The sequence below is a fragment of the Petromyzon marinus genome, chromosome 33, assembly GCF_048934315.1.
Source record: "Petromyzon marinus isolate PM22_M1 ecotype Great Lakes invasive population chromosome 33, UKy_Petmar_22M1.pri1.0, whole genome shotgun sequence".
NCBI classification, from domain to species: domain Eukaryota; kingdom Metazoa; phylum Chordata; class Hyperoartia; order Petromyzontiformes; family Petromyzontidae; genus Petromyzon; species Petromyzon marinus.
Window position 1 is genome coordinate 3,548,598 of NC_133699.1, and position 72,089 is coordinate 3,620,686.

The 72,089-nt window shown below is 45.6% G+C and overlaps 1 protein-coding gene across 3 annotated transcripts; it reads left to right on the top strand.

Moving 5' to 3' along the window:
- The first annotated feature begins 3,017 nt into the window (after positions 1 to 3,017).
- Positions 3,018 to 54,409, top strand: LOC116948326 (leucine-rich repeat transmembrane protein FLRT3-like). Of its 3 annotated transcripts, none has more exons than XM_076071457.1 (2): positions 3,018 to 5,927; positions 48,841 to 54,409. In XM_076071457.1, the coding sequence occupies exon 2, from the start codon at positions 48,980 to 48,982 to the stop codon at positions 51,449 to 51,451; it is 2,472 nt and encodes an 823-aa protein (XP_075927572.1). In that variant the 5' UTR covers positions 3,018 to 5,927; positions 48,841 to 48,979; the 3' UTR covers positions 51,452 to 54,409. The 3 variants fall into 3 exon arrangements, with proteins under 3 accessions (XP_075927572.1, XP_032820774.2, XP_075927573.1); XM_032964883.2 differs by having other exon boundaries at positions 3,018 to 3,534; XM_076071458.1 differs by lacking the exon at positions 3,018 to 5,927 and adding an exon at positions 45,423 to 47,363.
- The last annotated feature ends 17,680 nt before the right edge of the window (positions 54,410 to 72,089 follow it).

Sequence of the window (72,089 nt, forward strand, 5' to 3'; positions counted from 1 at the left end):
CCTCTTTAGATCCACGGGCTGCTGGAAATTCCTCTTCACGCAACAACAAAAGAAACCTCCCAGGGCCTGGAGCGAAATATACCGACGTCGTGCTCCACACAACCACGCAGAACAACCCCAAAACACACCGGAGAGCAATACAAAACAACCAAACAGTAGATTTTATATTCTGCGTGCAGAGTTAGAAATCTTGTTGGAGCCTTTTTTTGTCTCCCGTGGTCATATTGCGCCCCCACCCCCTCTCTCTCTCTCTGAGGTGCAGTTGGCAAAGCGTTCTTGGCTGAATTCAAAAAGAACGTGGTGAGCATTACAAGTTTGTGAATGAGCGGCATAACGTTTGCAGTGTAAAGACTTTGAATGTGGCGGAATGGGGAAGGAGGCGCAGGGGCGGTCTACGACAGATGCGTGACTGCGGGCAGGTCAGGGAGACACCCAGAATAACCAATACCCAAACTAGCCTTGGTGAATTATGTTTTAAATAATCCATGTGTTAAATTGAAATTGCAGCAAAGCGCGCGTGGACGGGGGGGGGGGGGATCTCCACTTGGAATTGATGGGTAAAAAATAAATAAACGAACGTTTGAGTAATGAATTCCATTTCAAAGGACTGCAGGATAACAGTACGTACGACCACCATAATCTTAGATTGAAGCCAAATAGTTAACAGACTTTGGCGATCACAATTCCTCTCATTCATAACCCACGCTCGCTTGGCTCCCGTGTGCGCGTTGCCTAACGCCCACCAATCAGCCCGGCTGGGCGCACCGATGCCTAGCCCGCACCTCGCATCCAACCCCCTCCCGCCGTCCAGGCACAACAACAAAAAAGCGAGTGGAGCAACTAAGCGCTTCACTCTCTCCCGTCCTCTCTACATTGCTACAATCGACCAAGCCGCTACTAATCTCACAAAACTTCCCCGAAACGAGCCAGCTCCCCTCCCCACCACCACCACACCAGCCGATAAGTTTGCCTATTGGCAAACTTATCGGCTATTGGCAAACTTATCGGCTGCCACCGGTGTGATGGGTATCCCGACTTGGTAAGTAATAACGCTGCCTCGTCGAGGTTTTTGGGGGTTGCGTGCGCGCACAGGGAGGGATAGGGAAGGGTAGGGCAGGCTGGGGTAGAGAGAGGGGGGAGGAAAGGCAGATAGGTGGTGGCACGGGGGAGTTTGTTTAGGCGGAAGGTGGTGACGAGTTTAGGGGGAGTGGGTGCTGATTGTTGTGTTGGTTTGGCATTCTCGTTGTGGAAGGATGGGGGTTGATTGGAGGGGGAGTGAGTGGGGGGGGGGGTGATGGGGGGGGGGCACCCTGCCACTGCCGACCTGGGGAGTGGAGCATGAAGGTGAAATATAATTAGATGTAAGACACGGCCGCGTTGTCAGCGAGCGAAGTGCTGCCGCCCCACAGGCGCAAGAGCATCATTGCTGCGTGGAACTGCACTCTATCCACACTGTCACTTTGCTTAAAATGTTTTTGTTAATGCAATAGATATATAACGCGGGGGGGGGGGGCGGGGGGGGTGTAAACAAATAAATAAATAGGCACGAAGCATTTTTCACTCAACGGGAATAAAGATTTAGCATTGTGCTGACAAATCTTCCTCAAGAGCCGTCCGATCAAATATTGTCACTTTCTTATGCATTCAGCATAAATTGATTTTTCTCTTCTTCCTTAACTCGTGAAATGGGCGAATAATCATAAAATGCTGCAACGTGTTTTTATTTTTTTATTCTCTTGATAGCCACTAAAGTGCATGTCCTTGCACACGATCATATACACGATATATACAAACATTCATTACCATTTAACTTGTTTATTACTTTGACATAATGAATGGCGGTATGATGTACCACTGGAAAAGTGTAAATAAATCTTCCATGAGCTGCAGTGCAAACAGGATTTAATATCCCTGTAACACTGCAAACCATCTAATACATTTTATAAGCGTGACACGAATAATGACGTTTATACACTCGGAGATCTTGCAATCAAGCAATTCATTTGACGCATTATTGCCACATGCTTACGGCAACTGACACGCGCTATATACAAATAATCGAGACGATGCTCTCGTGATATTTCCAAATACTTATTGTTTGCATAATTCAGGCACAAGCAATCTCATTTATATACAGACGTAACTTTTAACACGTCCCCTGTGGATTTCCTGCTGGAAACAGAGGCAATACTGTGGAGCCCTTTAAACTGGAAAGTGCTGAGATTAAGATGTAATCGCTTAGACATTTGCGATGCTTCTGCATGCCCTTGTCACGCTGTCACTTTGAATCTGAAATGCAAGTGGCTTCATCTTCCACCTCAAGTTTTCCATGCCGACTTAACCATATCATGGACCAAGTTTGAGTCTCAAATTGCTCGCAATTAGCGTGTGATTGTGCGGGCCAATTGCTTTGCACCACTGAAAGCCTGGAGAAATAAATGCATCGTTGGCTTAGTTAGAATGTTTTGTAAGGAGGGATTGAGGGTGCACATCTTTTAAAAACCGTTTCTCTTCGCGAGAATATGTATACGGTATTTTGTCTCGCCATCCACATGTTCCACTATCGCCGCTGCCGTCTATCGGTTGCACGAATGGTTTCGAGGCAATAGGGTCGCGTCCACACCGGAGGAGCTTCTATTCAAAACCCTCCAGACATTCGTCTTGAGGACACGCATTATGCTCTGCTCCTTCTCCGTAAAACAACACCAATTAATCACTCGGCGCGCATAAATGGCGCGATCAAATCCGCCCGTCATATTAAAGTTCACACGAAATTACTTTAATCGTAAGAGCTCCAGCCATGCCGATCGTCACCACCACCACCACTATTATTGTCTCCACTGCATTACCGCTTATTTTCTTGTTGTTGTTGTTGTCAAAAGTGAACGCAAAGTTAAGTCGTTTGAACCTTTACCCGACCTGCGTTGTGCTCACAGCCAACGAACGCCACCTCCTCGTCTCGGTACCCAGCCACACCGCCGTACACTCCCCCCCCCCCATCTCGACGGCGAAGTGGTTGTGCCCACCTGTGACCTCATCGCCTCGTGGATTTGGTGCCGAGAGCGGCGAGCAGGAGGGGGAGGGCTGCGAGAGGAGGCTCCAGTGAGCGAGCGCACGCGGAGGAGGAGGAGGTTGTGGCTGTGGCTGTGGCTGCGGCGGCGCCTGCTGCTCCTGCTCCTGCTGCTGCTGCTGCGTCGGTTCTCAGTGCTGCTTCGTCTCTCGCTCCTCATCCTTACCCACCAACCCCACCCCCCGCCACCTCCTCCCCCCTCCATTCTCTCTCTCTCTCTCACGTTCTCTCTCGCGCGTTCTCTCTCGCTCTCTCTCTCTCACTCTGCCTCGTGCTGTCATCTGTGCCGGCCAGCAAGCTGCGCTCACAGGGCATGACAAGTGCAAGTGACGGAGCTTCTTCGAGGAAATCGCGTGTCACCATCTGTTCTTTAAAAAAAAAACTTCATAGCCCGTGGTTCGGAGAAAGAAAAAAATCAATTAAAGAGTCTCCGGGTTGTGTTTGCGTAATCAAGACAGAGGGTGGTGAGTTGATGTTTATTATTCTTTTCCTCTGACCACCCGACCCCCCCTGTGTCGTAATTGTTGATGAATGCCATTAAACAAGCAAAACTGTTCCCGTGCGTGCATGCAGGCATGCATGCGGTGCGCAGGCACACACATGTGTACAAACTGTACGTGCTGAAGTGAAGTGTGAATGACAAATTAAGTAGGGGTGTGAAAAAGACCGTTCGTGTGGGTTTGTGTGTTTTGCCTTGTTGTCGATGCGTGCATGTCTGGCTTTGTTTTTCGCTCGGCGATTTTATTTGCTTGTTGCGGGGCGCAAGATTCGCTTGGGCGTGCGCGCAGTGGCATGCCGAATCATTCACTCGCGTGTCTTCTATGTTGTTCCTCGTGCGTGCGTTGCTCGATGGCCGTGTTCGTGGATGAGCGTGCGAGTGTGGGGAGCGGCGGTTAGCGCTTCGCTACGAACCCGGCCACCCGAGTACGATTCCCGATCACGGCCAACACCGGTGACGATTGTCTGTGCCGGTCCTGGGCCTCCCCTAGGTCGACTCAACCTCAAATGAGCGCGGTGTGTAAATATCGCCACTGGGGAGACAAAGGCGGCCGGGCGTGGTGCTGGCCACCCACCCCCTCGTGTGCCGTGCCGGCCTTCATAGGTGCTCGCTAACAGCACTTGTCCGTGTATGCGCGCGCGCGCGCGCGTGCGTGGCGTGTGTACGTGCGCGTATTTACCAGCGAAAGTGTCGGCTCAGGAATGACCTAAAGTGTGCGCGGCTGTGTGGTGAGTCTGTCTGACTCAAGGTGCTGCACCGTCGCGTTGCAAGTGCGTTGCGGTTTGTGCTCATCCACGCGTGCGCACACAATCGCCAGTCGGGAGACAAAGGCGGTCGGGCATGATGCTCGCCACCCACAAAACCCTCGTGTGCCGTGCCGGCCTTCGTAGGTGCTCGCAAACGGCAACTTGCCCCAACAGTCTGTTCAGGCTATGCGTGTGATCTCGTCGTCTTTGAACACGTTGCTGCGGTGTGTGTGTGTGTGTGCGCGTTTGCAGCATTTTGTCCACTCCGTGCCGGTTGGATGGGTTTTGAATGGAAAACGTTGAAACCCCCCCCCCCCCCCCCCAAGGAAAATATGCGGCTATATTGGGTCCCCCCTTCGAGAACCAGAGCCATGGAGATGGACAGGGGATTTGGCGAGGAGGGGGACTGATTTCCAGTTGTTTATTTGAGACGCAGGTTGCTCAGACGGATAAAGGGGGGTGGGGGTCAGTGGGAGGCTGGAGTGTGGAGTCAGACAAACCAAGAGAGTGAGAATGATAGCAATTTAAACGTTGCAGTGGATTTGAAATGTAACTGTGAAGATTAGGCTGTGAAGTCACGCTGCAGCTCTCTGTCTGCTGACATCTCTTTAAAAGGGGGAGAAAAAAATTGAGGCAGTAACAGCATCGCTTCGCCAATTTTGAAGAAACGATTCCAATTCGCATGACAGACAGCACACACTCTATGCCCTAACCCTAACACCAACCCAAACCGAACTGCCCCCGTGTTCCATTTAAGATGCGGGTAGAGGTTTTGGGAAAAAGATAGCAGAGATAAGAAAATCCCCGATCTTAGAGTAGTCTGCGCTGATCCCCTGAGCTGTAGATGGTTTAATCTGTTTATATATAATACATGGTATGCTGTACATATTCGGATTCTGGCTTTAATTATTCACCAGTGTGCTTTTACATAACGAACCATCAAATACATATTTCGAAAGCAACAATAATTCAAAAAAATATATAACGATCATAATAATAGTAAAATATATCACAACTTATTTTCACAAATCATTAAAGGGACAAAATTCAATAATATAAAAAGGTAAAAATGAGCTGCTAAATTAAAGTTAAAATTCATATAGTGTCATCTGTAGAGGCTGAAGAAAGAAAGGCAATTTCAGGATCTTAAATTAAGTTTTTTTTCAACAGAGATAAGACATTTTAAAAAAGGAAATGAAAAGTGAGAGGTAGGTGTCGCATTTGTCAGTGGTCCAGAAAGGCAGTGAGAATGAAAAAGTGACCAATATTGCAATCTGTTTGTCCCTAACCATTTTGCTCATTTTTTTTGTTATTATATTTCTCTCTCTCTCTGAGGTCCACACTAAATTGATTTTTGGATAAGACTATAAAATGAATTAAGGGCACGTGTTTCAAAGATAAATTTCCTTGTGATCCGAATGGCGGAGAGAAGGGAAAAAAAATTATCGAGCTTAATTCTGGTGTTATCTAGAATGGGTGTCTCACCCCCCCCCCCCCCCCCAACTATTGCATTAAAGGCTCAGGGCTATGAAACAGCAGCTCATATGGAGCTTCCAGCGGCAGCTGCACACACGGTCGCAATTGACTGCTGTTCAGAGTACCACATTGCGAGGTGGGTCTGTCTGCCTGTGTATTATTATTCCTGAATATTAGCACTGAGCAAATAGATTTCCGGTAATCAAAGTCGTTGTAAAAAAAATGCATATTCTATTTTAAGCAGGCACAATCGAGGATTGTATGACACTCTTCACGATGTTCCAATGCGGGTTTTCTGCGTGATGTCTGATATTTCGAGAAGCGGTCACGCTGTTCGTGTTTTTTTTTGGGGACGTATCTCACAATGGAAAGCAAATTGTTGTTGAATCTTTCTTTTCGAGTTAATGGTTCACACACACACAGTATTACAAGGTAGAACATTGCGCAGGGTGTGTGATCAGCGGCGCTCTGACGGTGCTGTGATGTGCATCGCTGTGTATTGCGCTATTGCGACCATCGGCAGTCGCGTCCATCCAGCGTTCAGCCTGTCCCCGTACCATGAATGACCGAATGCAGTGGTCTACAGAAGAGGCTACCGCGTCTTAATTCATACTCTGGGGCTGCCCGTTCGCTGGAGGAGAGAGTGAACCGTTTGTGAAGGCATGGTTATTTCACGCGAATGAAAACGCAATTAGTGCGCTAAGCACTAATACAATCGCCCAAGGAAATGGCACAGGGCTTCCGTTATCAAGACTGATGTAAATAAAGTGCACCCCGGCAGATCGATTTTAATCAGCTCAATGTGACTAGTTTCACCGCTTGCTTCTTAAAATTGCAAAATAAAAAAAAATGTATACGTCCGTGTAGATTTTTATAATTTATTTTTACCATATGCATTCCTTTTTATTCGTTCTGAAATGTAATTTATTTGGCTGCATTGCTTCCACAATAAATTATCTTGGTAACACATTTCATTTGCAGAAAAAGATTATTATTTTTATTTGATCTCAGCTGATGAATGCTAAGAAATCAAATAGAGAGGATATCTCGGGCACGAATGTGGAAACTGAGAAATTGCTTTCGATGTTGCCTTTGTTTTGGGGGGAAAACATTCCAAATAAAAGATGATTATAGGTGTATCTCCATTGAAATACGATGCGTTTATCTTGCATTGAGATAACCGTGACTAAAAAAATGCAACACAGAGAGAACAACTTTTATTAATAATTCACGAAAAAACACCTAGCAATGAGTACAGCAGTATTCTGTGGATACGATAGCTGACCTGTGCTTCATGTGAACTATCACCCAACGTCTCTCTGAAGGCATTTTGAATGCATTCAGAGCTTAAGCATAAACGAGACCAACTCGACAACACGCCACATGCATGTATGCATACACAGCCATCAGCAGACACAAAAAAAAACACAAAGCAAATATTCTCTCATATATTAATAGAGCCATACGGATTCAAATACTAACCCCCCTCCAACCACCCATAGCGTTTATCAGACTTTTAGCTCGATATTTTTTATTTTTTTTATTTCAGCAGGAAGGGCCCAATAAGCTGTTAGGCTCCATTTCGTGGGCGTCCTGCAACGGTATAGATGTGATTACACGGTACGGATCTTAGCTACAATCATGGTTACATATGTCGCAAACGGCGAGTATTGTAACAGGCTTTGCATGTTACAGGAATCGGGAATTGGGAAGATCAAATGCTGTTAGGGGCACTCATTAAGGCCAGCGTGTTTTACAAATGGGTAGTGTGACATAATAACATGCCTGGCCATCTTTGTCTTCCCAGTGTTGATGTTTATACACCAAACATGTTACTGAATTCATTATCCAAGCTTGGTTCAGGTGGCAATTGACACTGATGTGAGTAGTGGCTGGGAATCGAGCTCAGGCGACTGGGTTCGAAGTGCAGCGCGCTAACCGTTTCAGCACCGCTCATGAATATACCCAAAGACACACGTTCACACATAGGTGATAAAATACTCGCGCACGCATATACACATTGAGCGACTGCCTCTATTCACATCTCAAGTCTCACATACCTCCTGTAGATACATACACGCCATTAACAGAGCAGCAACAGTGTACTTTAATAATTGTGGAGTGGACCATTTTAGTAAGTACATAATGGTATATATATATAAGATGATTAATCAGATAAAGAAGAGCAAAATGAAATGCCATTCCACTATAGTTCAGTATATTGTTCGTTCATACAAATTGCCATAGGTATGCGGCTGTCAATTAACGCACGCTTTTGTGCCGCTATTAGAATAAACCAATGTCTCCGGCAAAATTGGTAGGTTTTGAGCGAGAAGGTGGTAATTTACAGACGCAGTGAGTGGGAGGAGATGAATGAATGTGAAAACAAACGTGTAAATACAACACAGAGAAAACGAAGAGATCTAAATATGGCAAGGGAAATAAGCACACACAGGAGAGGGAAAGTGAGTGGGGGGGAAAGCAAATGCACAAACGCTCCACATATTAAATGACTATGCTAGAAAAAAAAGGCCTGCAGACACCATGGAGTTAGCAGCGTCTGCACGATGTCATGGGAATGACATCGCATGGAAACAAACGCGACATTGTCAGCTCAAGAAGGGCGAAACTCACATATATTCGTGAAATTATTGGGTTCTGCAGAAATAATGATAATGCACTCTTTGTGTCTTTCGGTAAAGTCACGTAAATAGAAAAATAATGACTTTACCGAAAGACCCAAAGAGTATGAATTCCTGCAGTCACGAAAGCCTTAAGTCAAGAATGCACTATTAGGTTTTTTTTGCAGATTCTCAGATGCTGCTTATTCGTTTCCATTCTGCGCGCACCTTAACGATGGGAGTGAACAGGCCTGCAAGCTGCGAGCAGCAGGGGATGTGACATTGGTGGGGCATGCCAATACATTCTCGGAATCATATTTTGCAAATGCAGATGATCAATTCTTCGGAGTTGAAACGCTAATGGACCACCATGAATTTTTGCTGTTTTTTTTCCGCACGCACGTAATGTTTTGTTACTGTACGGATACATATTGTAGCGTGAACCAAATGGCCCAAGTTTGAATTCTGGCCAGGTCTAACATCCATGGCGAGTTGATATCTGAACCAGTCCTGAACCCCACCCCCATCCCCCAGTTCCCTTCACACTGACCGGCGTGGTGAAGTATAGCAAAGCAACCCACATGACAGACACACCATGGAAAATTATTTATACAGCGGAGCATTGACAAGGGGCTGTAGACACGAGAAAGAAAAATGTAACACAAGACTTACTTAATGTCAGCACAAACACATGCCAGCACTTTAAAGTTTTTACTGTCACTTACAGGACCGTAGATACATATAGCAATGTCATCAAGATTTGTGTCCGATTAAAGCTCTGCAGTTGGAATATTGTCAGTACAAGTGGGAGCTTCAAAGGGACCATCGAATGCAAATGTTGGAGATTATAGCGGGTTGCTATCTGTGTTGTTGTTGTGTAGCGCCATGAAGATGTGAACCCACCAACAAAATGCAGCACTTGTTATATAAATGGTTGATGATCATCAATAATCCTGCTCCAAGCAATAATGATACATTACAAGCCCATACATTACAAGCCCTCCAGGGCACTGGAAAGAAATGTTAACCCTTTTGTAAATAGACATCCGTGGTATAAACGTGCTGATTTTATAACTATCCACGTGGTGTAATAAACCAGCCCATGTTTACATACACGTATTGTAAGATGCTTCCGTGGCAGGATGGTGAGTACGCTGGACTTCCAAACTAATGGTCACCGGTTCAATCTCCCAGCGTGGCAGTGAAAGCTGGGGCATGTTGGCAAATCCCCTCGCCTCTGTCCACCCAGCAGTGTCGTTGAAAACACCGCAGTTGACCGACAGGTCGCATGCGTTGGAGTACAGCGTGGGAACTTCCACCTCTAGAGGGGCTCACTAGAACACACTCTGGTGGAGGCCCTTGCACTAGCAGTGGCGTGCGGAAGATATCGAAGGTTTGCACCGTTATCCCATTTATAACAAAGGTAAAGATCCCCTGTATAACCTTTAACAGACTGTTGGGGCAAGTGTTGTTAGCAAGCACCTATGAAGGCAGGAACGGTACACGAGGGGGTGGGTGGCCAACATCACGCGCGACCGCCTTTGTCTCCCCAGTGGCGATGTTTACACAGCGCACTCATTTGAGGCTGAATCGACCTAGGGGAGGCCCAGGACCGGTACAGATAATCGTCACTGGTGTTGGCCGTAAGCTGGCATTGAACTCGGGTAGCCAGTTTCGGAGCGCAGCGCGCTAACCACTACACTACCGCTTCCCGCTATCCCATATATATGTAGACGAGTAGTTGAGGACGTCATGTCACTCAGGGGGGTGAGAATGGATGACGTCAGAGGTTACGGGGGATATATAAAGGGGAACCCGTGACGTAGAGAGGGGTCGTCGCGAAGGGCCAGGAACGGAGAGAGTTAGGGAGTCGGGATCCAGGGTAGGGGGAATCGGCGCCAGGCGAGAGTGATGCTTCACCCGGCCGACCGAGTTGGATGATCCCTCGGTCGGTGCTGGGGGAAGATCACGTATAGCCTGGGTGGAGCTAGAGACCTCCCAGTACCTTTCCCCTGGGGAGATATTAGGGTTGTCACCTGTTAGGCGTAAGCCTTTAATAAGTTACTGGCAGTAGCCCTTAATAAGCCTTGGCATCCGCCCCTACTCAAGAACCGTGTCTGCGTCGTCAGTCGCACCTCAACATATATACACACATGCATATAAATAGACTCGTCAAACATACTACGCTGCTTTTCTGAGCAATCTTTGCGAATTTTTGAAGGGGAGCGCATTCGCGTCATTTGCAATGTTATTGTTAGATGTTACATTTCATTTGATGCAAAGTAAGCTGTTGACCCATCTATGAAGATCTTGAACATTATACTCTCATACACGTGGGCGATAGCTCGGGCGGGGGGCTTTCCGTCTAGCAGTGGATAGATCATGTCTGATGATGATCATCGTGATAATGACTGACCAAATGATATTTTCTTTTGCAGCCTTCGTGAAAAAGAGTCCCCTGATTCAGTGGAGACATTATTACGCATGTGCATTGCTGAAATTTAGGATTGCAAGATATTTCACTGCACTGAAATTCGAACTTTTTCAAGTGATGTCGGCTATACATAGTATAGTGATTAAAAAGAGATCACAAAGCAAATATAATACCGTGCCCTTTAATTCCAAAATACGATTTTCATTTCCGGTGGTGTATTCATAGTAATGCATTTTTTAAATGTGCATGCCTTTGCAAATGTATGGAAGAAAAGTGATCTAAGTGTGTGTACATTTGTTTGCACCCTTGTGTGCAAGCTTTGCGTGGCATTTGCAACGAACGAGGAAATGCAGAAAGATTAACGATTAATGCAACGTAGAGAATACATGACTGGGGAAGAAGCCGTTTTATTAGAAAGAGAAAATATATATTACAGTATAATCTTGGTAGTGTATCTGTCAATTGCGTAGATAAAGAATTTGAAAGAAAATTAGACATATAGGCAGTAAAACGGTATAAAACTAACAAAGCCTAATAGAATATGCATCACACTTGACAACTGCCATGGGTCCTAACGAGACATCAACTCTTAAGCGTTGACCATTTGCGCCAGTAAAACATGTTTACAGTAACACTGTGTGGCTACTGTGGAGTAAAAACCAAACAATCAAACAGCAATCTCACAACAGGTCAAATAGGTTAAGGGGCAGCCATGCAATTTCCTGCCGAGGCCACTGCTGGCAGAGGGACATCCACTATGATGGAGCTCAAGAGTCGGGTATTTGGCCTACTCTTCCACATTGGTCAGACAATTTGCAAGTGGTGGGAGTACCCAAATTATACCACACCACACTTGACCTGCCGATCGACTATCTGCGGGTGTAGCTGTGTATAGGGCTGGGTGGACAGCGGTGGGCAGATTAAGGAAGGGTATCCATTGCTTCAACTGCGGCGCTGGGAGATCGAATCAACCTCCCGGCGCGGCAAGTCCAGTGTCCTGACTGCTGCACCACAACGGGAAACATGTCAAGTTACTTTATTCGTAAACTATGTTATATTCCGCATCCCCCCTCACATCACACATTGCAACATCCTGTATCAGGCACACCAGACTCATCATAGCAGGTTGGGGGGGGGGGGGGGGTTGGCCAGGTCCTCGCCATTCTGGGCATAGGTTTTTAAGGCTGGTCTAAGGTTTAGAAATGGACCCCGTGTACGTGCTGTATTCTTCTTCCTTGTCTATGAGCTTATAGCTCAGATGCTCATACATATACAATTATACATGCGCGTGCGTGAGTGCTTAACAATGGCTTATATTTTCAATATTAAAATTGAAATGTGGCACTTTTCAATTGCCCTAAGCTGCAGTGTAAAGTAAGGGACGGTCCTCCCGCCCCCGCCCGCTATGAATGTGATGATGCATGCAAAGGAGAACAAATACTAAACAGCAGCACTGCAGTCCCCTGAAAGTGGACAACGGAGACCTTACAGCCTTTTGGGAAGTTGAAAAACAGCATTGCTGGACAAACAAAAACCCCCGTGGCAAATCATAAATCTCCCTCATCCGTGATGGTCTCAGCATCGTCGATGCGTGTACGCGGGTATAGCGTGTGTGTGTGCTCCGGAGGTGACACGTGTGTGTGTGCGCGCCCCTGCGTGCGTGTGTGCACTCGTGCGCGTGTGCCCTTGTTCGACTGTCTGACCAAATCTATCTCCCACCCTTATCCGCCCGATCTCATCAGATCCCGCAAACTAATCTGGATTGAGTTTGGCTTGTACATGGATTGGAGAATGTCTCGGAATATCAGGCAGTTGTAAGCTTGAGCTGTGAGGCAACCGGCAGATGAAAGTTCAGAAATGGATTCTTGAATCTATCTGTGCTGAGAAGAGAGAGAGAGAGTTTTACTTCCTCGTGTGCGTGGTGGGGTTTTCTCCACGGAGTCGAGTTAACTCTCATACGGAGCCAAAAGCTCGTGGGTGGAATTGGCCAAACCCCCCAATGTAGGACACTGCTGGAAGAAGATTCTCAAAAGTGTCGGCGAAGATTGCCTGGAGAAGCAAATGGCATGGTTATTACGACACGTGCCAGTGCTTATGTATTCTGCTTTTCTGGATAAAACCGCAGTAGAGTTGTGCTGAGCTTGGCATGCTCCGTAATCCTCTGTGTAAATTATTGTCAGTGTAGATTTTTTTAAGCACAGCATAGATGCATAATATCCGAGTTAATTTTGTTTACGTAATTTCTGTACAGAGCCTGCCATTCAACGCACAATCAAGTGATCTAATTTTTAGATAAGTTAAAACAAGTACAAATTAGTTTGTTGTAATCAATGTCCTAGCCTTTTCTGGAAAGTAGTTTTTTTAAGATTATGTTATTGTTTTTTTAATAACTGGTGACATTCTTATCCATTTATTGAGAGCTACAAATCCATATAATTTAAGATTCCATTTGTTTTATATCCAATGGTCGAAAATGATGGCGATTGATTGCAGTCAAGGAATGGAATGCATCTGAGAGGATGCGCACGAGGAAGATGGAGCAATGCAATCAGCTTGCGTGCAGGTGCCAGGTAGATTATTACGTCATGTCGACACTTCACATGGCCTCGACGTGCAACATAGACTGGCAAAAAGCGCCGTGGTGACGTCACCGCCACTTCGTGGTGATTGGCGGTTGTTGTTACATCATAGGATCAGAAGAGATGGTGATTGAATGGGGGGAGGCCTTCATTCAGCAGTGGAACGATCATGACTAATTATGTATTTTAAAAAAAATAGTTTACATGTTGCTTATGTTAAGTTCGTTGAAATAAGATACCACTGATATTAAGACGACATATAATGTAAACGTGAACCGTTTTAACGTATTACAAATTGTCAGGAAAAATTTGTGCTTTGACGTATTTTTGTTATTTCCACAACGTTACCAAATGTCGGGTCCATTTAGGTGAAACGACGCTTTAACATTGCACGGCTGGTAACGTTTTTGAGCTTTTAAACTTATAAACACCGGGCAAGAATTGCGCGTACATCTGTTCCCACAATTTAAATGAGTCGGTTAGGTCACATCGTTACTGATATTAGTGACTTTACAATTATAGTTTTATTCCCAGCCACGGCTAACATAATTTATTTTATTTTTTATCAAGTAAGGCCGACCGAGCTTTCCAGCGCTTTTTCAGTGCTTTTTCAGCAGCGACCTGGCTGTCACAAATAAAAGCTGAGCAGAGTGGCTTATCACGTGGACATTTATAGCGGCCAAATACTCTGTGCCAGGGGTCAGTGACCTGCGGCGTCGGAGCCGCATGCGGTGGATCTTTAAGGACCGTGCTTCGTGACGTCGCTTATTAAAGAACCACCACCGTCTCGTATTCACCATGTGCATTGCAGCTCTTGAAATATTGAGTTGCTTTACCGAATTCGAAAACAAAAAGATCTTCTCGTTGTTTTGGTTGCCGACCCCTGCTCTGAACGCGTGATGTTGATTTTTAAATGTGGAGGGAAAAACCGGAGGACCCGGAGAAAAAAAAAAACATCCACTAGATCATGGGGAGAGAGACATGCAAACTCAAAATATACAGCAAGTGTCAGGGTCAGGATCGAACCCATGGCCTCCTGCATACCATGTTAACTACCTCCCCTGCAATGCAGGGAAGGTAGTTAACATCTGACGAGGGATATTCTGAACTGGTCCTGCCCACCCTCCCCCTTCCCCATCCCCCTTCCCCCTCCACTCCACACCACACAACCACCTTTTACAAGACCCACACTGACCAGCATGGTGAAGTATGGTAAAAAAAAACCCCACGACCTAGACGGCGTGGGAAGAACCTTCGTCCGGGCAGCGAATTGACAAGGGTCTGTAAATTATTATTGTTATTTTTCGTGTGACCTTTAATGAAGAGAGGGAGGGAGGCGAGTCTAGACTTGATGTATGCCGTGTCAAGTAAGCGCCAGGAAATGCCGGGCAGCATTGCATTAAGCGTGTGGTGCTTAATAAACGCGGAGATAAAATTCAGATGCACATCCATTCCAGATATTTATACGGCACTTACCGAGGCAAACGATGCACATTGTGCACATTCCTTTTGAGGGTGTAAGCTTGACGAAGGAAGTTCTTGGAAAGACGGATGTTGGGACACGGGCCAAGAGGCAGATGCTTGACGATTTGTCAGCAATTGGGAGCTGGGCCGTGGAGGCAAATGACGAAGAAAGCTCAAGATTGGATAGCGTCAAAGGGGGTTTTCGTCAAAACGACCTGCCATAGGGCAGCGGATTCTGAGTATTTGCAATTATTTATTAAACGTAGAGCTCAAGACAACACCTAGGATGATGGACTGTCTCGCTTGATGGGCATATAAATATACTCACATACACTCCCACTATCCAGGTGGCTTGGAATGAGGTCAAGAGCTACACAAATTTCGATTTAAAGCTTTCGTGACTGCAGGGATTCATATTCTTGTTTCTTTCGGTAAAGTCACGTAGAAGGGAAATAATAAAATAATAATAAAATTTACAATAAAATTCTCACGACGTTTCGATTGCAACACAAACAATGGTGATTGCTTGAAGGATAAACTGCCTCACAGCAGTTGATCCATCAACCGACTGATCTTAGTTGAATCCGTTTTGTGACAATAGATAGATTAACAAACGGAAAAGGCAGCCCCGTTTGAGAATGTAACACTGTTTTGTTTGGGGTTTGTGTTCAACGTGCTGTTTACACCACCGCAGAAGCACGCTTTTTACGAAAAAAAAATTACGTCTGCAGATGGAGTTGATTTTTCTTCGGGCAGTAAAACATGATGACTAAAACGCTATTTTCTTGCTCATCTGTGAGCAGTCCTCTTCTCGTTGTGGCTTTATTTACGCTTTAGCTGCTAAACTATCTGGGGGGAGGGGCGTAATGACCACAGGGTTTTGTCGAACGGAGGATGAGATTGGGGTGGCCGCGTGGTTGAGATGGATGTTGTGTTGTGGTTGGTGGAACTGGGTTTTGCTCTTATTGCCCTTCGGGTATCGGACTTTGTCTCAGGGGACCTGATGGTGTTTAACCTCGGTGGCTTTTGCGCCACTGACAGGGCCGTGGGCAGGGGTTTTGGATGTCCTCTGCAGGATTTTTAGCCATCCGCATTGTTTTCCTTATTGTGCATTTCCCCCCTGAATCCTTTAGGCCATGGCCTCCGCTCTGGCAATATTGGAATTTCTTGGCGACATGGTGCAAAGCGCTGTGAAATGCGGTCGCACATAAGCGCTAAATATATGCAAATCCTTATCCTAAATTTTCTGTACTCCATATGGTCATTTGTCAGGGCTTCACAATACAAAATATAATTAACATTGATGACTTGTTTTTTTATTGGGGAAAACATTCACAATTACGTATTGTTAGCTAAAACAACACGCGGGCACAACGCGTTCGAAAATAAGAAGCATTCATTCACAGTTTCCATGACCAAAAGAGTCCCTGAAAATCACACGCACCCTAGGCTTCTCTCCAATATTCCCTAAACACGTTAAGTCTGCCTCCTTTCACAACGCTGCACGGGTTCACTCACAGCACCACGATACGGCTCAGCCTTTCGGTCTCAAGGGACCACTGCGGTCCAACTTTTTAAAGTCTACCAATCAGCAGATGCGCTCGCTGTAATCTGTACAATTTACATGTAAACGGATACTCAATTACATACAAACGGAGTAGTCTGCCTGATGATGAAATTTGGACCAGAGTGGCCTCTGTGGACTGGAGGATTGTGAACTCACGGCTCTACGACCCTTCGAGGCGCTTCAGCAAGCTCCCCGTTGCGCTGTTTGTCGCATGGAAAACAGGAACTCTCGTTCCACCGGATGCGTTTGAATTAAATATTTTACATTCGCAAGCCCCATTAAACTTTTTTTTTTAGATTTTTTTTTTTTAGATTTTTTTTTTAAACCTCCCATCACATTCCCTCTTCCACTCTCCACTGCTGCAATTAGTCCCAGTCCCTTCAATCTGTCTTCTTTGCGCACACACTTAAAGGTTATTAAAGTGATTAATGTGCACTTGACGACCTGTTTAATAAACTTAACCTTTTTCGGCATACCCAATTTACGCCAAAACCATTGTAGGAAATAATATCCATTTAAAATAGAATAATTAATGGCAACGAGATATGGCGTGATGTACATTTGCATGTTACATGCTCCGCAAAGCACATTTATAATTGGGAGATATTTTCGGTGGGACGTCCAAGTTGTGCATTACATATTCGCACGTGCAGCGACGATTCTCTGAGTCTTGTATCCAACATGCTAAGCATACGGCGGGGGTTGACGTCACGCTAATAAGGATACATTAACATGCCCCTTCAAAATCCAATTTACATTGATCTCGACATTGGCAAGCATGTTTAGTGTGTTGCTATACTCGGACTCCAGCACCTCGCGAATGGCTACGCGTAAAGGCCTAATTTGGGGCGAGGTGTTTGCCCCCCTTGCGACAGACACCGCAGGAGCCCCCGCCCCAACCTCCCACCCTGACGCCGCCATTAGATTCCATTTCTGACCACCATTCACACCGATAATTGGTGGTAATTATGTCCAGTGGGAAATGGGCCAACATTGAGTGCGACCAGGCTGCGAGGAAATAGAAGTCAGCTCGGCTCCCCCTTTTTCCGTGCCTGTTGCAACACGAGTCTGACGTCTCAAGATCGTGACCTTGCCTCTGCCTCGCCAAGCATCCGTACATATATGGACCAGGAATGTGATCATGAATACAATGCTCCAGCTGGATTCAGGCTTGCGTGTGATTCCACCTTCTATGAATGCGCATGCATACATGAATGCATGCTAGGTAGTGTGCCTGTCTTTAAGACAAAGATCGCCCATTTTGCCATGCAGATTGTCAAAGCAGATCACATTCCGTGCCTGCACAGCGTGCTAGGGACTTGCATTCCCAGATTTATGTTTGTCTGGCCGCTTGTTTATTCAATTTGTGCTATCGGAATCATGTCATGAGACAAAGTATCCACTCAGAATTCTTGCAAAGTGGTGAATCAGTCCCGTGTTAGAGAATGATCCGCAGAAGGAGATATCGAATTAAATCGGAGATCCCTTCAAGTGACCTATTGAGCCATAACGGCTGGCAGAGCATTTCAGGAAGCCTATCCATCGGTCTCGAACGCTCTGCCAGACGACCATCGGTCCATCCCATCTCACGAGACGTTCAAAGAACGTTTACAAACAGCTTTGCTTCGCGCAGCCTTTGGGGTCTCGGACCGAAAGTCACCGGCACCTCTCCACACCCCGAGCATCGCCACAGGGCTCGTGACATGGCCTCTGAAATATGACTCTGGACAAATAAATGTGATTATTATTATTGCTGCTGCGATTCAGATATGTATTCATCACGTGAAATGGGAACACGCCAAATCAAATGAAACACCAAATTTAATATGATGGGGGCATTTGTGTGCGGTCATTGATGCCTTGACCAAGACTGCTCACTCACTGCACTTGAGAATGCAGTTTAATCACGTGTTTCTGAAACCTAGATTATGTGGCTGAAAAGCTGGATTTTAACCCTGGATGTGAGGAGTGTTAGCTAAGTGCTCTTGCCACCTGGGTCACCTGGTTATTTCTCCCTCTTGCTGATGTTGATCGCACCCTGGGCAGGTGCTCATTTCGGGCTGAATCGACCGAGGTTCAGACATCAATTTCCATTGGTGTGTGTGGCCAGGAATTGAATCTTGGTTGCTGAGATTGTAGCACAGCAAACACTATGCCCCTGCTCCCTACGATTATATTTAATAAAGTGATGGTTTTGTTTTTCTTTCGTTTTTCATTTCAATAAAATCACATTCAATGTGCTTCCATTGTTTCTCAGCACAATGACTTTGTATCAGCTTACAGTTAATTGCATTCAGGGTCATTACCACATTCAGTTTAGCGTTTAGTCTCGCAATCTTGCGCTCCAGACGTACCCATATTTTTAACTGGACAACGGCTGCTGAAGTCACCCTCCACGCGGCAAGAAGGATTTTAAACTCAAATCAACTGGGAGTGGTGACGTAGTGGTTCGCACACGGCACTATAAGCCCAGCGTCTCGAGTTTGATTCCCGGCCATGGTTAACACCAGTGCCGTGTGATATATGAACCAGTGTGTGGAGCACCAACCTTCAACCAGCTGGCACCGAGTAGCCTGGTGAAGTATGGCCAAACAACCCCCACTATCGACACAGCATGGGAAGGCCTATATTCAGCAGTGGGTTGAAACTGTGCTGAACATTGTGAATTGTCATTATTTTTATATATAGACGGATACAGATAATTCTAGGGGGCCGTTAATAAAGACTGGTTTTGGCTCCTAATAGCCCGAAGATGAAGGAAAATTTAAATTCACAGGACATTGTAAGGATGCAGCCTGATTTTTAAGGGTGTAAAATATTGCTGAGAATTGCATTCATTATGCTTTTACTTTTCCAATTGACATATATAATGATGTAATATAAATACTAAAATAACTATTCCAAAAACCTTACAATTCATCATCAGTGATTTAAAAAAATGTCTGTGATTGATTGCAAAATGCCTTACAGCAATTTAATAAACCGGTTTCTAAAACAGCAACAGACAACCTAGTGGCATTTTCATGTTTTTTGGTTTTCATTTTAACTTCTTTTGATCAGCCGGAATTTTGAAGAATACCCAAAACTTATAAGTGGACAAACATAATGATGACTTGCGTTTTAATTTCGCAGTCATGCCGCGGTTACTTTAACTTTTCGCAAAATTGCTGACCTAACAACAAAGCACACTCTGGGATTATTATGCAGTGACAGTGGCACCTGTCATGGACATGCACTTGCGCTTGCAAATTAAAATTCTGCCTCAACTGCTTTTTGGCTGACGGAACAATTGTCTTTGAATGCCTCTCATCCGCCTCTTCCTCTCCTTAACGTGTGCACGCGTGGCATGCGAATGTGTGGGAGGCCCAGGTGACAGTTCACACCCGGCACATGTCTCAAAGAACTTACGCACCAACCCTCTTCAGTAAACATCACGGGTGGGGACACTGCGTCTCACATATTAGCTACAGCTGGTCAACCCGTGCACAAATTTGTCTGTAATCTGGGCCCCAGCACTATAACTCTCCTAAGCCTGAACCGAAATAATTATTTAATTATAATGAGTAAACATGTGTCATTTCATTACAGTCGTTTGCAGGTAATTTATCTACAGTACATTGGGATCTTTGGCAAATACCAGTTATATTGCACTGGTGTTTTAACTATAGCAGTCAACCAAAGAAAGTGCAGGAACTTTTGCAGAGAAGGGGCAAAAATATACAAACTCCACACTGAAAGGTGCTGAAATTGATGTGAACTGCGAGTGTTACCACTGCGCCACCCTGCGACCCTGGGTAACAGGCATATGCACCTGAAAGCCGGCCACATGAACGAGCCTGCAAACCGGTCAATGCGATCACACGGCTATCACCAATTTGCAGACACAACCCAGAGTAAAAAAAGGACATTGTGAAAATATGCAAATGTGTTTGTCCTGACAGCTACAGCTACTCATCAGCTTCCATACTTGATTATTATCAAATACTTCCAAAAGATACACGTTGGAAAACACGCGATTTTTTTTCTCCTGGCTTGTATTTTTTTTTCAAACGGTGTAAATAAACCTCATTGCAGATCACGCGTTCTAAGTGTGTCATGAACACAGGCGAGAAACGGGCATGTCCACGTACAAGCTGGGTGCGCGTAAACCTCACCACAGGATAATGTGCGTCAACACTTGCAAGCACAATGGCAGCATTTCCTAAATTCCCCCGACCACCCATCTTTCCCCTCCTGCACAAGTGCTTCTTAATTAAATGTAGACGAGATTATGCACGCACTAATTGTGAGCCGCTGACCGAAGCGAACTAATTAATGCCTTGCGCGAGATGCAATTAATTACGTGTGTGAGCTTTACGGAGAATGGAGGTTTGTTTGATCTGAGCAGGTAGCTGTTAAGTAATTGAAAGGGCCCAACAATGATGCTTATTTGGAACCTTTTTCAATAAATACTACCATCTGTTTAAGTCACCAAGTCGAGTGAATTGCCAGAACCATTTACAAAAAGGCCCCTTTTAATATAATGGTAAAATATGCATAAGCATGTGACTGAAATCTAAATATTTACGTTTGCAGGACATTTGAATGATGTTCAAATACATGAGTATATATTGTGGAGTGTGACATTGCGTGTGTGTGTGTGGATATGTGTGTGATCACACTTATTGCAGAATGCCATTTGTACAAAATATAACACTATCATCAACACACTCATTCTATGATCAATATACAAAGATGGGGGCTGGAAAATGACCTTGACAAAAGGTCGATGTGGCGTTTTAGTCTCTCCTCCGCCAACCAAGCACATCACTTCGATTTGCGTCGCACCTTTCAGGAACCCATCCCCGACGTAAACCGGGGTATTGCCGTGCTCGCTGTCGTAAACGATTACAGAAGAAAGTAAGTGACAAAAACCGAGACAGAGCCGCCGTTATTGTTCACCCAGATAGATACCAGTCCACAGTCCTTCCAATCCTTCCAAAGCAATGGCTAAACGTGCATAAACCGGACGTAAATGACTGTAGATAATACCTGTATGGATTGTTTAGGTTTAACTTTAAGTAAATAACCATCCCAAATTCGTTCCATGTCCCCACCACCACGAATATCATTGTGGAAGCATCCAGATTTGTGAAACACTTAACCTGGCCTGGGCACCGTGCTTATGTCAGGAGCGCAACATTAATGTTGTCCAATAAATTATATTAAAGCACCACCCCATGTCTGTCTCTTCGCATAAAGAATGTAAATATATTTACACATTCCATTAACCACACCAGCTTCTGGGAGCGCACTAGCCACTTATAATATTCAGTGTCTCATCAACATATTCTTGGTTCTTTCGGTAAAGTCACGTAGAAGGGAAACAATAAAATAACAAAAATATAAAACAATAAAATTCTCACGACGGTTCGACTGCAACACAAGCAATCATCATCATCATCATCAACAGTCAGGCTTTGCTTAAAGCAATCATTGTGAACTGCTTGACGTTTAAAGGCACTCTCTCCGTTAGAAATGGCTGGTAGCTCGACACAAAACTATACCCACACGTAATAGGTACGAGTCATTGAGCGTCGTTATGATGAATGTAAATTCCAAAATTAATGAGCAGACAAAACCCATCCTTTCCATGTTTGTCCCTCCACTTAAAAAAATTACAGTTTTATATTTTTACACATTCCACCGGTCACACATAAACGTCGAGCAATTTCAAAAGAGTTTGAATCCTTTGGGGGCGTGTGATCTGACAATATCCTCTTTACAACTGAACCCCGGGTTGAGAACAAAGCCCTCAGTGACCAATCCAATATTGCCCTTTTCGCATTGGCCACACGTGCGCAGGATAATGCTACCCACCGGAGCCACTTTAACCATGACCCTGAGAGTTGTGTGATGGAGACACTGCTCCACTGCCATTGATTGCCACTCGGTAAAAAAAAAACTTTAATTTCCTCTCCCTGCACTGTCCCCTATCCTTGCTGGTCTCGTCAGGGGGCATAAACCATCGCGCGCATTCTGGTCACCCCAAGCAGCAGCTGCTTTTAGCTGGCCATCGAACAAAGACGGTCACCGCATCGTGCACTTTCAGGTGCGTTTCCGCGGAAAACGCTCTTCTTTCCGATATGAGGAAGCCATTGGAGCCATGCACTTTTAAATCGAGATTGAAAACTCGTTTTTTTTTAGAACTCCTTTGTACGTGTAATTTGTTGTCCTTCCCCTGCACCTCTGATCAGTGTGGTTGGCTTCGTATGATGCGATTGAAGTTCAGTACCAAAAAAATACATATTCCTCTCTTTCTTTCAATCGGCTTCCAGATTTGCAAGAAATATTGTTATGCAAATTCAAATAAATAAGTGTGCTTAATTCTGGTTTCTTAACAAAATAAAATATGAAGGAAAACATGAAGAAAACACGATGTAAACCTTTAAGTATACATTAAAAACCGCAGGAGCAGATACATCTGTGGATAGAAAGTAATCAAACTGTGGAACATGTTGACTGACATCACACAAATTGCATTTTTTTGGAAATACTGTAAACGCCAGCATGCGTGATGTATGTTGCGTTAGAAAAAAAAATGTGTTGGTCTATTTCACTCTCGGTACAATTTTCAATAAATACAAAATAAAATCCATTTTTAGTGTGCAGCTCTAACTTTTAAATTAGCGAGAGTATCATTATCGGAGCAGTCTAACATCATTAAAAATCCAAAACAAATTTTCAACCTTGACATTTATACAAAACCGAGACTCAGCACAAAACGTTACTTAAAGAAAAAGCATACGAAGACATCTCGGTTAATATATTCAAAAAATACGTAACATTAGCAAATGATACTGCACACAAGAAGGATCTTTACCCTAATAGCAAGTAAGCCACTTCCCTGCACAGTGCACGCTCCAACACACACAATCACACACACACACACACCTTGGCTTGAATGGTGCTCCTATCTCTTTGGAGCAGGTAAACAATATCGGGAAAATCAATACCAGGTTGTTGTGTGCACGTACACGTGTGCTCGTGCATGCACGTACGCCTGCCACATCCATGCACACGCCCATCCCTAGCCTACTCTTAACCTTGCTCCTCCAATCAATACTCCACCCCCCTCCAAATAGACCATCGAATTGAATCCAAACACTGGGCCACCTGAGCCACAGGGTTAATGATATAGCAGTGGCACACAAAAAATAAAGAGAATTACTGAAGAAGTCAATTTTTTGCTTTATGCCACTGTCATTCCAACCACGTAGAAGAAATCTCTCTCAAGTCAAAACTTCTCTGCTTGCGTGGCTCTCCGTTGCGTTTTCGGGTCATTACCGCACGTCGTTCGGCAAGACGTCTGACGTTTCGCCCCCCCCCCACCCATCTCCAAGAACGAGTCAATTCCTGGAGAAGGCTGCTCGGTTGCCGAATGATCTCCTCGCGCGCGGAGCGAAGCGCCCGACGTCACGCCGCCAATTCGCCCGTGAAAAAAAAAAACCAGGCAGGAGCAACCCGAACAAAAAAACATCTATCGGGAGGGCCGTATAACAACAACCGCACAAACCTGCACGGCGCTTCGTTGGCTGGTGAATGATTTATTATCCAAGCGATGAGGCGGCGATGCACAACTGCGAGAGATCCAGTAATAATAGCAGCAACAAGCCGTCGTGTGCACATGCGCCCATTCATGTGGCCCGGGGGGCGAGGCAAAGAAGAGTGGCCGGGCAGCACGATTGAGACGACACGGCGCCACCACGGTAGGTTGGCACGATTCTAGATCAGCAACACATCGCGTGATCAATTTTGTTAAATGTCGTCATCGTCGATGTTGTTGTAGTTGTTGTCGTCGGCCTGGAAAGTCCCACTTTGTTGGGCAAAAGGCCTCCCACATATCCTTCCATTGCTCCCTTTTCCTTCGCCAGCTCTTGTTCAGCAGTGGCCTGTACGTGCGATATGTTGAGCTCATCTCCCACCGTACGGAGCCAGCCGTGCGAATCGGAGGTGCGGGGGGGAAGGACCACAAACAGTGTCATTTCATCTCCTCGTGGATTCCTTTGTTTTCTTCGTATCCAATACAGCTCTATCGTCATCATCATTACTCATCTTATTTCACTTTCATGTTTTAGATCCTGAGAATATATTGGTAAAATAACAAAGGCACAATAATTACAATTTGTAAAGAGTAATAAATAGCTATTGCCGATTAAATTAAATGTTTACTACTAATTTACAGCACGATAGTTATATGACATAATTGTTGTTGAATTCAATGTTATTTATTTAATCATGTCCTGGTGTAACTGACATAATATCCATTATAAGCATTATGGATCGTAGAATTACAATGTTCATAAATCTTACAGCAGGCTTATGCTGAGTGAACTGCGGTTAGAGAAGTTTTAGGTAACATTTAATTATGTATGCTAAGCAGTAGTACAGCAAAGCACAAAAGACGATACCGTAAAATCGCCAAATAACATTACAAACTTATGATAAACTGATATCGCGAAAACGGCCATATCGTGCAAAGCGATATCGTAGCGCTTGGTGAAAAACAAAAATGAATTTGCGGCAACCCGATCGAGCTGACGTTGTTGATACCCTGAGAGTCACGCAATGTCAACCTCTCCGCTTGTCCAAACAATCAGACGACAGTCCGAGCCTCCGCAAGCTTTCCTACAGAGGGGGGAACCCCGATGGATATTTTGAAATGCTTTGCTATTGATCTGACGGACGGTTTGTATGGCCACAGAGCATGAGATTGTCCGTGCTTCTGTGGCATTTTACACAAAGTAGGAGCCTCCCCCACACCCCCCCCCCCCCCCCCCCCGTTCGCACTGGCTTTTGTTGTTTGCGGTGACATTGAGCGGAATGGGATCAGACACCTGAGCGGACGCTCTAGGAGCCTTAGTCTGGCATGAGTAGTATGGGTTTGCCATTTAAATCAACGCAAGATAAAGGATCGCCCAGACGCTGCCTTTATCGTGCAAAGGGACCGATTAAGAGAAGCGATCCTTGAGTTGGAACTCGTGCCTCGGTTCCCTCGCAGCAACGCAGTGCGAGGATGAGTTTTTGACTCGTGAGGCCAAGGCAGCAGACACCAACTGGGACCCCTACAGCCACGGGCTGTGTATGGGAGGGTTTTAATTAGGGTTTGCCGACATATGGCGATACTACAAAAAATGGTATCGTCCGAGTTTCAAATGATCGCCAAATCGTGATTATCGTTATTTCGTCTAACGTTCTTTTACGTACAGTTCATTTCCTGACAAAATACCATTGGCAGTAATTATTAAAGTGGACAAAAATTATATTACTCGTCAAACTAATGCTTCGTAAAACATTTTACAGTCTTTAATTGCATGATTGTTTTATCATGTAATCGCTTCCCATTAATAAAATTATTAAATGCATTAACTGACAGCGTGTGAATTACAGATTGTAAAGTTACAATGATTTGACGACTTACTTTGAGTGAACTGCAGCTGAAAGAATTTTAATTTGTATTCGACGTGGATCAAAGCATAAGAACAAGACGATGAGAAGTGAAATGCATGTACAAAGTTATGGAAAAAAAATATCATAATTATCGAAATTCTATTGTGCAAAAATTACATCACAGCAATTATAGTTTAGTTTAAATATAACATGCTTAAATTGATGTACATTTTTAATGTGTTAACTTGGGTTTTTAGCTCTTTGTCCATCTCCTGCTTGATGGAGGCTTATCCATGCTCTGTTGGTTATGGTTGATATATTGGTAATATTTCACCATGCTGGTCAGTATGGATCGGTGAAGGCAAGGGGCCAGAACCGGTGCAGATGTTTCTTGCCACTGATGTTAGCCATGGCTGGAATTCGAACTCAGGTTGCCAGATTCATTGTGTTGTGGATGAGCCACTGCACCCATCACTCCCCCCATATGCTTTATAGTAAATCTCTGTTTCATATAGCCACATAATCTCTTTTCAATACAGGCACACGCTTTAGCCAGCAATCATCCAGTGCCTTAAACCAGTTTATTGTTGACGTTTGAACTTCATCACCTTGGCTCCGGAGCATATCTTCAGACGTAGAATCATGTTTAATCTTTGAGCACCTGAATGCACTTTGCACTGAACGCCACTCGTCAGCACGGACAGCCTCATACATTTTATGGATTTCACCACGCGGAGGATTTTTCTGCCAACAACAAAAAAATGAATAACAGCAGACATCATTTATTTTGCCACAACACATACCGGATGCCACAAACTTTTAAATTAAATTCCCAGAAGTGAGAGGGTCATGTGTGTGACTTGAGTAGGCAGATATTATCCTGGTGACTTCGGTATTTGCCACACCGTTGTTATAATTTCAACATTGCATTTAAAACTGCCCGTTTGAACTTATGTTTTTTGTGTTTGTGCTTTTCTCCGCCTATAACAGAGCTGTATAGGTGTCATAATCATAATTTATATTTATTTGTAAGGTGCCTTCCACTAATGTCTCAAGGCGCCTACAAAAATACGTTCAGGATCCTTGTTAGAAAATAGTCCACAGAAGCAGATATTACAGAACTGCTTCTGAGACCCTTTCAAGTGACTGCAGGTCCACGCAGTGGAGGGCAGGCACTCTTCCATCCACCCAGCTACAGAGTAATGTTCATCACAAGAAGGTCAAAGCAATTATTTTTAAAAGTTCAGAGTTAGAATTTCTGCAAAGTGATTGCAAAACCACATTTATCCTGATGGGGTCTTTTGTGTGTACAGTCATTGGTCATCGGGCTGAGAGCATCAATCCACTGTGATTGACCTCCAGATCTCAGCAGTGACCGCTCAGTCAGTGTTCTTGACCTTTGAACCAACTGGCCATCTCTTGGGAGCCTATAGCTTTTAAACTAAATATATAATTTATTAAATAATACATTGTATTTTCAATGAAGGAACATTAACAATTAGATACTTACAAATCAATTGCTTATTGATTAATAAATGATCATATTCCCCATTTGACCACGAATCTCCCAGCTAGCAATCCACGGTTTTCCTGGAGGTAGGATAGCCACTTCTCCACTCGTATGGTCTATTTAGAGCAATGATTAGAGATGCAGATACAAGTGATTCGCCCGCTGAATTGCTTTGAGAGTTCTTGAATCGCGAGATACACCACCTTCTAATCTATATTCCGCCCAGTGTGAATTTGTAGTGCTCCACAGTTTGGAGTTCGTAGCCGTCATCACACAAAGGAGAGAATCTGATTTCCTACTCGTGAGGACAGACCCTGATTTGTCAACCAACAGGCACCTGTTGGCTCAGTATCAACCTTGATTCTGCACATTTCTGTTGATGAGTGGACCTGACCAAGACCTATGTGCTGGGTGCAGCGGCTGACACACAATTTGAATCACTCAGATGTAAACACGGCGGTGCATTAGCTACGCCACTGCAACTAAAATTGTGAACGCGAGCCACTTAAGCAGATTCAGACATCCGCATTTCAGAAACGCGGTAAAAAAAAACACTTGCGCATCACAACTAAAAATGTACGTGCACCAATAATGCAATGCAATGCTGCGAAGCAATTTAAATCTATAGCAGGGTTTTTTTGTCCATTATTTAAAACACACACTCAATTCTCCTACTGCCCTTATTTTTGCAGCAAGTGGCATTGCATTAGCAGTTGCAATTGCAATTGTCTCTTGATACACTTGATCATATTTTAGATTAGAAGAACCTGTTTTATTGAGTTACCCAATGTGTTAAATACAGAGATACTTGCAAGGCATCAAACGGGAGGAAAGCTTCAAGGGACAGCTTTGGGAAATTCAATGCATTATGGATAGCTTTGAGATGCAATATTTACTTACATTTATCCAAATTGTATATGTATGTGCTTTTAACAATTTATCACCTTGTCTTGAAAACAGTTGATGTAATTTGTCAAGAGGCAGCCATCGGTGGGATATTGCCACACACACACACAAGCCCCCCACACACACACACACCCACGCATCCATTTTTAATAACAGTAGCTCGATCTGCACGTGGGCTCTGTGAATCCGTTCGGGAGACAACAAGCAGTTTGAGCGATAGCCTCCCGCTATTTGTCAGAACACCAAACGTAAATTACGCTGAGCTAAGGCAAATATACATTTCATTCGGGGCAGTTTGTGGTGCAGGATTATTAAAACAGTTGTCACGTGATTATTTAGAGTGACAGGTGCGCAACTTTACGCACGAAACCAACAAAATTTGCATTAAAATAAGTGAAGGGAAGCAGGTGAAGAGGTTCATCATGGGGATGCGATGATTTTACCCCTCCAGAAATGCATTAAATGATGATTCATGGTCACGATTAATGAAAAAAATATTAATTCGTCTATTTTTTTCTGTATCGTTCAGGCAAATGTGTAGGTTCCAACAACCCGAATGTTACATTAGCATACAATTTGAATTGCGTGCACGCAATTCTCACCTTCACGATTCGATACACGATGCTGTGAAATATATTCATCGGTGCGTTGTGGCATATTTGCAAATATCAAAATTAACACCATCTTTGCGGGGGCCAGTGTTTGTCTCACGGTGTAGATTGCTGCACGTTCGCCTTCCTCGAACACCCCTTTAGTGGTTTGGAATGTGGCCTCCCTGTAAAGTGCGCCTTCCCACGTGGGGCTTCAACGTGCACTCTTCTGACTGTTGATTGTTCCCGCTTAGGTGCTTTGAAGTCGAATGGGGGCATGCAAAAGTTTCAAGCCACGTGGGGCTTTTTTCTCTCCACGAGCTACAAAATTGGCATGCGAACCCAGCTTTCCAAAGGGGGCTCTGCCTGAGAGAGCCTTTTGGGGGCTGTGGACGTGACCTCGGTGGCCACCCGGACTGTTGTTTTTTTTTTACGCACGACCGGAAGGAGGGGCGCTCAATTTGAAGCGGAGCTTTGGGTGAAGAGGGCAAAGTCGGCGATGGGTGGAATGCAGCGCAAGCTTCTCGTCCATCAGACAGTCCCACTGGGCAGACTTTGCAGTGCATAATATACTTGATTCCGAAGCACACAATGCATAGTGCATATATATGTGAATTGGATAGGATTGCGTTGCTTCCGTGATAATGTTCAAATAATAGCAATTTGTAACCCATTGTCAGTCCACTGCTGGATGAAGGTCTTCACGTGCTGCAATGTTTGTATGTATGTTGAACTTCTTTTGCACCATACGTAGCCAACCGTGATAATCGGAGGTGTGGGGGAACGATACACTAAACGTAAAAAGCAGTTTTAAAGAAATGAGTTTTCAATCTAGATGTAACAGTCATGGGGTTTGTTTGACTATACTTCACCATGCTGGGCGTCTCTGGACATTCTGATATCACTCACCACTGCTGTGCAATGTGGCCAGGAATTTAACTCAGATAACCGAGTGCATAGTGTAAAGTGCAAAAACCAATACACCACCAACCCCAAAACCGTGTAAAAGTTACAACATGACATATAAGCATTTTTTTTTTTACAATATGAACATGCCTCATGGTAGAGAAGGTCAAATAATGGTATCCGTATTTGCAAGAAATTATAATCATTGACATTTGAATACATTTAATTAAATAAGGTCATGCAATAAAACATGCTTGAAGCCATTAGGAGTCAAACAAATTGAATGTTGTCCATTCACGGCCATTCAACCACGACAAGTAAATAATGAGACTGACATTTATAGTTGGAGGTGTATTCTGAGGACTGGGTATGTTCATATCAGAACGCAGGGGTCCTGGGTTGGAATATGGATGACCACACATGCCTCAATCAAATCCTCACAAGAGCCGTGAATTGATGGCCTTACGTCTAAATGCAGAAGAACATCAGGTTACCTTTTTTCACTTAATATTTGCTTTATACATCTGCTGTAAATAAATATCAAATTCTGCTGAGTGTGGACCAGAAACAATTTGCAGGACATGTAAAGTGGTACCCCTTGTACAGAGTAAATATGGCTGTCGAAGTGATTTCAGAAGTAGTTCCGTGCATTGATTATCTTCGCTAATTTTCAAGCACAAGATGGTGTGCCCTTGCGGAATTGGAACACGTCTTTGTCTCATGAAAAGTTGACTCGAAGAGCACAATTATAATAGAATAGCTAGAGAAAAGAAAAAAATATACGTCAAAAGAAGACGATGTGTACTGAGGAGCGATAAATAGAATTTCAGGCAGAGTAAACAACTCTTTAAATTAAGCCATTACTCCGACACACAATGGTATACCACCTGGGGAACTATTTCAAAGGATATTCTTGGTTCTTTCGGTAAAGTCACATAGAAGGGAAACAATAAAATAATAAAAATATAAAACAATAAAATTCTCACGACGTTTTGACTGCAACACAAGCAATCATCATCAGGTGTTGAAACCACAACAAGAAAATTTGAAAAAAGTGGCGGTTTTTTTAACGTTAGCACCACGGAGATCATTGCTTGTGTTGCAGTCGAAACGTCGTGCGAATTTTATTGTTTTATATTTTTATTATTTTATTGTTTCCCTTCTACGTGATTTTACCAAAAGAACCAAGAATATGAATCCCTGCAGTCACAAAAGCTTTAAATAAAAAATGTATTTCAAAGGATCTTAATATCCACAAACATTCGCATATGGTTTGACTGTTTCATTATTCAGCGGCTGAAACGTCTTTTTAAAAATAATACAATTAAACTCACATCCCTTTATGAGTCACCAATAAGAGATATAATTAATATTATTGTAAAAAACAATAAAGAAATTGCTCTACCACTCATGCAACCCGCCTCTTCTCTAAGCCATGACGGCGATATACTAAAAAAAATATCAAGATAGATTTTTTTTTAAATCTCTTTCTCTGTTTCTTTAGCCGAGCGGCAAATACAAAAAAATATATCTTATATGTTGGGCATTTGATGTGACAGTGGACTTGGTCCCGTGAAGCTAAGGTAAAGCAGACGTGTGTACACTTCATACGAATGACAGCACTTTGGATGCGACATGCACGAGCACATGCAAATCTGGGAAGAAAAGAACATCTGGTCCGGCATGATAAATCCACAGAAAGGAAAAAAAATCCGGCTCAACTGACAGCGTTTGATGTTTTTTTTTTTGTCCCTAAGCATGCCACAAATGTGCACTCATTTTAAAAGTATGGCAACTAAATGAATATTTTATACAATGGAACTATTCCCGTGACATATTTTGAATGCAAACAATAAGGCATTTATATATATTTTTAGGGATGGCAGTTTTAAAACATTTTAAACTTCCGTAAACGTGCTTTTATTTTGTCACAATGTCAAAATGCAGGCATACGAACAGGCCCTAATGGATGGTGACTCCGGCATATTGAGTCATAAATAAATAAATAAGCAAGTCGCACAGAATGTGCACATTTTGCTTTCTGGAAAGCAGCTATTTCACAATTAATCACACCTCTGCACACTACGCACACGGCCTATGAACAGAGGTTGGTAGGACAATAATATTAAAATAAGACATTCTAAAAGCTATTCCGAATGCACAGCGCTTTTCAACTCACTGGTGGATGAAGGCATTCCCACACCATGTCAGTGGTAACACTCATGCCTCACAACCAACAAGTCCGAGGCTGGGAGCCTTTCTGTGTGGAGTTTGTATGTTCTCCCCCTGTTCTACGTAGGTGGTGAGATATTAACTACCTCGCCTGGTATACAGGGGGTCGTGGGTTCTTTCCCGACCCTGAGCTTGTATATTTGGAGTCTACACGTCTCTCTCTCCCTGTGGTCACGTGCATTTTTCTTAGGATCCTCCGGGTTTTCCCTCCACATTTAGAATCGGCGTGCGTTCAGAGTATTTGGCTGATATAAATTTGCACGCGATAAGCCACATCGTTGAACGATCATTTGTGGCCAGGTCGCTTCTGAAAAAAAAAGCTAAATAGCTCAGTGTAGACCTTACCTGGTAAAATAAAAAAAGTTTATTAATAGTTGTAATACTTCTCTGGTTTTCTCAGCTAAAAAAAAAACCGCACAATGTAATTGGTGTTGGCCAAACATCCCAATGCAGGAATCTCCTGCTCAGTGTGACTTTCCTGGGTAGGGAAATGAGCTTCGCTTCACTTCACCATGCTTGGTGAAGATTTGGAGAGCGCCAGGGGGAGTGTGTGGGGGGGGGGCTGAGAGATGGGAGGGGAGGCCAAAACCAATTCCAATATCCCTCGTGACTGATGTCAGCACTCGGCAAGCATAAAACTCAAGATACCGCGTTCATAGTGCAGTGAGCTAACTACTGTGTTACCTTTCCACCCCAAAAGCTAAACGATTTTTCTTTTTCATTTTACTTTCTAAGAAATTAGTGTTTCAGAAGTCGGCTGTAACATTCGATATCTGACCGACACTCTAACGTGTTTCCCCGGAAAGTGTCCAGTTTCGTGAAATAAGCAGTTGAGAAGTGCCGACGTCAGCACTAATTTTGGAGGATATGCCATTCATTTATTGATGACTGCTGTACGAAGAACTTCCCAGTGCAGACCCAAATCAGCAGGAAACAATGTACACACAGCACTGTTTACCCTGACGGCTGCCAAGTAATGGGAGAGTGTGTGTGTGTGTGAGAGAGAGAGAGAACAGGGAAGACACTGAGAATAATCTTGCATATCGAGAGAATATTAAACAAATGGACACAAGGCCTTTGAACAGCGTTGTGTCCAATTTAAGTCTTGTGCCTCAGGGAGGATGCTGCTACGGTGTAACGGTCCGCACCTGTGGACTTGCAATCGATGGGTCGCCGGTTCGCTTCGATCTCCCGATGCGGAAGCTGAAACAACGGGGGGGAGGGGCAAGTCTCTTAAATCCCTCCCCACCTGTGTCCACCCAGCAGTGTCAATGGGTTCACCACAGTCGAACGGTAGGTCCACGCGTAGTGGGAACAAGTGTGGGCGCTCCCACCTCGTTCAAAGACGTCTTACCGGCATGGAAGAGTAGGCCAACTTCCCCCCCACCCCCCCCCCCCCCGCCGTGGAGGGGCTCTCGAAAACTCCCTCGAATTGAGGCCCTTCCACCAGCGATGGCATAGGTCACACATTTGAAGGATGCACCGTTGCCTTTGCTCAGGGGGTAGCAACGGACGTGAAAACTACTCTTCCTCCGATGCACCAGAATGGATACCCTTCGGCCATATGGAGCTCTGCAGCGGTGCAAGATGGCACAATGATGACTATTAGCGAGAAGGGAATCGTTTTGAACACAACTTGGAATCTTTCAAGTTGGAAATTATATAATTGAGTAAATGTAGTCACGGAAACTAATCAACGTGTATGCAGAGAGAAAAAAAATAATCTCATGCTGAGGTCAATACCTTGATTATAAACCAAACGGTATACAGATCCGTCTCGGTGTGTCAGCATACAACAGCTCAGGGTGGCACAACGCCGTCAATGTAAAACTTTTAGCAAAGGTTCATCGTTCAACGGAAATGAATAACGATGCCCATCTGCGTTTGTCTATCGGGCATTCTGCCCTTGCCCGCCACATCCTGTGTATAGGAGGGGAGGCTGCGAGGCCGATGCATTTATTGGAATAATTGTAGCATTTTTTCCACAGTGTTTAAACACTATTGCAGACTTTTTTTTGTTATATAAACTGCATACATTTAAATCATATGACGTTTGGGCATGATAAGGATACCATAGCAGATCAAGTGCAATCGATGCGAAGCTTGAAGAAAATCCGCGGTCATTTGCGTTAAAATTCGTACCAGCAAATGTTCTTGATTTGGACTTGACTATGAAAAATATTGAAGGGAAGCCAAGTCTTCGAGCATCGGCAGCGGGAAGTTCAGCCTCCCGCCACCCTGTCCCTTACAGCCCCACCCCTCCAATAGCCCCCCACCCCACCCACCCCCGACGATACGGGGCTGTCGTTATCAGACTTGAACGCCACATCAATTCAGCAGGGGTGGAGGGGTTTGGACACAGACTGCATCGAAAACAAATCCCCGTGCTACTTTCTTGGTTCCCCAGAAGAGGCAAAACGACAGCGACGAGGCCGTGGGTCTGCCAGCGTGATGATGCCGCCTTGTGGAGTGAGTCACGCCACGCGAGACACGGGGGGAGGGAGGGAGATGGTGGTGGTGGTGGTGTGTGAAGGTCGGGGTGGGGGATTGCTGAGAGCAGAGAGCAACTCGGGAGGCCAGGTAACACCGCCCTTCTCTCCAATTAAGCTAAACGCTTACGCACACGACCCGTACAATGGAGCACATGGCAGCATGATGAATGCCATAATTGAGCTCTTTGCTTGCTTAGTGGCAGCTGCTATTAATGCAAAATGTGCGCGCCGCGTATGGCTTTGCGCGCGTGTGATTTATTCAGAATTCGAATCACAAAGGGAAGTTTCTGTGGACGTTTAACCCAAGTGGGCTTGTCTGTCACGTTATCTTTAATAGCGAACGCATTTCCTCCACTCTCTTTTATGGATGAACAATTAAAAAAAGTGTTTTTTTTTAATGTAAAAAGACTCATCGATAACTCCCGCGACGTTATACTTAACCCCTTCCAACCCGCGACATTAAGGTTTGTCATAAATTGCTCTCTGGGATAATTACATAAATATACTTTACAAACTTTCAAGCAATTTAGGAAAGAATTTAAGTGATTGTGTTCACGTGATGATTTTTTATCCAGGAATCTGAAGACGTGCAATCACTTTCTTTCCAGGCTAGCTCGTGTGTGCGCTTGTTTTTTTTGCTGCTGCTGCTGCATAAGCACGGTACAGTGACATCACCTTGGGAAAGACAAATGCAAGTTAATCACAGCACCATCAGTCAGGATATTGCCTAAATAAATAAATATCCTCACTCGGTGTCACGTTATTACCCCCTCCCCCCCATAAAAGCATTAATCACGTCGTCAATAGCTGCATCGGTAGAGTACTTTAACCGCGTGTATTTTTTTTTTAGTTTATGTAGCACGTGTTGTTTTTACTGCCAAATTGGTCGTTGCATCCGCTCGTTTTACGGGTGAACCAATGTGATCGCTGCATCGGGGGTTGGAGAAATGTCCCACTCATTGCACTAAGTGGGACAGTGTGGCAGATTGTAAACGGCAAGGTTCTCTTTCGCTGCCTTTGGGGTGTACATTGCCTCTAGTTTTCTCGTTGCCAAAAACCATACGTTGGCCAGCGAAACAGCAATGATCTCCGCGCGGAGTCACGTATCACTCGTTGTGTTGGGTGGTTAGGGTTCCCCCACCTGTCCTGCTTTTCTCAGGATAGGATCATCGTCGGTGAGTCTTCACGGACATTTACAGTCCTTATGTTGCTCGGTTGATGATAATGAATGCAACACCAAAGACAATGATGCATTAACATGTGACTCTACCCTCTTCTGGTATTGTGAGATCTTCTTCTTCTCTGGCTCATGCCTTATTTTGTTTTTTTTTTCTACATTCCTAGGTGGCAACTCTTGGGGGGGAGGGGGGGGGCACACTCAGCTACGGGGCACCACGGTGGCTCCGAAATGTTAACTACCTCGCTTGATTTACAGGAGGTCGTGGGTTCGATCCCGACCCTGACGCCTATATATTTGGAGTTTGCACGTCTCTCTCCCTTTGGTGGCATGGAGTTTTTTTCCGGGTCCTCTGGCTTTTCCCTCCACATTTGGAATCAACATGGGTTTAGAGTGTTTGGCTGCTAAAAATATCCACGTGATAAGCCACTTCGTTGAGCTATCATTTGTGGCCAAGCCGCTTCTGAAAAAGAGCTACATATGTCAGTGGGTCTCACCTGGTAGTAAACTAAAATTTGAATCTATAGTTCTACGCGATATTGTGGCACATGCATCGTCATATGTCATCATTACTCTTGCAACTAATGATGCAGTTAGTTTAATAATGTGTACTGATTTCTCTTTAATAAACAGCATCGAGACTGCCATTCCAATTTTAGAGTTATGTATATATAGATAGACGTAGCCCTTATACAATGCACTGCTGGGTGAATGCATCTCTGTGCCGTTATCAGTCGTGGGGTTTGTTTGAGCATTCTTCAGGAGCTCGGCAGTGTGGGTTGGTGAAGAGAGGACCCACGACCGGTTAGGATATGAGTGGTCATTGTTGTAAGCCGTGACCGGGAATTCAATGCGGGTTGCTAGGTTCAGAGCGGAGCACTTCAGCCGCTTCACCACAGCTCTGCCACCCACACAACCACGGGCAGTGATTACACAACGTGCTTCCTACACGCGTGACCATTCCTTCAATCGTCATCGATTAGGATAACACTGTATCACGCGCATTCACGAAGGCACGAGCAACTGTGGAGCAATTCTCACGGCTTTTATGGGGACTTCTCCGTTAAAATAATAACCGGCAAGCGAAATTCCTTTCGCAGCTGAACGCTCGCACCTTTGCCGTCATCAGCGTTGCGTTTTCCCATTCATTCCGGATAGAGATTAGACATTTCCACAAAGGAAGATTAGTTAAATGTAACAACGCATCACAGTGATGCGTTCCGATTGTGGCGCTTGGACTTGAGTAGTTTTCAGTTATCACGAAGAGCCGCGTCAACCCATGCGTGCAGCTCAAATTTAACGATAGGCGATACAAGCTGATGAGATTCCACTGAATTACGTTCCTCAGCTTTGCAGCTTTGTTTAAAAATAATAAAATGTACATGTTTAAATTTTGATTTAAAGCTTTCGTGACTGCAGTAATTCATATTCTTAGCTCTTTCGGTAAAGTCACGTTGAAGGGAAACAATAAAATAATAAAATATACATAAAACAATAAAAATTCTCACGACGTTTCGACCATAACACAAACGGTGTTATGGTCGAAACGTCGTGAGAATTTTTATAACACAAACGGTGTTATGGTCGAAACGTCGTGAAAATTTTTATTGTTTTATATATATTTTATTATTTTATTGTTTCCCTTCAACGTGACTTTACCGAAAGAGCTAAGAATATGTACATGTTTGTCCCTTTGTCAGTCCGCTTACGGGATGGAGTCCTTGCGCCTTGTCAATCGTGGGAAGGAGTGGCTGCGCAGGGTGACCACACTTCTCCACACTGGTCAGCGCAGATTGACGAAGTGGAAGAAAACACAGGACCTGTTCAGACATCGCCCGCCACCGATGTGTGAGCCATGCCCGAGAGCCAAACTCAGGTCACCGGGTTCACAGTGCCCGCGTGTGAACCGCGCCTCCGTGCCGAGTGCTAAAATGAATCTGCAACACGACGTACTCCGATTGCTTTCATTATATCCGTAGAGTGTGGCTGGGTCAGCAAAGCGGCCGATGGGGCGGTTTGCGATTGGATTGTTGCGAGCTCATATCTTGGTCGGAATAAACTTGAGCTTTTCATCATCCCGCCAGGATTTGAAGAAATGGCACCGCTTTGTGCGGAAGGCAACGGTTGGTTGTCCTGTGGATAGACTTGCCCCCGCCGTAGGAATGTGGAATGTCCAGCACCGGCTCAGGGCTGTAAGCTGGATGTTAGCTTCGGCCCACGCTCAATTAATCGGTAAACCACTTTGACTTTCAAAATAAATATGTGCAATGCTACAGTATTATTATTACAGAGGTACGAATTGTTAAAACGGGCATGCGCTAATAAATTACGAATGTCATTATTATTTATTATGATGTAATTTCCCAAAAGAATCCAGCATTTATTTCCTGTCTGTGGGTTTAGGGAGGAGACTGTGGGAAAATAGCAAACTATAAGCCTGCTTGTGGTAGGGCAGGCATGGAACTGAAGGACTTTACAGTTTATTGGTCAAAGCAATTGAATGCCAAGTTGAGAACGTGTAAGTCTTCTTAGGATGAGCCCAACGGTAGTGCTGTAGCAGTGGCATTGTACAATGCGGGGGGGGGAGGGAGACCTTATCTCGTAATTGAGTGAACCAGCCAACGTGGCCCCACTGTGGCATTTGGACACTGCTGGTAGAGAGATGCAGCACTTTAATATCACCCAGACGGGTTTTTTTATTATTTAAAGCTCAACGTACAATTCTTCGCATGTCAGGATCATTTGTCTTTTCCATAATATTCACAAAATTGTAAGCCCAGTGAATTATGCAAGCTAAAGAAATATAAACTGTTACGTGCGGAATATTTCCAAACCGTAAGCATTTTTTCTTCATGTAGCAAGTAACCTCAATGCAGAGGAGAATATAAACGTATTTTTAGCAAAATGTAATGAAAATTTTAATAGAAACAGCTTTTAAAATTTTAAGGATGTAAGAATTCTTTATACTAAAAAAACTCAAAATAATTAACGTTTCCTTTCGGATGATTTTTTTTCTCATGTTATTTCCAGTTGCATCTTTTTCAATGCTTAACAAAATACGTTTTTTGGTTTTTGTTATTTTAATGTTTGTTTCTAGGAGCAGAGAATGTTATGATGTATGGGAATAAAATTGTTCTACCTAAAAAAAAACGTTTCAGAAATGCGATTGCCTCACGGGGCTGGTGCACTGCACGATGCACCTGGTTTCCTGAGTTCGATTGCAAGCCATGGCTAAACATCAGTGGCGAGTGACATCTAAAACAATCATTCTTGACTGACCAATGCGGTGAAGCACAGTAGAACAATTTCCATGAGCAACATGGAAATGGGAGGCCTTCATCCAGCAGTGGATTGAGAGTTGCTGAAATGTTACTTTCTTTGTGTTATGAATTGTATTAACAGAATGGTAGGGTGTCTCAGCAGAATAATAACTACTAGCCTAGGCCATCGGCAGCGTTGCTGTATGGCACCTCATATAAAGGGCTATACATTGACAAAGGTTTGTAAGCTAATGTTGATATCATTTGCTTCGTGTTAAAAACAACATAAGGTTACATTAAGATTTTTTTTCTAGTTCATACTGTTTTTAAATTTTCACTCACGGAGAGAGATGAAAAAAATCCCTAACATTTAAAATATCGTGTTTAATTATGCTTGTCGAGTTTATGATAATTCCACAGAATCTTATCTATTTAACAGGTTTGAGTGGCTCATAACCGTATTACATATTATTCAGCAATGAAGAGGCTTTTGTAAGGTGGCTTAATATTGGGCAGTATATTAAAAGGGCAAGTATAGAATCGCTTATCTGTCTCAGTGATTAAAGCGGCTTGTAACTGGATCTTAGGATGGCATGGCCCATGGACACTGTCGAGCTGGCATGGCAATACGGTGACATTAATGGGATGAAAGTAGGGCCATTATACAAAATAAAATGACATTGTTTCATTAATACCATAGCCCTAAAAATAGTTCATGCCACGGTGCCCGGGTACCCATTGCAGAGTTCCACAAAATATAGCGTTCTGGATGAATCGGCGTTGTGCCCTCTTTGTGTAAATATGGCCACTTCAAAACATGAACGGGGGGGGGGGGGGGGGGAGTTAATACACTTCTATTACAATAAGTACGGTATCATAAAGACCCTTCTCTGCTCGTACATACTCTCCAGTTGTGTGTGTGAACAGAGTTAGGGAGCGTGTGTCCGCGGCAAAGTACGAGATAATACTAAACCAATCTCATGCTCCGATAGCCCTTTTCATCACCCGCTCTGCTCGCCCCCCCCCACTACGCCTCCCTGCCACTCACAAAAATACATAGCACCTCCTAATGCGAGCGCTTTGCTCCAAGAGGCTGGATCATTAAAGCGCGCTTCGCGAGATGATACAGTGGCCACTGCCAGGCACACACCTGAGACAAAAAAAGGCTTTGCTTTGTGCGTGACGTCTGTGCAAATCCAGAAACGGGAGGGTTAAGGAGACTGCGGGTTTTTTTGTGTGTGTCCGTTTGAGATGATTTCGTGTTCATGCATTAATAAAGTGGCTGCATTGATGATAAGAAGACGACGATGAGTTGATATGTAGATGATGAGATGACTCGTGATAATTATTTTTGATCACTGATAATTAATTAACATTTCTGCTGGTGACAATTATTATGACTATGCTGGTGATGTTATGCTGCTCATGGTGATGACAATAAGTGGTGTTGATGCTGCTGCTGATGATGATAATTGCTGGAAATGTTTTTCTGATGATCATTGATTTTAATGATTGCTGGTGATGATGATATATGATGATTGTGATTGATATTGATAACTGCTGCTGGAGATGATAAAGTGTTGGCCTGTGAAATGCGTGATACCATTGTTATGTATGTGTTACGAACATATTTTGTAAACATTGATGATAATTACGTAACTATATTGACATTAAATTTTGATTTAAAGCTTTCGTGACTGCAGTAATTCATATTCTTAGCTCTTTCGGTAAAGTCACGTTGAAGGGAAACAATAAAATTTATAAAATATATATAAAACAATAAAAATTCTCACGACGTTTCGACCATAACACAAACGGTCGTCATCAGGTGTGTCGGTTTGACGACCATTTGTGTTATGGTCGAAACGTCGTGAGAATGTTTATTGTTTTATATATATATTATTATTTTATTGTTTCTCTTCAACGTGACTTTACCGAAAGAGCTAAGATTATATATTGACATTGACAGGCTGTAATTCAAAAGCTATGTTTGTGAAAGGGAACCAGATTAGTGTTGCTTCTATGACGTCTGGTTGAATGATAATGAAACGAGATAAAATATAGCAATCTACTCACATTGTTCTTTGAATCACACTTAACTTTAATCGCCAGTAAATTGAAATTGTATAAAGTCACTCATAGTTTCAGTCCAAATGATGTTAAATAAAAAAAAAGTGTCCCGTTTTTTATATCATCGCCATTTATCACGCGTGACCATTAATTCGGCGTTAACATTCAAACAATCTCTTTGATTAAGTCGTAAAAACTATGAACTGGTGTAAATTAAACATTCATGCTCTTTTAATCGGTAAAAGACTGACTGTGACGGTGCAGTGAGTGATTCGTGCTTTGCACCACGAATCCAACGGCGTTCGAGTTTGATTCCCCATTCGCCGCCAACATGAGCACAGAGCTAAAGCTCTACATGGGCTCTGGCCTTCATTAACGTGCAGTGACCAGCGTGGTGAAGTATGGTCAAAGAACCCCCCCCCCCCCCATTGCCTGACATGGCGACGGGAGGCCTTCATCCAGCAGTGGATTTACGAAGGGCTGTGAATTATTGTTATTAAAACCAACGTGGATACGTGCATCTAATTGTATGACGTTTATTGGATAATATTTAGAAAATTCCCTCGCATGTATCGAGAGATTGAACAGTGAGTTTTGCTGTTACAGCCAATATAGCTGCGGCACATATTTGGTATTTAAGTATAAAAATGAGATAAACGACACTCAGAATGTTATACTTTTTAAATGTAAATGCGACGTTACGGCTGTTGCGTTGGCGATTGGCAGCCATCAATATTAGACGGCAATACGTATTTTAATTGCTCCGAATGGAAATCTCTCATTGTCATCTTCTTTAATAAACCCCATCGTGCAACCTTAATATGCAACGCACCCATCAGCCGATGCCACACGCGGTGACCTTTGTTAAGCAGCAACTTTCCTTCTCTAATTTAAAATTCTCGAAAGCCACTCCCAGTGCGCAAAAGAAAAGCCAACAAGTTGAACTTGCCGTTTGAATTTTAATAATGCTGCCCCATTTCTCGACGGTAACATCTCACACGTGTTCTGATCGCTGCCACGCTCACAACGACACGTGCTTTAAAATCCAAAAAGTGCACGTTCGTATTTCAGCTTGATAAATCCTGACGACGTGATGCTTTCCTTTGAATCAGAGCAATCTCTTGGCAATGGCGAGTTTCCACATTTACACATAGAGACATCAAGCATCACAACGAAATAACTGGCACCAGGTGCTTGGGTGGCATTACAAACTGCAGCAGTCGGAAAACAAAACAGAAAGTACGCCCCCGTGATTTAAATTGGCTGGGCACCACCAGGGGAGGCACAGGTGGCTACACACTTCGACAGAAATCCGTGCAATTCACTGGGCGCCTAATCTTAGTAATGTCCCTCACTCTGTGACGAGGTGGGGGGGGGGGGGAGTAAATATTTTTTTTCTACTCGATGAAGGCTGCAGTGACCCATGCCCAGGTGTGGGCAGTTAATTTGAGCGTGCGACGTGGAGCCCTCAAATTTACTAGAAAAGCTGGGACGGGATTGTCCACTTCCACCTTCTCGACCAGTACTGTAGGGTATGGTTCTGTTTTTAGGGTAAGGACCACAGATATTCAACTTGATCGGTAAAAGATGTCGACCTAATGATGTGACCTATTCCAGGAACACTGAAGAAGCCACCGGTGTACGTGTGCTGTGTTTGTGTGTGTGTGACTGGGAGCAATGATTCAGTGGTTAACTCATTGCTACGAATCCTGTGATCCGAGTATTTTTTCCAGCTCACGGCTAAACAAAAGTAACAATTATCTGAACCGGTCATGGGCCTCCCCTTTGTCGACTCAGTTTCAGATAATAACCTTGGTGCGGTGTGTATACATCGCCACTGGCGTGGTCCTGGCCACCCCACCCTTCGTGTACCGTGCCGGCCTTCATAGGCGCTACTCGCTAACAGGGCTTGCCCCAATAGCCTATGAAAGGTTCTCAAGGGGATCTGCGTCTTCGTTGTGTATGCGTATAAGCATGCATGTGCTCCATTGACGTGTGCATGACGTGTATGGCAATGTGTATGCGCGTGTTTATAGCGGTACCGTAGTGTGAGAAGTGTTGCCACAGTGGTTAGCGCAACTGCACTATGAACCTAGCAACCTGAGTTCAATTCCCAGCCACAGCGACCATCAGCGAGTTAACGGTGCCAGAACTGTTGCTGGGCCGATTCTACACACGATTCTACACGCGATTCTACACACGATTCAACGCACGATTCTACACGCGATTCTACACACGATTCTACACGCGAGCTACGATTAGCACGGTCGGCTCCGAGCGGTGCAAAGGAAGTTCAATGCACGTACATACAGTACGTACAGTGAGGGAAAAAAGTATTTGATCCCCTGCTGATTTTGTACGTTTGCCCACTGACGAAGAAATGATCAGTCTATAATTTTAATGGTAGGTTAATTTGAACAGTGAGAGACAGAATAACAACAAAAATCCAGAAAATCGCGTGTCAAAAATGTTATAAATTGATTTGCCTTTTAATGAGGGAAATAAGTATTTGACCCCTCTGCAAAACATGACTTAGTACTTGGTGGCAAAACCCTTGTTGGCAATCACAGAGGTCAGACGTTTCTTGTAGTTGGCCACCAGGTTTGCACACATCTCAGGAGGGATTTTGTCCCACTCCTATTTGCAGATCTTCTCTAAGTCATTAAGATTTCGAGGCTGACGTTTGGCAACTCGAACCTTCAGCTCCCTCCACAGATTTTCTATGGGATTAAGGTCTGGAGACTGGCTAGGCCACTCCAGGACCTTAATGTGCTTCTTCTTGAGCCACTCCTTTGTTGCCTTGGCCGTGTGTTTTGGGTCATTGTCATGCTGGAATACCCATCCACGACCCATATTCAATGCCCTGGCTGAGGGAAGGATGTTGTCACCCAAGATTTGACGGTACATGGCCCCGTCCATCGTCCCTTTGATGCGGTGAAGTTGTCCTGTCCCCTTAGCAGAAAAACACCCCCAAAGCATAATGTTTCCACCTCCATGATTGACAGTGGGGATGATGTTCTTGGGGTCATAGGCAGCATTCCTCCTCCTCCAAACACGGCGAGTTGAGTTGATGCCAAAGAGCTCCATTTTGGTCTCATCTGACCACAACACTTTCACCCAGTTGTCCTCTGAATCATTTAGATGTTCATTGGCAAACTTCAGACGGGCATGAGCAGGGGGACCTTGCGAGCGTTGCAGGATTTCAGTCCACGGCATAGAGTGTTACCAATTGTTTTCTTGGTGACTATGGTCCCCGCTGCCTTGAGATCATTGATAAGATCCTGCCGTGTAGTTCTGGGCTGATTCCTCACCGTTCTCATGATCATTGCAACTCCACGAGGAGCCCCAGGACGAGGGAGATTGCCAGTTCTTTTGTGTTTCTTCCATTTGCGAATAATCGCACCAACTTTTGTCACCTTTTCGCCAAGCTGCTTGGCAATGGTCTTGTAGCCCATTCCAGCCTTGTGTAGGTCTACAATCTTATCCCTGACATCCTTGGAGAGCTCTTTGGTCTTGGCCATGGTGGAGAGTTTGGAATCTGATTGATTGATTGCTTCTGTGGACAGGTGCCTTTTATAAAGGTAACAAGCTGAGATTAGGAGCACTCCCTTTAAGAGTGTGCTCCTAATCTCAAGCTGAGATTAGGAGCACTCCCTTTAAGAGTGCGCTCCTAATCTCAGCTCGTTACCTGTATAAAAGACACCTGGGAGCCAGAAATCTTTCTGATTGAGAGTGGGTCAAATTCTTATTTCCCTCATTAAAATGCAAATCAATTTATAACATTTTTGACATGCGTTTTTCTCGATTTTCTTGCTATTCTGTCTCTCACTGTTCAAGTAAACCTGCCATTAAAATTATAGACTGATCATTTTTTTTGTCAGTGGGCAAACTTACAAAATCAGCAGGGGATCAAATACTTTTTTTCCCTCACTGTACATACATACGGACACGTGGGCGTCCCATGCAGCCATGGGCATCTGCAGAGAAGTGTTTTGTATCCCATGGCCAAGTGCGCGTCCATTCAACCGGGTGTCGATAAAATGTTACAGATGTCGATACACCGGCCCGAGAGGAAATTCATCCGTGCCCACCCTCAACCCCCACCACCACCCATTCCTGCTCTCCTGGGCATGTCTCTGGGGAACCGCGCTTTAGGCGGCGTTCCAACGCTCCCCCGACTTATAGTCAACAGCGCAATGAGAAGACAATTCTCGGACGGGGTTCCCCCCCCCCACCGCCCCCGTCGCCGCCCTCGTTATTTCTGTAATTGGACTGTCACTCGTCGTGAACGTGAAACAGAGGTCGGGCGCAGAGGCGATGCATAAACGGAGACCCCCACCCCTGCCCCCCCCTGCCCCCGCACACCTCCCCCCCCCACCCTCTGCCCCCCACCCTCTGCCCCCCACGATCGCACGGTGCGCGGAATCCGAGCGGCAGGGCCAGAGAGAGGCGCGCCACAGCGTGAGTGCGAATGACGAAGGGTCCACGCTTTCTCTGAAGCCAATTAATGATGAATTCATTAATTAAAGGTGGTGTGGGGAGTGGGGGGTGCTGGACCGAGGCGAGGCGGCAATATGGATGAGGCGAGAAGTGTGGGCAGTGATTAAGAAGAGAGATGAGACAGCGGAAAGAGATTATTGCAGTGGAGAAATATGTGACATTTCCACGATTTTTATTATTTTGAATATTATAAAGATAAAAAGGCATCCCTTCACGAGAGGAGCATTACAGGTAAAAGATAACGGTAGGAAAGATAAAATAGCACTCTGCGTTAGTGAAGAGAAACAAATAGTAAAATAATAAATTGGAGGTTTAAACATTTTTATTTTGTTTTAATGATCATAATGAGTGAGAGTGCCCAGTGCAGTCGCACGCACAACACGGCCGGCCGGAAAGTGAAGGTGAACGGTTTTTTTGTAGAACGCTGATTTTAATTAATGCAGCTTGTCTTTGCCATTGACATATTACACGCGTAACCATCATATCTTTTATTTAGCAGTGAGCAAGCACAACTAATGTGCACCGGGCGTAGTAATTAAACGCGCTCGCACCGTGCACACGCGTGCGCGTGCGTACTCGGAAGGGTTTTTTTTTTGAACTCCACTGACCCTTTACTCTTTTTTTATTGTTCCTAAAATGCGTGTTAACAGGAGAGACTAAAATTGGATTGGCGCATTAGGAGAGGGAGAGAGAGAGAGAGAGAGCCCACTGCTGTGTAAGTGCTGCAGGCAAACTACACTGCATTGGAACATAGGTAGCAAGTGGCGCTTTAATCTACCCAATTTTTGCCGCCGATGCACACTCGCCAGCGCCCTTTCGTTCGCTTCAAAAATTATCCGAAAGCCGGGGTTAAGATACAGACGGGCAAGGGAGTCAGGAGGAAAATACAAATACTTGGGAGGGATAATAATAATAATAATATACACGTAGACGAGAAGTAAGTGTGTCAGCGTGTGACCATGCTCTTCAAAACCTCAAGCCTATTGGATTCATAATTCCTTTCGCTCTCGGCGAGTGGAGGCTAAACAAAAAAAAAATCATCCTCCGCCGGATCTTCAGCCGAGCAAGGTTTCGTGCAAAGGGGCACGTGGAAGCAGGTCACCGGCGGCGCGCTTGAAAAGGACGGGATGTGACTGGGTGTTGGGAGCAAAGGAGTGCAAAGCCTCCTCCACTCTATATACGCAACAATCACTGGCAGGGTATAGCGGCTGCTACTGAAGCCCACCCACGTTCGCGCGGGGGAGAGGGGTGGGGGAGGACTGACAGCGAACGGTCACTTTGTGGTGGGGTGTTGGGGGAGACGGGATGAGTGGAATCATAGTTGCTGTGAGGGCTCACGCAGCGAGCGAGCCTTTCTGATCGAGGGGGAGAAGCGTTAGGAGCCAGCGAGCGAGCCGCGTTATTACCTCGGGAGGAGGCACTTACTTCTCAAGCTTCTGCTTGGTCCAAGGATGCGAGAAAGGGGACTCGAAAGTCAATAATGTGATGTGAGCATTAAGCTCGTTGTAAAACTAAATTGTCAAACGATGGCCGGCCTACCCACCCATCTGCGTGCCCCAGGGTAACAAGCTTCGCTCGTTGTGCCGACACAGACCGACTGCCAGCCCGGCTTACAATCTTATTATCGTCGCCACGGCACAGAAACGTCTACGGACACCAACACAGTACGTAGGGCGGTCTGCGGGAGGAGGGTGGGCTAATCGGCGCAGAGGATCTTCGTAGAAAGCAACCCCCGTGCATGTCGACAGCGCGATGGGTTCACGTCCGCGCGATTTGCTTCCCGTGGGAATTCCTCCTCGAGGCACGAACCGGCGTGCTAATAACGTCGGACGAAGGTACGCGTTGGTTTTTATTTTGCTCCGCCTCTGTCTCGCTTTGCCACTGTTTTCACCCACATCCCCACCCCCCATCCTGGTGTAATATTTTTGGTATTATTATTTTTAGAACAATGCTGCTGATGTCTTTGTCTAGTTGGATGCTTGCTGCATCGATGCTGCATCATGGTATGGGTTTATGATTTATTGTGACAGCTTTGGTCGTTTATCATTCGGCGCCTCTGCGCAGTGTAACAAGGTCATTGTATGTGTTCAGTTGCTGAAAACAAACATACCATTATAACATTAGTAGGCATCGTTACTTCTGAACAATTTTACCCCTGGCTGATCTTAACAACGGAGTTATTTTCAAAATTGTCGGGTTTTTTTTTTGCTAGGCACTCCCAATTAATTTAAGACGTTGGTTTGTGTGACCGTAATTCTGATACATATGGCCCTGCTGGCCCGTGCTTATTCTCAATTTTTTTTTTTTACAAAATTAAACAGGACGTTTGTTTATTAAGCACTAAATGAGCTGTCCATTTGCCTATTGATAATGATTTATTACCGAATCTTTCTCGATTACATTCAAAGCAGCTCTGTATTCCGAGAGATAACGGCGATTTAGGGGGATAGACAATGGGAGCGTTATTTGAGAGCGCGGGACACATAAACGAGTCACTTCTTTGCGCACAACTGACTCATGCGGCCAGAGTGCTCGATCAACCACAATGCTCTTACTATACGATCATTTCCAGCCATCAACAACAACAAAAAAGCCACAACGATATTAACAACAACAACGAAACTTAATTAGCCCTTACTTAAAATGATTCCTTGCAAGCTCCAACGGAAAGTTTGTCGAGTCGAACTCTCACCGCTAATTCTTTCACAATGAAGAGGGAAAAAAGGACGAATTGTGCCGTGGTGCCTCCTTAAAAGAGGTCGTGATGGCACCGCTCTGTGGAGAAGGCCGATGCAGGAGAGGAGCGCATTCCACAATCTACACTTTAGCTGATCGAGAGCCAGACGGCCTGTCACGGGCTTCTTGGTAACGGCCACCGACGGAGTTGCCCAAAGGACATGGGCATCTGCTCTGACAACTCTCTTCGCCGCTGGCAAACCCAACAAGACCCCTTTGCACATACTGCCCTCCCACCTCCCCTCCCTCCCACCGCGCCCCCCTCCCCCACCCTCCTTCACTCCCCTCTTTTTTTTTTATCTTTTCCGTGTATTTTCACAGAGCCCAGTGCAAGCGTCCACTGCCCCGGTGACAACGTGTTATCTCGATAGCGATGTTGTGGCAGTAATGATATCCCAACCGCTGGCTGGCCCGGGGCGGACCAGACAGCCAATTAGTGGGCAGTACAAAGTGAAGGCGGCTCTCGGCGTGCCGCAAGGGCCACTTTGCAGGGATGCTAATGAATGTTTTGATGTCGTCCCCCCCCCCCTCCCACTCCCACCCCACCCGCCATCCCCCACCATCTTTCGCCTACAGAGGCGATGAATGGAACCAGGCCACTGGCGCACATTATCCGTGACGTCGCAATCCGTCTCGTCCGAGTGCTGACTAACGACTGCCATTAAAGGAAGCGACTTTGCGAGGTGGACAGCGCGTGGTGCGCACGTGGCCCAACATGGCGGCGGGAACGGTTCGCTCCATCGGCGCGGCCCGCGGGCGCGAATCGTCACGGAAGAACCCGACGGCTACGCGAGCCGGCGAGGTCGGATGTCACCGCGGCGCGTCGTCGAGGCGCTCACGAAGTCCGAATCCGCAACGGGCCGGGCCCGGCTCCCCCGTGCCGTCAGCACACAAGTCGCTGCTGCACTCGCTGCTGCTGCCGCTGCTGCTGCTGCAGTTGCTGCTGCTGTGCCCCGAGACGGCTGCGGATTCGTGCCCGGCCGTGTGCCGATGCAACAGCGGCTTTATTTACTGCAACGACCGCGGTCTCACGGCCGTGCCGAGCGGGCTGCCGCGAGACGCCACCACCATCTACCTGCAGAACAACCGCATCACCAACGCCGGCCTTCCCGCCATGCTGCAGGCGCTGTCGTCCGTCGAGGTCCTCTACCTGTACGACAACCAGCTGGAGGAGTTCCCGGCGCACCTGCCCCCGAACCTGCGTGAGCTCCACCTGCAGGAGAACAACATCGAGGTGGTACCGGGCGCGGTGCTGGAGCGCACGCCATTCCTCGAGAAGCTCCACCTGAACGACAACTCCGTGTCGAGCGCCGGCATCGAGCCGGCCACGTTCCACGGGACGCCGCGCCTCAAGCTGCTCTTCCTCTCCCGCAATCACCTGAGCAGCGTCCCCCGCGGCCTCCCGAGGGGGCTCGAGGAGCTGCGGCTGGACGACAACAGGATCTCGCGCATCCCCGACCGCATCTTCGGCCAGCTGACCTACCTGAGCCGCCTGGCGCTCGACGGGAACATACTGGGAGACGCCAGCATCTCGGCCTCCTCCTTCTCGGGGCTGCCGTCGCTCACCGAGCTGTCGCTCGCTCGGAACGTTCTCACCACTGTCCCCACGCACCTGCCCATGCTTGGCCTGCAGAAGCTGATTCTGCAGGACAACCAGATCTCGCGCCTTCCGCCCGGCGTCTTCTACGGCCTCAAGCAGCTGCAGAGGATCGACTTGTCCGGGAATGGGCTTCGCAGCCTGTCGCAGGGCTCCTTCAATGGCCTCGAATCCCTGAGCCACCTCTCGGCATGCAACAACCCCTGGCACTGCGACTGCGGCCTCACCTGGCTGCGGAACTGGCTGCGGAGCAGACCCAACGTGAACGCGAGAGGGCTCACGTGCCAGACGCCGGAGCGGTTCAAGGGGACGCTCATCCGCGACTTCGGCCTCAAGGAAATTTCTTGCATCGGCATCTCCAAGGGGATGGTGCCGGCCGGCATTCCGCCCATGCCACTGGCCACAGTGCTGACGGAAGCCGACGACTTCTCCTCCACGTCGTCGTCCATATTCACGTACGGGAGGGAGGGCGGGGGCGGCGGCCACGCCAAGGTCATCTCCTCGTCTTCGAGGATCCACGTGCCAGGCACGATCTCGGCTCCTCTGGCCGACGGAACGCAGCTCGTCTTCTCCCCGTGCCCGGACAGGGAGAACAGCGTGCGCCTGCGCTGGCAGGACGCGGGTGCGCGCTCGTCGCCCACGGCCACCTACCGCGTCAGCTGGGTGCGGCTGGGCCCGGCCGCCCGGGGTGCGGGCCCCCCGCCGTCCGCCGGCGAGCCGCACCTCGACAGCCACGAGGCCACCGTGCTGGGCGCCGGCGAGTTCCTCATCGCGAACCTGGAGCCGCGCTCCACCTATCGGATCTGCGCCACCCCGTTGCCGCACGCCAAGGGGGCCCGACGCCGCGGGCAGTTCGCGCAGGAGCAGGGCACGGCGGAGGAGCGGCCCGCGGACGGCACCTGCGTGAACGTCGACACGACGCGGCTGCAGAAGGCCGGGGCGCGGCACCCCGGCAAGGGCCCCGCGGCGGCCTCGGCGGCGGTCGGGCCCGGCGGCGGCGGCGGCGGCGGCGGCGAGGAGCAGCGGCCGCGGCAGCAGCAGCCGTCGCTGCTGCCGCTCGCCGGGATGGTGGGCGGCGCGGTGGCGGCGGCCCTCTTCGTGGCGCTGCTCGCCGCCTTCTGCTGGTACGTGCACCACCACCACCGCCGCCACGGCGGGTCGCGCCGCTCCGCGGGACAGCCGCTGTACGGGCGCGCGCAGCAGCGCCCGGCGAGGGGCCGCGGACGCGCGTGGAGCCAGGGCGGCCGCCGCCAGAGCTGGAGCCGCGGGCGCGCCGAGGACGGGGGCGACGTGGGGGACGAGGACGAGGAGGACAACGACGAGAGGGCGGAGGTCGGCTACTACGAGCCGGCCACCAAGCCCGGCGGCTCCATCCTGGAGATCTGCGAGACGCGCTTCGAGGCGGTGCCGCTCAACGAGCCGTGCTGCGCCGGCGTGGCCAAGTCGGCCTACGCCATACGGACCATCTTCCCGCCGGCACGCGGAGGGGAGCTCATGGTTTACCAGCGGGACACGAGCAACAGCAGCAACAGCAGCAACCGTAGCTACAGGGACAGCGGGATTCCGGACTCTGACTACTCGCACACGTGATGCGTCCCGTCATGCTTCCCGATAATAACAGATTATTATTATTGTTGTTGTTATAATAATAATAGCGTCGCTAAGGTGGCACAGAGCAGGAGGGCTACGGCGATAATCACGCCGCTCGCATGGGAGTATGTACCCAGACTTGTCGATGCAAAGCAGAGAGGCAAAATTATTCGACGGCATAAATATATAACGCGAAACGTTTCACAAAGAACAAAACGAGAGGCGGGTGGGAAGGAACAAGAAGATAAATACAACTGAACACGACATCAATGTATCAAATATTTTATACTGTTAATATATCACTGGACTGTCGAAAACTGGAACCAATTATTTTGTTTCTATAGGACGAAACTGTACACGTTTTATTAGCACTTGGACTTTTAGTGTGGTTTATGGGTATTTTTAAAATTGACAAATGTGTTACCTTTGGTTGAGTGGTTTATGTTGCTTACATAAAGGTGCAGAAAGCTATCGCTCGCTGTTCGTTGTGCATAAAACACTATAAGGTAACGTTCGCTGCATTTGTAAAAGCTTATTTCGGTAAATAACACTTAAGGCTGGTTTATTTTTTCATGTTTAAACAGCCTTTGCTTCGATAACATATTTGGGGAAATACGATTTTAAAAAAAGTTGCGTATGCTTTTGTTGTCCAGAGATAAGACTGCTGTATAAAAAAAAAATCAAGAATCTGTTTTAAATATTTATGCACTGTTGCTGCAGGGTTACTGGAATGCAGTTTTTCAAGCCAATGGCAATGATCAACACACATCGACCGAATGACCATGAGTATAACGCTATCGATTGCATTTGAATGGAAGCACTGTACATATTCACGTTTCCATTTTACACCGCATGGAGTTTCACATTTTTTGGGGGGGGGGGGGTTTGTTTACACTTAAAAAAAGCGTTCAGCAGGGTACGGAGACTTGTGATCTTAGCAGAAATGCATAGCGATGACAGCCCAGCCACAATCAGGCTCGTCAAAGAGGTGCTTTGTCTGCTCTCTGCGTCTGCTGGGGCGTGAAGGCAAGTCGTTCTTTTTTGCAATCAAATGGAGGGGAGAGGGAACAGCTGAAGGCATTTAAAATCTCCCAAATTTTTGGTTTGTTGTTTAAGTACACGCTACCCGAAAATATGTCCTCATGTAAATTATTACTATAGTTATTAACACTGCCGTCATTAATTATCCGTAAGGTTTTCGTTCAAATGCCTTCAGCAAGACAGGCGTCAGGCATTCTTCGTTTTTTTTTTTGGGGGGGAAAGTCCAGTCTGCATTCCGTGCGAATCACGAGACATTCGACTCACTTTGCTCGTAAATTGATCGGGGTCAAAATACGTCTCTCCCACTCAGACGTGGCATTGACGATCGGTTGAAGCAAAAGTGTAGGCGTCTAAAGCCTGGAATTGCGGTGAGTTATGAAGCTGTGGGTGTCCCCATTTGTGGGCCCCGGCCCACTAGCGAACTTTAAGGCACGTCAATTGTAATCGTCCGCGGGGACGATTTATAAAACTTGAATTTGTGTTCCCAAAAAAACATATACCCTCGAAAGCAGATGGCTGTTGTTTACCTGGCAGAAGGGAAAGCCTCAAATTTAAAGTGGCACATAAAGCTGCATCACCGCAATGTCCTGCTCACCCCACCATGGTGTTAGGGAAAAAAAGTAGCGGTGTGATTATTACACTTTGCTTCTGGCCCCCCCCCACCCCAAGGTACAGCAAATCTTGCACGGTCCCCCATGATCCACACCATTTCATGCGGCAGAGCAGAGTAAATGGTTGTGATCGTTATAAAAGAAACACACACACACACACAAGGGGCGAACGTGAGATTAGCGGCTCAGATGATTCCATTTGCAGCTTCCGCAACTGCAACTGTGAGAAGGTTCACAAAATGGGAGCAGCGGTGACGAGGCCTCGGGAACGTAGGAAAAAGGCGTCTCCGTCACGACGTCGAAACCGCGCGGACACGTCCAACACTGCCGAAGCGCACGACAATGGTCTCGCAGTGTTCTCTGCGCACGACGCACGGCAGTCGAAGCGGGGTTGTCCTGTGCCGGCACGCGTTATGAACGGGTCAACGTTGGTTTCGGAGACCGCGTGGGTGAAGATTTTTTTTTGGGGGGGGGGGGGCTATGCAGAGGGATGTTGCGTTTCTCCGTACCCACGTTTTTTAAAAATATATATATATTTATTCCGTTACCGTTCACAGTTCAGTGGGTGTCAAGCCTAAAATTATTTTTGATTCTGATGTAGTGTAAGAACGTGCTCGCTACATGTATATACTTATCAAAATAATATATATATATATAATTTCGGTGAAACATACTTCAATTTATGTGGCCAAAATTTGCTAATATGCATTGGTTCTTAATTTTACCCAACTGCACGCACACACACACACACATCCACGCACGAATTCATACATATTCATGGCAGACGATCACTGCAGATTAACAAGCACGCGTGAATTACGGCACGCAAATACAGTACATGCGCGCGCACACACACGAGCATGTATCCCCATATACACACACACAGAGTTACGAAAGGTCAGGCTAAGGCTAAGTTTACATTGGCCTAAGGGAAGTTTCCTTCATTTAAATAACATTGCATGCTTACACATCAAAATCGAATCCTAATTTTGGTGCATTGATAGGAGTGTTATACAATCGTCTGTGTCATTATTGCTGCCTCTGTATTTTAGTTTCTTTTATTTACTTTTTAAAGCGGTAGCTTTTTTTTATCAACCAAAGCCAAAATATCTGATTGCCTTATGGCAGCGTGTGCCTTGATGTATCTCCCTGATGAGTCGCTTTGGGAGCTCGTGTGTGCATTTAAATGTTTTGCACAAAAAAAGAAGAGGAGGAATGGGGAAAACAAAAAACAAATCGTGTGAATAATTAATGAAAAGTGTACCTTTCCTTTGTGCTGAAAATAAACGGTCCAATAAAAAAAACACACTCCCGAAGTTTTATTTTTATTTGTTGAATATAAAACATGTCACGCGAATGCTGCGAGCTGATGGCTGTCATCGTGGCCTTAAAAAACCCACACCGCCACCCACTCCCCCATCAATTTCGTCACGTAAAAGCTGGATGTTTAAACCTTTGACCCCAACGGCCTCCGATTGTTTAACTAAAGTGTACCATTTGTCATTTCATTATCGTCGGTTTTCAGGCAAATCATACAAAGACAAACATCCCTCCCCCCCCTCTCCCTCGTCGAGCTTTCAACAGACAATTTTGTTAACGGGTAGCACCTATTGAAGGCTGACACCGGCACACAGGGGGGTAGTGGGTGGTCAACACCACAGGCGGCCGCTTCCCCAGTGCTGATGTTTACGCACAGCAGCAGGTGCTAATTTGAGGCTGAGCTGAGCCAGGGGAGGTCCAGGACCGGTTCGAATGTTCGTCACTGTCACGAGTCGGAATCGTGCGTGGGAATGGAGCTCGGGTCGCTGGGCCCTTAATGCAGTGCAAGAACCGCTGCCACACGACTCTCCACCGCAAAGACAAAGATCTCCCGTGTAGCCCGAAGAGACTGTTGGGGCAAGTGGTGTTTTGCGAGCACATATGAAGGCCGGCACGGCACACGGGGGGGGGGGGGTGGGGGGGGGGTATGGCCGGCCAGCCCCACGTCTGGACGCCTTTGCCTCCCCAGTGTCGATGTTTTTTACACACCGCACATTTGAAGCTGCTGAGTCGACCAAGGGGAGGCCCCAAGACCGGTTCAGATGATCGTCACCAGTGTTGGTGGCCGTGAGCGGGAATCAGACTCGGATCGCCGGGTTCGTGGCACAGCGTAGCGCTAACCGCTGCACCACCGCTCTCCAGACCCAAATCAAACACACACACACACGATCCCACACAGGCGGAGAAACGAAACATACGTGTGCGGTCACGCACGCCGCACACACAGGGGAACACGGAGGGCACACATGTAAGGTCCCCGGGCACCGTTACTTCTGCTCGCAACACATTCAATCGCAGAAAGGGAAAATTAAGATACAATTACGATAAGCCTACGCGTGCACGCACCGAGGACCACGGCAACGCTGACAAGATCAGAATTTTCACGAGTAAGCACACACTCCGAGCACCACTTTAAACCGCAGCACTTCATCAACGGACGTATCTCAATCACCAGCAGAAGAATATCTCACACATGCATGACCCCCCCCCCCCCCGCATCCGCCCCCCTCCTCGCATACAAATTACATTTGTCTCGTTCAATCATCATTACGTTGCCTTCCCCAGCTGTCCGCCTACAGCTTTGGCAATTTCTTTATTATTATTATTATTATTATTTTTAAACATCTATTTGTATCCCCCCCCCCCCCGGCCCGTAACAGTCACTTCACGTATCTCTGTGTGTGTATTGTTTTCTTCCATAATACGTAACAAATAAAAACAAAAGTTAAAGGTGCAGCCCCTGCAATGGCTTCGTCACGCCGCTGCTGGTGGATGGATCTCAACGAGAGGGAGTTCCAGACTCCGTCTGTCACCGTGGCCAGAACGTCTGGGAAGAGATGGGAATCGTACCGCGCCTCCGATGAGCACTGTCAGCTACGTACGGTGCGAAAGAAGTTCCAAAGTACGAACTTTACGTGCATGCGTTACCAACAACTTCACCATAACGCGACTTTGCCGATGGGCCCTATTGTGGCGCGCAACACACAACAACGATTGGCGTCGTCGTGGAGAATGTAGCCAAATAAAAAAAAGTAGACGTTGCGACTCGGCATATGGGGATACATAAAAATAAATAAACCTTTTAATCGACGTGTGTATGACACACACTGCTGGGTGGACGGGAGGGCTTTAGGAAACGTGCCCCATTGCTTCCAATGCCACGCCGGAAGGTTCTATCGAACCCGAGACCTCTCTGGATCGCTGGTCCGGCGCGCTGACCATTAACACCACAGTGGCAGCATCCGCCGGCCCCCAACTCCGCATATGAACGCACACACACACACATCTATCTATGTGTGCGTAAACGTTTTTTCTTCTTCTTCTGTTTGTGCAAAAACCCATACGAGGCGGCACATCCCCCCCCCCCCCCCCCACTGAGGGGAGATAATTAGGGCCAAGGAGGGGGGTTAGACGTGCCCATCTGCCGCCGCTTGCGTCTCCCTGCGCCCGCAAGCCCGCACACCACGCGCAGACATCAAAATCCAAACAGATATCCCCGCCAGCCAGCCCCCCATCATACCTACAAATGGGGGGGGGGGGGGGAGGTGGCGGGGGTTGGTGGGGAGAGGTCTGCAGTGGGTGCTCCGAGCACGAGAGAGATGGCACCGCTGAACCTTAATTCTGCAGAGTCGACGATCGGAGTGATATCTACCGTGTGGACAGATCTGAAGCTACACGTTCGCTGCATTGCCTCCAACCCAAGCGTGCGTGTGTCGCTCGAAGGAAGATAATTAGCGCATTGGTTATGTTTGTTGTTGTTGTTGTTGGTGCATGCGCGTAAATAAATATCACATCCGTGTTTGCTCAGGCTGAGTGAGAGACAATCGCGCTATTAAAACACGGATATTTATATTTGTTTTGTGGGCTGTGTTTGGATATCTGAGCATGCAAGCGCAGTTTGTATGAAGAGCCGAGGGCACAGTCGTGATTTTAAAATAGTGGCTCGAGTTGGCTCGGCCCATCATCTCCCCCAGGGTGTATAAAGTAGGCAACCACCTGGTGCGCGCCACATTGTGGGAAGTCAGCAGTGATCACACCTTAAACAGGCACTTGTCCCTGATAATAAGAATGTGGATTTTCCCGCAACGAGCCCATGACTATCGGCAAAGACATCCAACTGTCCATGACTCGCTTGATCATTCAGACATGGATATATAATGTAATATAGTATTCTACCTATAATTGAAGTGTGTAGTAAATGGGATATTTCACATTTGGAGTAAAATATGAAGCAGAGGAATGCAAGATAAGTATAAAATATAGGAGGGAATGCAGTGATACATTTTAATTTTCAAGGTTTCTAATTCAATTTGCACATAGGGTAGTAAATTAGTGCCGAAAGTGCTCATTAATACCAGGTGCCACGTCGAGAAAAAACGAAATGGCCTCTTTCCTTTAAAAAAATGCAGTTTACTAAGCATGGCATGAAACATGTTTTGACCAACAACAGCCGTCATTCGCCCCTAAGTGGTCGTGCGTCACCGCCATGCTTGTGCCAGGCTAGGTGCACTTTGAGGCCACGTCAAGCGTCGAAGGCTCGCTGGCAGAAGGTCACGGGACAGACCCAGGTGCCATGGGTGAGTGACTGAGATGACTGGCAGATGCACCACCTGTGCTCCCGACTGTGCCAGCTTGCCTTGTTTTAGCGACCTGAAGCTTCGCTAGTTTTTGTGAGCGTTGCTCTTCTGCCTTCCGCTGTTGTTGGAGGGCGACAGTGCCTACATGGCCGTGCACATGTTGACACACAACAACAACAGCCGTCATTCGACACTGAGTGGCGATGACGTTACCACGGGCTGTGTGCCAGGCTAGGTGCACTTTGTAGACACACACAGAAAGACATGTGAGCATACTCACAGGCATATTATCAAGAAACATGCTTTTATACAGAGGCAACTCGTGTACACATCCTATCCCCTCTGGGCATAATATAGTCTTACCCTTGCCCTACAATTACCCAAAGCTGAAAATACATTTTCACGGGGGAAAAAAAGTCAATGTTATTGTTCTACTAAATTCCTTCACTTGTCTAAAATGCAGAGCCATCGTGTTTTATTGTTTTGTCAACAGCAAAGATAAATGTATGGCCCTCGTGTGTATTTGCCGGGTGCACTGTAACATCGTTGAATTCAGTCCCTGAAGAAGCTCCCAACCAGCACGTGGAGCGAAACGTCGGACAGAGAGCTGTACAGCGGAACCGTGAAAGCCTACACAGTAAAAAAAAAATGTATGTCATGATGATTCTGGCATGCGTGCAAGTAAAAATGAAACATGTATGATAATCGTGTGTTTGCAAAAACACATTTTTCTCTCTCTCTCTCTCTGCACCGGCTCATTCAGAAAATATTTCCTTCTTAATTAATGTTTGACATCACTGTGGCTCAAGGAACTTATTCAACTTAGATAGTTGTGACATTGACAACAGAAAAAATGTAATTGCGTTCATCTGGCTTACGCAAACTAATAGGTTGCTTATGTGATGCAAAATGAATACGCGGTATAAGGAAAGCTGTTCGTCTCTAGAAATAAATACATACGATGCGTTGACATGCATCCCAAGCACATTGAGAAGGCTCGTCAGAGGAATTCAACCTGAAACTTGACCAATATCGTTCATTCTGAACATCAAATTTAATTAGTCTGTCCACACAATGGAAAACATCAATAGCCATCTGCAATTCGAAGGTAAAGCGAACATATTTACGCATATTATAACGAATAAACAGCTTACACGTGATTATTATTATTATTTTATTGCGCAGGGAGGGGAAAAAGCAGCTCAAAGGGACAGAATCTGAATAACGCCGAGACTGAGCAATTGCGCAGAGCAAACATCTGTTCAAAAATCCCGCACTGTACATAAAAGCGGGTTTTTTTTGTTCGCCACCGCAGCTAATGGGTGGGTTATTCAAATGCATGCGCATCTGGATCACCCCCCCCCCCCCCACACTTATACTGCCGTGTTATAAAACGCATTTGCTTAAAGACACCAAAACGTTGTGCGCAGATCGATCACAATCTTCACCGCGCGCGGGTAATGTGCGCATTATCTGTGCCTCCCGCTCCCGGCTTTGAGAGTCGCCGCAGAGAGACTGCGACCGCTGCAAATGAGGGGACGCAGCAGCTCGCAAGCATCGTCCGACCTTCGGTTCACGTGCATGGTCACGCCTTGAAAAAGGGGTGGGGGTGGGAAAGCCATAATGCTACCATTCAAAGCCGCAGGGGGCACCTTAGACGCCACGCCAGTGAACAACATGCCATGCCCGATGGCTCTAGGAGATAACAGAATGCCTAAATGTTCTCTTGATGAAGGTGAGCCGTCCTTGGCAGTGCGTGGTGAAGTCTGCAAGGAGTCGCAGACATTTTTTCGAGGAGTGATGGCAACCCGAATGTGAAAAGCGAAGTATGCCACCCAGAGCACGAACATTCCCGAAAGCTCCATTTCAACCGTGTGCTATTATCCGTGAAGTGATGCTCTGGAGCGTGAATGCAGTCGTAATGCACAAGTGTGGGTGTGTGTGTGGGTCTGCCCAGTCTCTTTGTGTTTTATAGATGTAATATGATGCCAGAGTGTACCTCCACAGGAGAGCGAAGCCATGTTAATGAACAAACGTGGCGAACAACACACTGGGCGTGCAAGTATAGGCACAGAGGTGCACAGACTGCACTTTAAAATACCGGGTGCAGTTCTCATGTAGAATGCTAAGCCGCGAGTTTGTGATATTTAGGCCCCTTGACTTTATGGAAATGTATACATGCAACAAATGAGAATAAACGGGCAGCACCTAGCCAAGTTGGGATGGGGGGGGATGAACTGTCACTTTGATTCATATTCCCAACACTGCAGCCTTGCATTTTGTTTGAGACCAGTGCAGCAAAGGACTATTAGGATGATTTAACCGTCCGCCATAAAGTAGCGCCACGGTACAGCGAAAAATATCGGTCTGCAAATTAATAATTAAATTGGGAACAACACATGGGGAGAATATGAACCGCACAAAGCAGCCTCCCTGGGAATTTCAAATGAGAAAATGCTGGGTGCGAATACGAACAGCTTCCATTATTACTTAATTTGCAGCCGGCGTTATTTTCAAACTCACACCCGGGTGTGCAACTGATTTTTTTTTCACTTCCAAAATTGCATTTTTCACATACATATTTTTGTATGCTCAGGCAATCGCAAAAAAGTACTTGAGGTGGAAGAGTACGATTAATATGTGATTGATAGCCCGTGTAATTGGCATGTTAATACACGTCCCGCAGTGTGCAGAAACTGCATGGGACCACATCCCTCTTAACATCGTTGCCAGCTGCCCACAATGCGGTACGATGACAAGCGACGCGTATGTTGCAGGGCCTTGCCAGCACTCATTTAATGCAACCCTCATTTAAGGCCTATGCCATTAGCTCTTACATATATTGATCGGTCCCAGCTTTTAACAGCTATCACTCCAAGAGGCACCATTAACAATTTAGAGTAATTGGTCTGAAATGCTGATCATTTAAGTCGGCCTTCAAGCGCCTTGTATACGCGCGCGTGCACGTGTGTATGTACACTGGGCCATGATAAGGGCATCGTTCGTACGTCTTTTGGCCTTGACTTTGGGACAGTTTTTTTTTCTTTTACTGGTGTCTTTTAAACCATTAGTATTGGGATGGAGGTCAAGGTCACCCTGTGGCCAAAGGTTGAGAGGTATGCTTAACAGCAAGTCGCTTGGGAGATAAAATGAAAAAACTAAAAATGCTCCGAGCATCTCAGGAGGCAGCGGGCGTAACGATCGCTGGATCCACGTGTGCTGCACGCACACGTGCCCAATGAGCGTCTCCTTCAGGGAGCTGACCGATGGTTGAGCTCTGACCCTGAATTTCTGAACTGTAGGCTCTGTAGACTCTAGTACGGGAGTCAGCAGCGATGGAATGGTTAGCTCACTGAACTTGCAATCCAAAGATCACCAGTTTATTCTCCCAGCGTGGCAAATGGAACGTTGGGGAAAGTTTCTTAAACCCCCCTCGCCTCATTCCACCCCATTATTGTAAATGAGTATTCACAGTCAGTCGATCGGCAGGTTGTGTGTGGCGGGGTAAAGTGTGGCTACTCCCTCCTCTTCCATGAAGGCTCGCTAATGTGCAAGAGCAGGCCAAAGAGCCCTCCGCAAGGATTGTCTAGACCTCCCTCGAGTTGAGGCTATTCTGCCAGATGTGGAACGAACAAGCAATACCCTTGGTCTTCATACCAACTGCTATACACTGTCTGCTACATACGTGTACCTGCAAGACTCGAGCTAACGCAAGTGTGCTAGAAACGTTGCTCTATTCAGTCTACACATTAATTTTGCTCGAGCTGTTTTTTTTTTTAGCAAAAGCCCATTTTTTTTCTCCTTTACCGCTTCATCTTCTCGTGCCCTTACGATACGGAACAGGGTCGTCCCCTCCTCCCCCGCTCTCCCACACACACTCTCACACTCCCTCCTCCGCACAATCCCATTTTCTAACCCCGTCCTTGTGCTTGTCCTGAGGCAAAAAAAAAAACTAAAAAAAACACCCCACCAAGAGAAAGACACCATGCGATTCTCAAGCTGAACAAAATAAATCTGCACGGTAATCTCAGAAAATCTCTTATTCTCAAAGGCAATCTCATTCAAAACGAAATACAGGAACTGCACCAATGTGCACCCCCCCCCCCCCCCCCCCCGTTTTCAAGTGGCAGGCTTCCAGCACGCATCCCCTTTAAGCCCCATCCCCAGCCTTTAATACATAGCAATGGGCTCACGCTTTGAAATAGAAGCAAGATTAAATTGTGGCAGGTTGGTTGATCGGCCTAACCCCCCCCCCCCGCCCCCACACACACAAACCTCCCTATTTCAAGGTGTTGAGCTGGCACCTCTGTTAATCCCAGTTTGTTTAATGTGCGATTGGCTAAGCGTACGGGCACGTGCAGATCAGGTGAGGTGGAGGGCAATGGCGGAGCCAGGATTTTCAGGACGGGGAGAGGGGCAACCTCTCCAGCAATGGAAAATGATAGACGAGTTGTCAGTAAGTGAGGACTTGTGTCCCTTGCTTTCTATCGATCGAGGGTCGCATTCGAACCGCGTTGTGTGATCGGCATCACGGGGAAGTCGTGAACTGTATACGCAGCTGCGCACAATTCTGTGAGTCACTTATAACCGCTTTGCCGTTACCTATTGCCAATTATGGACTCAGACCATTGTCCTATCATCTCATAAGAGTCCCTGGTACGTAATAATATTCTACACAGTGGCAGTGGGGGGTCGCAAAATGCCGATTTATTACTAATAAATCCCAATGATCCGATCGAAATTAGGGATTTCGATCGGATAATTGAGGGGAGGGGGGGGGCACGTGCCAATCCCACCAGTGGCGGTGGGGGAAGTTAAACGATCGCCGGTTTAGCGCCGGTCTCAGCTCACCCTTCTCTCAGAACCGCCCCTGCCACTTGAAGTTTTCTCCTCACTCCCCCCCCCCCCCGTCCCTTCCCGCCGGGCCGAAAAACCCGGAGGGAAAACGGGGCCTGAAATGTGACGGGTGATCCAATTCACTGCGACGTGGCTTCTAATCGTGCGCGATTGCCGTTTGATGATGGCGATGTAAGCTGTTTTTGCCGAGCACAGTCAGGACTTCTGTTCAATCCCGACTCCTCTTAAAATATTAATTCACTGCATGTGAATGGCTTTTATACGTGTGTGTGTATGAAAAGGCGGCCTATTAAAATGTTGCGAAGAATTAAACGATGTATGACTTTTCCGACATGATGTGTAAAGTAATTTATATATCAAAGAGCTTAAGCCGTAAAGTATCGAGAGCGAGATTCAGAAAAATGCCACTTCAACTTAATAGCTTTGTCGTGGGTTTAAACTTTTCAAACGAATACCATATTTTGGAATCAGTGAGAAAATAATGAGTGCCGAAAAATGACAGTTGGTTTATGCAGCATTTTGTCAATGTACTGATGGGTGAAGTCCTCTCCATACTGTTGTGGTCAAAAGAGGTGTTTGACCATACTTCACCATGCAGGTCAGTGCGGTGTGGTGCAGGGGGCTCCCTGGACTCATTCAGATATCGCTCTCCAATTATGTTATCCATGGTCAGGAATCTAACTCAGTTTGCGAGGTTCAAAGCACGGAAATTGAACCAATGAGCCACCACCCGCCCACGAATGGTGTGTACATACATATTTATACATTTAAAATCAAATAAAAGTTAAGAATGTGAGTCCATCAATTCTCTCAATGTCACATTCTCAAAACATAAATGCAGTACGTATGCATGCAAAGATGGTAAGATGCGGTGAGGATGTGATATCAGGCATCTAGAAATGCCTGTGTCCTAAAGAATGCTCTGCTTCTGGCACGAAGGCATTACAACACCGATGGGACACGTGTGTACATGCAGCAGGGGAATACCTTGAGAAATTGGGTCAGTTTCAATCACTCCCGTCTCATTTTTTTTTGAACTAAACATGCAGGTTAACCTTAAATGGCCTTTGTATATATAGTAGGGTGACACTTCAATGGTTCTTCTTCAGTTCCTCAGAGCAGACATGGGGGGGGGACAGGGATATTCACTTGCTTGGAGTCGGTGATCATATTTTAAATTATGGGGCCCGGATAAACCAAGTAAATATTAAGTCTAAGAAATGTTAAGTTGAAAAAGTATAGCTTTGAATTGACGTATGAAGAGTGTAGAGTGTTTTCAAACTATCAAGTCAGTCAACCTCTCTGCCCTCCCTCTCTCTGCTCTGAACAAGGGGCATTGCTTTAAATGTCAACCTACTACTGTATATATTTGAATCATTATGATAATTTACAGCCCTTTGTCAATGCACTGCTGTGTGAAGACCCATCCCATGCTCTCAGTGATGGAGGCTTGTATGACCATATTCCACCATATCCTGGTCAGCGCATATTGGTAAAGTGAAAGACCCAAGATAGGTGCAGATATTATTCGCCACTGATGCTAGCCCTGGCCAGGAACCTAACTCAGGTAGCTGTGTTCATAGCGCAGTACGTTACCCACTGCATCATGGCTCCAAGTCTCTTCTCTTTTTATCAGGCAGTGTAAATATCAAATATGGCGAGTCTTTTGTTGTTGTTGTTGTTTACGTCATGTCTGTGAATCCAGTCTATGATGTTTGTTGTTATTGTATGGGTAACATCGACGACTCTAAATGGAAAACTCATTTCATTATAAGTGTTTTTTGTGTTTAATTTGTTGTCCTTCCCCCGCAGCTCCGATTAGCGTGGTTGGCTGTGTACAGTGCGAAACAAGTTCAACATACATGCACACATGATTTGTATAACATGTATATATTTATACATATTTTTTTGTTCAGATCGCATAAATACATATGTCGTTAAACCCGCCACCACCCGACACAGCCAATTAGTAAGGTTTGTCACGTAAACAGAACATGTCAATTCGTTACCAGTGTAATGACGGGTTGCCACCTGTCTGCCTGAAGGGGTAATCGCGGTTATGGACATATGTAATGTCTAATTATTAGGGGGGCGTATCTGGGGTAAAGGTGAAAGGTGGAGTCAGTCGGGAAGCTCCGGGAACCTGCTCAAAGGTTCTAGAAGGGGGCGTGGCCGGAGGCGGGGCTTGGCCGCGCCGGGGTGTATATAAGGGGGACCGAACTCAGAGGTTCGGTGCTGTTGTGGATCCTGGCTGCGTCGCTGCTCGCCATCATCTCTCTTCGTCATCTCTCTTCGTCGTCCGGCCATGTGGCCGATCTTCTGCAAGGCTCTCATCGTCGCCGTCGCTGTGCGAGTCAGACAGCTGTGTAGTTGGATGCTGATGATGGGGTTGTGTAGAAGGGTTGGCTATGCATAGCTACATAGAACGTTACATAGATGATATCGCCCAGTGTTGTGCTTAAAGTTTGAGAATAAATAAGAAGCCTTCTACACGACGTGTCTCGTAAGTCGCTCACTACACTCGTACAGCACACCGGTGTGTTGGAGAGCAAAGCCACAATATTTACAATCCGAGTACGACGTTTCGCCAGTAATTACAACTAGCTTCATCAGGCGACAGCCAGATTTTTGGATAAATCCTCCTGCTTCGTTCCTTAAATAGAGGCGTAGATGTGATGACGTCACTTGTGTGCCATTATTGCGCGAAGTGGGGGGAGGGATTAATGAATGCACATAAATGACACTGGATATCCATTGGCAGTTGTTGGGTTATTTATATGGTAATCAACGTACATTATACATGCACATTATGCAAGCCCATTGTTCTTGAAACTCCTGTCGATTGTATGCACTAAAATAGCCGTACCAAGAGTAATCCCTATTGAAGCATGGTGACTTGTATAGGCATGCATTTAAACAACGTTTCTTTTACGATTCTCTTCCAAACAGCACTACGTCTGTAGCTATCCGAACGATTACATTTATTTTTATTTCTCTCAATTTCTTGGCCAGGAGGAACTAGTTTTGCAAAGAACTTCAACATTATCAAAATCAATTGAGTGTCCTTGTTGGCACACGTGCTCTGCCACTGCTGACAGTTGTATTTGGAAGTATGTCATATTTCTTTGGTGTTCTTTTAGGCTCGTGCTGATCATTTGTCCTGTTTGCCCAACATAGCATTTGCCACAAGTAGAATTAATCCGGGACACACATTCTGTTGACAGCTTCGGTAATATATCTTTTGTACCGGATATTAATTTCTGTATTTTATGTGCCATGCCAAATCTGACTCGGATGTTTTGTGCTTCCAAACATCTGGCTAGTTTATCAGTTACTCCCGCAATGTATGGTATTTTATTAATTTTAATTAATTTGTCAGTTTCAACGCTCGTGTTATTTTATTTGGTTTTGGCATTCAATGCCCTGTTGATTTGTGCATCATTGTAACCGTTCAATTGTAGTGCTTATTTAACATGTTGAATTTCACTTCTCAGAATGTCACCATCTGACACTTTCTTAGCCCAATGTATGAGCGTCTTGATGAGAGATGGTGTGACTGCATTCAGATAGGCGTCAGTGTGCATTTTCTCTTGGTAAATGCTGTGTTATTTTGCCATTTTAACCGCGCCCGTGCAGAATATCCAGAAATGGAAAAGTTCTGTCAGCTTCCACTTCCATGGTGAACTGGATTTGATGGGTTTTCCGAGTTAAGATTATTTAAATTCGTTAAGTGTATCTTTGCCTTGTGGCCAGACCACCAATGTGTCATCCACATATATAAACTAAACAGAGGGTTTTAGTGTGCTTGAAGCTATTGCTTTTGTTTCAAAATCTTCCATGTACAAATTCGCTATCACAGGTGACAAATGAGAGCCCATTGCTGCCCCTTCTTTTGATTATAGAAGTCACCTTTTCACAAGAAATAGTTGTTCTTTAGACAGTGTTCAGCAAGTCGTGGCAAATCTTTGGCTAAACCTGTGTTTGGTACCAGAGTATCAATTAATTTAATTGACTCGTTGACTGGAACCCTCGTGAACAGAGAAGTCACATCAAAATTTAAGAGACTATTATTATATTTTTATTTAAAGCTTCGTGACTGCAGGGAATCATATTCTTGGTTCTTTCGGTAAAGTCACGTAGAAGGGAAACAATAAAATAATACAAATATAAAACAATAAAATTCTCACGACGTTTCGACTGCAACACAAGCAATCATCATCAGGTGTGAAAACCACAGCAAGCAAGCTGTGGTTTTTACGTCGTGAGAATTTTATTGCTTTATATTTTTATAATTTTATTGTTTCCCTTCTACGTGACTTTACCGAAAGGACCAAGAATATAATATCATTGTAGTTAAACTTAATATCTTTAATTATATTTACGAGATGTTCAGAGTTTTTAATGAACAAAGAGGTCCTGCCGATGTAGGGCTGCATTTGTTTCATTACATATTGTGCTCATTTGTATGTGGTAGAGCCTATTGTACTAAATATGGGTCTTAATGGGACATCAGGTTTGTGAATTTTTGGTAGCCCATAAAGCCTTGATGGTTTTGACGTCCTTGATTTGATCAGGTATTGCTCTTCCTTGGGAATTAGTGACTTGGCAATGATTGCCGTGTTGTTTTACGTTCTAAGGTGTTGGTTTGGTCTCGCTCAATTTTAAGGTAGGTACCTTCACGGAGTAACACTTTTAATGTATTACCGTAATCCTCATCACAGTTGATCAGCAGAAATAATTTATATATATTTATTTGCTCTGAATTCTCTTAAGGCTTTTGTTTCACTTAAACTAATATTTGTTTCGGCAATTTACTGTTCTCAATAATTTAGCAACCTCATGCCTAGTCATCTCAGATTAATTATGTGGGAGATGTCTAACTACTGATTCCACTTCAGCAATGATCTCATCAACAGGGATTATACGTGGGGCAACAGCAAAGTTCAGACCTTTAGATAGGACTGAAACCATATTGCTGAATAATTCAACATCAGTCATGTTGATAACCGTTTTGTTTATAAAATGTTCATTTTTAGTTGAGAGTTGTTTGTTAGTCAGTCTAGCAAATTTGTTCACTTGGGTATTGTTAGTTTTGTTAAATACATTATCAGCTGAATGCTGTGTAATTGTGTCGATTATATTCCAGTAATCTGTAGAGACACTGTTACTAATTTTTGTTACGTGTAACAACATTAATGATTTAGAAATGTGACTCCTATTATATTGTATTCTCTCTTTCAGCAACAATTCACTAGCTTTACGTAGCATTTGATTCGCTTTAAGTGACTTAATGTGATGAGTTACTTTAACTGCGTGCGGTATTACCTTTGAATCTCTGCATCTTTTTAGGAACGCCAGTGAAGACAACAGCTCCATCCACATAATTCGGAGTTTCTCCAATTCTCTGGTTTGAAGAAAAGTTTCCTCCCCATAGAGGTTATTCAGTTTAACACGTAAGCTTTCGCGACCAATATCATCCGTAAAACAAGTTTGTTTTGGGTTAGATCGCATACATTTACATTTACACTTCCATTTATACTTCCATTTGTTACAAGTGTAACGACAGGGTGCCACCTGTTGACCAACTACAAGGGGAGCGTAACTGGGCTCAAGGTTAAAGGCAGGGAGTCAGGAAGCTCCGGGAACCTGCTCGAAGGTTCTAGAAGGGGGCGTGGCCGGAGGCGGGGCCTGGCCACACCGAGGAGTATATAAGGGGGGACGTGAGGTCCGGGTCCTAGCTGCCGTCGCTGTCTTCGCCGTCATCTCCTCTCCATTGTCCGCCCGCATGGCCGATCAGCTGTATGGCTCCCATCGTCGTCATCGCTATATTAGTCAGCCAGCTATATAGTTAGCGCCGACTATGGGGCTGTGTGGATGGGGCAGCTATGCGTAGCCCTGTATATATATATGTCGCTCAGTGATTGTGCCTGTGTGAGAAATAAATAAGGAGCCCTCTACACGTCGTGTCTCGGAAGTCGCTCACTAAACAAGCATTACGTTATACTTGGAGCCACAGATATAAATTTGGAGTATAAATCAATCTTGCCCTTGGGCAGGACACGGGATGATTGGAAATAGTCCGAACTGGTGATGAAACGGCAGCCGATGGACACAACATGCCCGAGAAGTCGCTCGCCTCGGAGATAAAGCGGCAAGATCAGCTCAAGTGCCAGATGGATCATTGCATCAAGAGACCGCGAGAGTTTGGTGACGACTTTGGGAGGCCTTCAACCAGCAGCGGACAGATGTGTGTGTGTTGATAACAGTAACGACGATAAAAAAGCAATCTTTGCCACGCTTGCCACTCATCAGCATCTGAAGCAGTGCCGAGCCATTGCCCTCTGTGCACACGACTGTGGCAATGAGGGCACGTGGCGTTGAGCAGACGCCTGTGGCAGGCCAAAGATGAGGAATTGAACATTTTGGAGAGATGCCGGGTACAGCTATGATTGTGCTATTGATTGCGTGGCTAATGCATTTCTAGATTATTAACCTCATTGCGCAAAAACAGAAAATTAATTAAGACTGCTTTGAAATAGGAAAACAATTACTTTGTTGCAAAGTTGGAATGCATTTCATTGTGCGGTTAAGTGCATTCTTAGGAATAGTGATGGGGAAAAATACAATAACATAAGTCTGGGTTTTAGCTCATATAAACTGCAGATGTTTAATTACGCTAATTATAGTGTTGTTGTATTGCAAAATGAGTTCATTATTGTGCGAGTAAAAACATATTCACCCCGTTCTCGGTCTTTACAAAGCAAGTAACTACGGGGTTTATTCCGTGGAGTTTTGTGCTTGTAGATGATGCAAGGGCACATTGAACAGGGGGTGATGTGGTATGAATTTTTTTTTTAAAACTAACTTTAAGTGGGTTGGCTGCGAGATTAATATGGAAATAAGGACGAAAATAAATTACAGGGAGGATGAGATTTATCAACGGTAACACCAAACCAAAATGGATTGGCTTCAGTTAAATAATCCGTATGGCGATAGCTATAAAGCGAGCATCAATAACCAACCCTGTGTTCTCTGCTGGACGGTGAGGCACGTTTTTAACGATGGTGATTTATGGTGATAAGGATTAATATTATTTCTGCAGCGGCTAATCAAGTACCCCGTATGCACACTTTTCGCATTTACATGAAGTTTTGTCATTTTTATCCCTATTTATGTATTACTACCATTCACGAGACAGCGGCCTAGGTTATGTGGAATTGTGAATGTCCGTGCCTCAAGTGTTTGCGAACCGACCATCACAATCATCCTCCGTGGCGATGAATCCACCGCTGGAAAAAATACCTCTCTCTAAGCCATCAACACCATCCATCTCTCTCGCTCGCTCTCTTGTGATCCAGTGATGTAATAATCCACTGTACAAGAGCCGATTTCATCCCACCATCCATCTCCTCGACGGAAGTCCTTCGGAACGCGTTCGATCCCGTGGCTGCCACTTCCCTCATTATTCTGAACCATCACTCAATCGTCCCGTCTAGCCATGTTGTTCTGCCCAAGCCAATTTACTTTTCTCAACATTTGAAATTGTATCTTTCACCGGCGTTTGTTCTCTAATTTGTGCGCTGCTTCTCTCTGCGTCTCTCGACGCAATTTAAAGCATACATCTTAACGCAATTCTTTATTCTTGATTTGAAGCTTTCGTGACTGCAGGAATCCATACTCTTTGGTTCTTTCGGTAAAAGTCACGTAGGTATAAAATAAAATAGATCACGACGTTTCGGGCGCAACACAATGATGACGGACGCTTGTGTTGTGCCCGAAACGTCGTCATTTTATACCTACGTGACTTTACCGAAAGAACCAAAGAGTATAGCATTTTTTTATGTTCATATTTATTTTTCTCCTTTATGCGGGAGCTCGATTTGGGTAGCCAGTAAAACACACAGAAGTCTAAATGGGTGCACCACAGGTAAAACTATCGGCCGGTCACGTGGTGGGGTGAAGTGTGGGTACTCCCACCTCTTTTAAGATGTCTTACCAGCGATGTGGAAGTGTAAGATGAATACTGTACTGTTCTCTTTAGAGGTGTCTCCGAATAGTCGCCTCTAGTGGAGGCCGTTTCGCCATTTGTGGTGTAGTTCTGGGCTGAGTAATCACAGGGCCACACCTAAAATCAATTTTTCATTGTTTGGAGATGTGAAGATGGCAGTTTAATAGCTAATATTCTAAAATAAACGAATTGCTAATGAAGCCCATAATGGCATGGTGAAATTGTAATGCTTTTTCTGGTATTTTTTATGGCGGGGGGGGGGGATTAAGTAAAATGTTATTTCCTTTAATGTTTTTAGTTAGATTTTTCACCAGCGGCAGCTTTTTTGTGCCCAAAAGTGGCTCTCAAATCCTGTTGTCAGGGCAACACGTCCCACGGGATTTCCAGAATAATCGTGCACAGTCTTTAATACAAACTGTTTGATGGGAAATCATTAAAGGGTTTTGTTTGTTACATCTTGTAAGGGTAAGTCCCAGTGCTTGCGCCCGATTTGAGCCGAGAAGTATCTCTTTCACGAACAAAACTTGAGACCTGATTGCCACAATGTATCCGAGTATCTCGCAGATAAAAAAAAATCAATTTCTCTCACAAGGGCCAACAGCGCCTGGTTAGAATACCCGGCTTATCGCCTTAGATATCTGCTCACGCTTTTGGTAGCTATATAAAACAAATCTGTGAATTCATAGAATGGAGGAAGAAGCGTGGAAAAGTCAAACGTTTGACAATTCTATTGAATAGGTTACAGTTTACGACGGTTGTGCCATATAGTAACTGTGATCCTTGCCTGTGTATCGATAGTTCGATGTTAACGTGCCATTTTATTGAGGGACTACTGCTGTGTGGTGTTATCTTGGTGTGGTCTGGGACTGTTTGTGTTGTTATTGTTGTTGTTTTTGCTGCCTTACCCAATCTTGATGAATCGTAATTATATGCTTATTATTTAATTATTAAGTGACTTGCTTACATTTTTCTCTATTTTGTACTATCGGTTTTTTGGTTTACTGTTGTGATTTGCTGACCCACCCATGATTGGGCATCTGCGAAAAAGAGCTGCATTGTTCATCGGATTCCTCCAGTCTAAATAAAGATTCTGATTCTGTATAAAATCGCAATGGCACTTTGCTCTCCTGTGCGTTTTCAAGCCGCGCCTGCGCGTTGTTCGGCAAGATGTCCCAAGTTTCTCTCCACGTGCTGGGAACTTGATCAGTCCTTCACCATTCTCTGGCGTGGTCGGGTGGTGATGCACCTCTCTCTGAGCGTTCCGAATGGATTTTTTTTCCTCTCGTAAAGTGAACCTGATACCACAACCGGGATGTAAAAAATATATATATATATTTTACAATCCCATCAGGCGTCTGCGATCGGCCGCCAAATCTTTGCTCGTAATTCCGCCGACCAGGATGTAATGTTCTGGTCGACGGAATCGCCTCTCCATCGACCTCAAATGCTCTGCCAAACGACCTTCGGTCCATCCCGTCTCGCGAGACGTCCAAAGAACGTTTACA

Excerpts from the sequence above, each read along its gene's own strand:
- LOC116948326 (XM_076071457.1), top strand. The coding sequence starts at position 48,980 with ATGGCGGCGGGAACGGTTCGCTCCATCGGCGCGGCCCGCGGGCGCGAA.